Raw genomic sequence first — 52,964 nt, forward strand, 5'->3', positions numbered from 1 at the left:
ATCATGATATATAAACCCCTAACAAATCGAAATAAAGATGAAAACGTGAACATAGTTTACACCTATCGGAATCATAATATTACCTTGAAATGAACTATGAGATCTGAGCCCCTAGCTTTGCAGACTGCATTCAGAAACAACCATATAAAACTTAGAAATCAAATGAAATCATGAACCGGAGAACAATATAGAGTGCAAATGAAAGTATAATTTGCATTTATAGGTGGAAAATACTAATTCAAAAGGAAAGTATAATAATTTGTAATTAATGAAATAACATTATTATTATTATTATTATTATTATTATTATTATTATTATTATTATTATTATTATTATTAATTATTATTATTATTATTATTATTATTATTATTATTATTATTATTATTATTATTATTATTATTATTATTATTATTATTATTATTATTATTATTATTATTATTATTATTATTATTATTATTATTATTATTATTATTATTATTATTATTATTATTATTATTATTATTATTATTATCATCATACTCTATAATCACTCTCCACTTAATAATGGTGTATGCAAGTGAGGTTTTACCTACAAAATTGACCTCGATTGCTAGCCAGGCCAGCTTCCTCGTGAGGCTTTTACATAGAAACCATGTTGATTCTTCTTCTTCGTGACTAAATAATTCGACAGCGATATATATATATATATATATATATATACCAGGCGGAGTATTTACGTCCAAAAGAAAAACTTACCATGCATAATATATATTACCAATTATGCAATATTATCATTTAATAGATTTTAATTAATTTCCATTTTATATTTGCTTACCAAATAGGTTTTACTACAAAAGTTTGAGCGGGAAAATGAAATAGGAGGATTTTACTTTTATATATATAGATTTAAATGTCATGATGAATGCTATCATTTTTAATATTTGAATTTAAATCTTGGATAATGGTCATGTTGTTACAAAATTGGTTTTAATACCAATTTAAATGTCATGATGAATGCTATTCATTCCTTGATCCCTATATAAGAAGGAAGTTGGACGGCAGATTTTTTACACAGTGAACAAGAACACAACAAGAGAGATACACACTTGCACATTTTTCCAGCTCCAAAACCTCTGCTTCTACTCCTTTCTTTGCCTAACTGTGTTCAAGGATTTTGCTCTAGTTCGCCGGGTTCGCTCGTTTGGGTGCTCAAACGTCGAACCATAGCACGTTTTATCCTGGAAAATCTAGGTCACAACGCTCCTAGCACTTTTGGGATGTGGCAAATAAGGTTTTAAGGAAAGAGTGATCTCTTGACTCGCGCTAAAAACCTATACCCATACACGAGCCATCTTTTCCTTCTTTCGGTTTTGGATTATGCTTCTAAGCAAAAATCCTCTCTCTATTTGATTTAGTTGTGGATTGGAATTTTAATCTGAGGATTATACGTTCCAATTTTGGTTGATATATATATTTATATATCTTTTCCGTAGATATATATGCATATATAACCGTGGGGATCTGATTTATATATATTTGTGTGTGTATATATATATATATATATATATATATATATATATATATATATATATATATATATATATATATATATATATATTTCGGTTCGGATACATATCGAATAATATTGTATATACTTGTGTGTGTTGGTGATAATGAACCACAATCGATTTAATATCCCAAAAGTGTGTGTATATATAAATATTATTTTGCGATATTAAATCAATTTTGGTTCATTATCACCAACAGAAAGTAAATAAATGATTGAGTCAAGAGAATATATGAACTAAAATAATAATGATTATTGTTGAAAGATTTTAGAAAAGGTTTTTCAAAGGTGATTTTGTTATACATATTTTTTTAAAATACTTATTTGATAGGAAAAGTCACATTTAATAAATATGTACAAAATTCTTTTAATTTACGTATTTTCTTAAAAAAATATTACATCATTTCATTTTTTTTTTGTCTTACTTTTCTTATTAGTCTATTTAAAAGTAATGTCAGCTATCCTAGCTAATTTAAACACTTCTAACCTTTTCTTAAATTTTGCTAAAAAAAAACCTTTTCTTAATTTTTCATTTAAAAAATTTTAAGGTGTTCCAATCCACCACTTTTTAAAACGGAAAAATTTGAAAAGAATATTACAAATTTTTTTTTTATTATTAATCATGATAAATAGAACTTTTTATTTTTTTTTTGAAAGGAGATAAATAGAACTTCCTCTTGAATAAATAAATAACACTTAATTAATGAATATTAAAAAGAAAAAAAAAAAACTAACAAAGTTTGAGCCTAAATTTCGTTTCATCCTATTTCAATAATACTTTGTCGGTTATACATAGTGGTAAAATGAGACTAAACTAAATTTATTTATAATTCAATTTATTGTAATATTTAATTTAGTTTTTGTTAACAAATGCTTATATATTTAAAAGTTATATTAACAATGCAAATATATATATATATATATATATATATATATATATATATATATATATATATATATATATATATATATATATATATAAGAGTTGAATTTGAAAATTACAAGAAACTATTCAATCATATAAAGGAGACTAAAGTGTCATTCCGCACTCTGAACTATAACGGATTCTTCATGCGGCACCATAATCTTTGATAAGTGCTATTTAGGTTCACGAACCATTAAATTTTTTTCGCCTAAAACTTTTTACAGGTTTCTTTCAAGTTGTAGGTAATAATATGCTGACATGGAGTTTTTTTTTATTAACCTGTTTTAAATCATTGTTTAAAGTATGACATGACATGTTTGTTTTTTACTAAGACCACTGTTAATCTATTATATCGGCAATATTACGAGAAAAAACATCAGTTCCGGCGAAAATAGAGGAGCACGGCCGCTGCAGCAGCAAATGGATAGCGGCGGTGGCGAGCAAGGACATCGGCGCCAACGCCGGCATTCTCTCTGGCCTCCTCTACTCCGCCGTCTACAATTCTAGCTCCCCCGGAGAGGCCCCTGGTTGGTCCACCTCGCCGGAGCCCTCTAGTGCTTCCTTGGCTACTTCTTCATATGGCTGGCCGTCCTCGGCACTATCCCGCGCCCCCCTGTGCCGGTTATGTCCCTCTTCATGTTCATCGCCGCTCATGCGCAGACATTTTTCAATACGGCAAATGTTGTTACAGTTACAGAATTTCCCGCAGTATAGTGGCACTGTCGTGGGAATCATGAAGGGCTTTCTTGGCTTGAGTGGAGCAATACTAAGACAAGTGTCTCAGACAGTATTAAACACCAACTCAAGCGCATTTATTTTGATGCTTTCATTATTGCCAACTCTAAATACCCTTGTGCTCACGTGCTTGGTGAGAGTACGTCCATCAGACACCTCCTATCAATGATGAGAGACATTTTAATAAGTTCTTGATTATTTCATTGGTTGCGGCAACATACGTCACTATTGCCTCTGGTTTCCCTTTAAATTTATATATACCTGGATGGTTTCTGATGGAATAATTACGGAGCGGACCTGGAGCGAAGAAATATGGAGCGGATCACACCCGGCACCGAGTGGGCTACGCAAGCGGCCGGACAGACCATGGAGGGGTCTACCTCCCCGGGGTCCTCAACTACTACCACGGGGTCCTCGGCTACTATCACGGGGTCCCCGGCTACTATCATGGGGTCCCTGGCTACTGTGTACACGGAGTGACGAACCACCCCGGGGTCGGCCAACATGGGCTCGGCACCTCGGGGTCAGCCTACGTAGGCTCAGCCACCACGGGGTCGGCCGGCGCGCCCGGGGTCGGCCTACGCGGGGTCGGCTCGGCCGGGACGGGATCCCCGCGTTGTTCGAGTCGTGCGGTGGCAGTTGCGACTCCTCCTACGTACCCCGGGCCACGCTTTGGACCCGGTCCTGAGCTAGGGCGCGGTCAAAGCGTCAGATCCAACCATCCCCCGGTTTAGGGGGAGCGGTTAGAGGTTTGTAGCATATAAAAAGCCCTCCCCTTGTCCTAACAAGGGACACTTGATTCCTATCTCATACTTTCTTACAATATTTGTACTGTTATTGCACTTCCTGAACCTCTGTAATAGCATTTTATGTCCAATTAATACAATATTTACCGCTTTATTATTCGTTCATCATATTCAAACATATATTCGGGTTGTATAATCCGGAACCCCGGGTTCATATAATCCATCATTGGTGCTCTTGTTGAGAGCGGCTGTACAAGCTTAAGCGCTCTCCCCATTATCATTCATCCACAGAGATGACAAGATCCAGGTCGAACACCCACAACTCGCAGGGTTCACGCAACACCCGCGACCTCTCCCTCGCCAACCACCCCAACGGGACCACGGCGAGTCGGCAGACCGTGCCCGTGGGGACGGGAGGGGTCCTCAGAGATCAGATCAACGGGAACCGGTGGAGGACCTCTGGGGTCGGCTCACCAACAATCGCCCGCTCAGAGGATCGGCGCCGCCCGTCCCACCCCCGATTCCGACTCCCCGGGAGGAGGCCGCTACGCTCGAGCAGGCGGCGACCGCGCTCAACCGCGTCGCGGCGGGACTGCGACGGGGTGCCCCGGCACCACCACCTTCGCCCCCTCCGAGGGAGCACGGTGGTCCCAGCACTCACGCGCCCCGGGCGCCGCGACGCTAGCTGATGGGGAATTCAAGTCACCGCGACCATCCGAGAGACGAGAAGAGGAAGAAAGAGGAGGAGGTGGGGCAGGGCCGGAGTGACAAGGCACCTCAACCTCAAGAGGACCGTCGCCAATCACGGTCGCGCCGTGATCGGGGTCCCCGTCTAGCCCCTCTGCGACACCTGACCCTGCTGACACAGCCCGTGAGCATCATCCTGGACCATGCGGAGGACATGGGCATCGTGTCGTTCCCTGAGGAGTGCTTGAAGGTCTCCCCCAAGGCCAACCCGAAGAAGTACTGTCGTTCCCTGAGGTGGGCCTTCACATCCTTGATGAACACCTCGGAGTCCTTGTAGCTTGACAGGGCTGCCTTCAGAGCCCACCTCGGAGTCCTTGTAGCTCGACAGGGCTGCCTTCGAAGCCTCCTCATGCGCCTGGCGCTCCCGCACATGGCTGGCAATCAACTCGGCATACTTGCCCTCCAACGCCGCAGGCTTGCTCCCCATGACCTTGTGCGTCGCCTCCAACTCTTTGCGACCCCCCATCTCGGCCCCCAGCTGAGCCTGAAGGGTCCCCAACACGTTCTCCATGGACGGCGCTCGGGCGACAGCTTGCACAACAGCAAGCGTGGACGAAAGATGAAGCGTTAAAACACGAGGGGGGTCCGTAATTATCAAGCGGCTTTGGTACTCTCTCGGGTTGACGACTTCTCGCAGCCCCGAGAGTGGGGGACTGATGATGGAATAATTACGGAGCGGACCTGGAGCGAAGAAATATGGAGCGGATCACACTCGGCACCGAGTGGACTACGCACGCGGCCGGACAGACCATGGAGGGGTCTACCTCCCCGGGGTCCTCAACTACTACAACGGGGTCCTCGGCTACTATCACGGGGTCCCCGGCTACTATCACGGGGTCCCCGGCTACTATCACGGGGTCCCCGGCTACTGTTTACACGGAGTGACGAACCACCCCGGGGTCGGCCAACATGGGCTCGGCACCTCGGGGTCGGCCTACGTAGGCTCGGCCACCACGGGGTCGGCCGGCGCGCCCGGGGTCGGCCTACGCGGTCGGCCTCCCTTTGGGGTCGGCTCGGCCGGGACGGGGTCCCCGCGTTTTCCGAGTCGTGCGATGGCAGTTGCGACTCCTCCCGTGTACCCCGGGCCACGCTTTGGACCCGGTCCTGAGCTAGGACGCGGTCAAAGCGTCAGATCCAACCATCCCCCGGTTTAGGGGGAGCGGTTAGAGGTTTGTAGCATATAAAAACCCCTCCCCTTGTCCTAACCAGGGATACTTGATTCCTATCTCATACTTTCTTACAACATTTGTACTGTTATTACACTTCCCGAACCTCTGTAATAGCATTTTATGTCCAATTAATACAATATTTACCGCTTTATTATTCGTTCATCATATTCAAACATATATTCGGGTTGTATAATCCGGACCCCCGGGTTCATATAATCCTTCAGGTTCCCTAGTAGTTGGCATTTGCTATGGTTCACAATGGTCATTGATGCCTACCATAACCAAAGAGATATTTGGAGTTCTGCATATGGGTACTATATTCAATACAATCTCCATAGCCAGTCTTGTTGGGTCATTTATACTGTTATATCAATTCTGGGTTTTCAAGGAAGAAAAACATCAGTAAATAATTCTAATCTCCACCATTTCCACAAACGATTCCCAATCTCTCATCCCTTGGCTCTCCACCATTTCCTCCATGGATTTCTTGAAATCCGTGTACGGGTCGTACGATTCCATGGCCATCAGCCCATCACCACGCTCGCCGCTTCTCCTTCTTCTTCCTCGATTTTCTTGATTTTCCGTCCATGGCCATCACCACGCTCGCTGCTTCTCCTTCTTCTTCCTCCAGATTTTCTTGATTTTCCGTCGGGGTTGCCGTCATCGCCGCCGTGGCTACGATGGAGGAGATGGTGTTGGCGATCAAAGAACAGGGGTATGGTACACATCAGCACATTTAATAAAAGGTCCACATAAGCATATTACCGGTACCATGTCATCGGGGCAACAGGAAACCTGAAAAAATTTCTAAGCCAAAAAAAATTAATGGTTCGTGAACCTAAATAGCACTTATCAAAGATCAGGTGCGACATGAAGAATCCGTTATAGTTAATGGTGCGGAATGACACTTTAGCCTATAAAGAAATAAAGAAAGGTTACCATCGTTTGATACTTTTGATTATAAATAGTAAATATGTCATATAAAATGAGATATAGAAATTAATAAATAAATTAATAATAATAATCAGTCTTATGAGGTTGTCGAATTGGTAAGAGCCTTGAAAACAGAATCTGCAGCCATGAGTTTAAATTTTATTTGGGATTGGAAATATAAATTTGATTTATAAATTCAATTTAAAATTAGGGCAGTTTTGGTAATAAATAATCACATATTATATTTATTGGAGTAAATTAAAGTAGCCGTGAAGCAGGGTGTTTATCCCTTAATATGTGGTGACCAGTCAATCACTTTCAGATGAATTATTAATTTATGGGCATTTGATTGTGGAGTTTGGCATTTCAGAAATCACAATTATTGTGATTGCTGTTTTTGAACAAATCAAATTGACAATATTTCTGCAATTAGGTTGGTACGTCTCCCCTTGTTGGACTATAATATGTTATCCTTGAGGATTATTGTACTTGTCTCATAAATTAGTTCAACCGTAATGGAAATGAAATGTTGGAAATCCACATCAGATTTCTCTCTCACATGGCAGTCCAATATGACCGCGTCCTAATTAATGATGTCCGAAACTTAGGCCGAACTTATTCCTGCAAATATCTTCCACTTTTAAAAATGGGCCTCACTTTCACTTCATTCTATTTGCAAAGAGTTCTATTATATGTACTCCCTAATCTTATTCTCTAAATTCTACTCGCTGATATGACGGATTCTGATAAGTCATTTTTTTCATGTGGATCCCAATACAAATGTCTACATCAAGGTTTAGTATGTGGGAGTACAAGTTTAGAGTACATGTAGCATTTTCCATTTGCAAATAATCTACTATTCACACTACATCCCTGCAAATCAAATCAACCTTCAAAAGTGGGCCCCAATTTCACATCACTTTAAAAATTAATATTTTTTTCTTAATAAATATTATTTTGTCTTCAATATTATTTATTTATATCAATATATAAATTATATTTAAATATTAAATATAACAAATTTGAAAATAACTAATTATGTATGTATTAATGGAAAAACTAAATGTATGTATTAATGAATTAATTTGCGTATATTAATTCTTTCAAAAGGTTGAACCCCAACCCCCGACAGAGCATTTAGGAGGATGTGAATCATGGTAACTCAACTGAACATGAACCATAGAGGCTAGACCTTTGCTCACTGCGCACAAGGAACCCCCCTCACTTTGAGAGGTAGCTCCCACACTGCCGCTGGTGAGTCTTAATCCCTGGTCATTCTTCCAAAGTTTCACTTCTATGACCAGTTGAGCCGCCTATGCGGGTAATTTACGTATATTAATGAATGTACGTATATCAATCTTACAAAAAAAAATGTATGTATATCAACATAAATTTTAGACACGTAATTTTAATCAATTTATTTTAAAAAATAATTTAAGAAATTATTCATATTATGTATGGTATATAACCGAGTGCATATTATACCACGATTTGAATTGTAAAACTAAACCTCAAATGAACCTTACAAATTCAAAGTAATTGAAATCATAAAAATTAACCCAAGTACAAATTACAACTACGACAACACTAAAATTAAACAAATTACAATTACGAAAATACTGAAAGCATTAAAAATTAAGACATTACAGGTAAATACGCATCTTCATCATCAAATTCACAACCAAGTGAGACACCATGTGTGGGAGGGTCTAGCTCTCGTCCCATGGGAAGGGACGCTTCTAAGGCGAAAGGAAAAAGAATGCAATCAACAACACAGTCAACGGTATCAAAAAGTTTGGGCGAGCAAGTTGAAACGCAAGTCAGTATGGAAATGGAAAAAATAAACCTCATGAAACAATATATGAAGCGACAAGAAGAAAGGCTGCAACAACAACAACAACAAATTGAGAAAAATAAACTTCTCATTCAGCTTATGCAACTAGATACATCAAGTATGAATGAAATGCAAAAACAATTGTACGATAAACAAATGAAGAAGTTTTTAGATGAGTAAGTATGATGGAATTATTTTGTATGCATTGTATTTCTAAACAATGAAATGTTATGTAGTCTTTTAATATATTATTTTATTAAAAAATTATTACATATTAAATAAATAAATAAAACTACGGCAAAACAAACTACACAAATAAAACAAAAAAAAAGTGATTAAAAATAAACTAAATTAAACAAACAAATTAAAAATATAAAAATTTTAAAAAAAAAAGTTACAAAAACGCGGAAGCTTTTTGTACAGTTGCAAATTTGCAATCCTAGTCATTATAAAAAAAAATAAAAAAGAAAAGAAACACACATGGCAACTTTCCACATCAGCTTGCAAAGCCCCTCTTGATTGGGATAATTCCAGCCTTATAGTTGGTTAGACCATATTTCTATTAAACAAAAAAACAATAAATGGAAGAGGTTTTATGATTTGCTAAGTTTTGTTTTGCGGCATGGTACAATTTTTTTTTTTTTTTTTTTTTTTTGAAAGGAAATTTTTACCATCTTATTAAATCATAGAAGTAATACAAGTAGGGATAGAGTCCAACCAAATGGGTACAAATTTACAAGCATTTGAAGACTTCTTTATTATAGCTGATGTAAAAAAATTTGGCCCTACAAATATTCACAATCATTGGAGAAGCTCTAATGAGATGTTTAGTTCACGAAATAGGCCTGGAATGACATACATTTTCAGTAATAGGTCTATTCTTTTGTTTGGTAAATATTTATATTCCCAGGACATTGTTCATGGGAATGACCCATTCCTTCTAAGAGGGAATATCTATTACTAACCCCTCGGTATTAACCTATTTCAGAGCTCTTGATCAGCCTGAGCTCTCAGGAATAGATTTTTTATTTTATATATATATATATATATATATATATATATATATATATATATACTTTGTTAAAAAAAAAAAATTAGACGAATACCTTTAGCTTGATGAAGAATTCTAATTTGATGCAATGGCGAAAGTGATGCGATGACAAAGAGAAAGAGAGAAAGATAAGCGTAAAAGTTTAAGTTAAAAAGGGGTAATATATATACTTTGTTAAAAAAAAAAATTAGACGAATACCTTTAGCTTGATGAAGAATTCTAATTTGATGCAATGGCGAAAGTGATGCGATGACAAAGAGAAAGAGAGAAAGATAAGCGTAAAAGTTTAAGTTAAAAAGGGGTAATATATATATATATATATATATATATATATATATATATATATATATATATATATATATATATATATATATATATTTATTTATTTATTTATTTATTTATTTATTTACCAAGACTATGTGGTCTAATGGTACCCGGGTTGGACTTCTATTTGGAAGGTTATGAGTTTGAGCCTCAGTGGAGGCGTTATTGATTCTTTGTGATACTACATTGTAATATAGGCAGTAGCAAAACGAACCCTTTAATACAGATTTGAAGGAGAAGGTTGTTGCTACCAGTGATTCAAGGCCCTTAAAGGTTATGAACACACCCATGCCAGTTACGTCAATATCGAGAGCCGAATTACTCTTCATGTTATTTTCATGAGAACCAACATCCTTTCTTCCCAAATCAAGGTTAACATTTCTTACATGCACTAACGAGCACATATTTTGGAGACCTTGTGTCGCGTGGGCTACATTCGGTCGTAGGCGGCAGGAAAATGGAGATCACTCGACGGTGGCCAGATTGAGGATTGGTCGCCAGAAAATTTCCAAGGTGGTGCTGCAAAGACTAAGTTTTTCTAGCTTGATGAGTCAACTGACAAAGAGGGGGCTGGTGGCGTTGGCTTCGTCTCCCCTTCGGCTTCAATTCCTGCCGGAAGTGCATGGGGAGGCCATTCTAAGCAGGCTGGTTTCACAGAGTAACTTTTGGAGCTGTCACTGGTGCGGGTAGGACTGCTAGGCAAGGTTGGCTGTTTTCCGCTCATCATCATCTCCCTCTTTTCGTTCTCCACCACCGTGCGATCGATCTTTGGCGGCTTCGTCTCGTCTCTGACACTGCCATCGTCAGTGGGATCTGACGATGAGGAGGCCATTGTTAGCCGCACGATAGACTTTTATTTTTAAATATGGATCGAAGCGTTCGGCTGGAAATATCTGAGTTATAGCACAAATGTAATGTGAGAGGTTCTAATTATCACAACCACGGAATGGTTGACGTTTCCAGTCATTGCCTACTACCTCGATCAAGTCATATCGTCTGGGAGTGGCATACGCTATTTTGTCCGCGAAAATCTCCAAAGTAGCTTTTATCATCGGTTCAGAAACCTCCTTCAGAACAATGAATCCGCTATACAAATGGAAAATGATGATAATATTATATATGTTTTGTAGAAGGGCATTTATATCTTTTAAACATATATTCAATTTTTATTCCTTTAACCAACCAAACGTTGGAATACAATTATTAAAGTCTATTCCTTGAGAGCGAACCAAATAATAAATACAATTCATGTTATATTCCTTACCTATTCCATTCCCTATGGAATAGCATTCATATTCCCTCCGAATTCATTTTGTGAACTAAACGTGGCATAAGAGTGTAAACTTTGGATTTTTTTTTTAGGGTGAAATTTGTGTAATACAGGAGAGAGAAATATATATAAAAAAAAAACAAACAAAAACAAAAACAAAAACAAAAAAAAAAAAAAAAAAAAATAAGAAGAGAAAAGTTAGGGTGACCACCTTGTAGGCAACGCGCATCATCTCATTTTTTTTATTTGTTTATTTTTTTCTACTTTTAAGAAAACTGAGAAATTTAAAATTAAAAAAAAAAAAAAAAAAAAAAAAAAAAAAACCACACACACACATTAACTTTAACTCAAAAAATTTCACTAGTACAGAATGAGCAATTTGTGTCTGAAGTAAATGACAATCTGCGTCTAATATACTTCAGACGCATATGCAAGAGATGCAACAATCTGTGTATGATCTTATAGAGGATCAGACGCAGATTGTCGTTTTATAAAATTAAAAAAAAAAATTGCCTTGAAAATCTGCGTCTGTTCCTCACTAGGAACTGACCTCCTTTGCAACTACTTCTAGTTGGGGAGGAAACTTTGCTCTTTTCACATCTTTATAGGTTGGATGCAAACACAGGCTAAAGGGAACCAAGACTTAATTCCCTTAAACCCGGAATAACCAAGGAACCTAGGAGGAGAAATAAGAACAATCCTCACCACATTGAGAAAATGGCATCAACAAGTGCAAACAACCAAGGAGGATCAATTGGGAGGGGCAACCCTCTACATACACCACCCCCACCCACATTTATCAAAGCGGAGACATAGGAGCTTTTGGTGGACCACAAGTCCTCCCAGAGCCAACACATGAGGGAAATCACACCATTGGAGGTCAAGGGCAACCGGACCCAATCCGGGTTGAGGAGTTCTATGATGCTCCAAATGACCATAGGGGGAGGACCATCGCCGAATATATGACACCCAAATTCTCCATGCACAAGTTCATATTCGTGCCACAAGTTCATATTCATGCCACCATTGGAGAATGTCAATTTTCACATTCACCCAGCGGTCTTCAACCTCGTGCAAAACAATCCTTTTGGAGGTCTATCCTCGAAAGATCCACACACCCACATTACAAGGTTCATGAGAGCATGTGGAATGTTCCGGCAAGGAGTGCCGGATGAAATTTTGAGGCTCAAGTTGTTTCCATTCTCGGTTATTGGAGAGGCTTCTAGATGATTGGATTCTCAAGATGACAACCACTTTAGATCATGGACACAACTCCACAAGGAATTTATGAACGAGTTCTTCCCTCTCACAAGACCATGAAGGTGCGCAAGCAAGTGCAAGAATTCAAGCAAGGGTCTTTGGAAAGTTTGGGGGAAGATTGGAGAAGATTCAAAACCTTGAAATGCCAATGTTCACAGATCTTCTCCATCCATGGGATGTGATTAGCTTGTTCTATAGAGGGCTCATGGATGAGGGGAAAATGCTACTTGATTTATCATACCGTGGTGCCTTTGTATCATCATCTTCGGCGGATGCCGAGGACCTTATTGAGATAATCTCTTCAAACACATCGTTTGGTACAATAAGAGAGACACAAGACCCGGGATGTATGAAGTGAAGGTGAAAAGAGGGTAATTCCGAGGAGGAAATCATCATCAATTACTCCGGACCAATTCCGGTCAGAGGTGATTTTCTAGTGGTTGACGACGACAAATTCCAGTGGGCGGTGTTAGCTCTGGTCTGCAGCAGCTCTTGGTTGGACAACATAAATTCCTCATCAACGGCGATTGTCGGCAATTTGTTCGGCGGAATTGTTTTGGATCAGCGAGTCGGCGTATAAGTAGTTCTAGCAAGCAACAATTTTGGAGCTGTAAAGAAATCCTTGGTGGCAGCACTATTCACATTCTGGGAAAAAACTTCAATTTTGGAGGACAGTGGCTATATTCACACGACAATTTTCTATTCTCTTTATTCTCTATTATCATTAATTTGTTTTGTGTGATTGGAAGATTATACTTTATGATTTAATTACTACTAATCCCATGTTGTGTTGCTAAGTTTTAATTCAACTAGGAATATGATGAAATTGCCATGAATATTTTGTATTGATGTGTTATAATTCGCCAATTGAATAAAGTTTTATCCTTCGATATTATTTTGTTGATTGATTGTATTATTGGGTGGCCAACTTTGATGCAATTAATTAATTGATCTAAGGGAATTTTAGAGTAAACACAATGCCTAATAATTTCATGCTCTGAGGGATAAATGGGTGGATGATTTGGTTGTCTTATTGGATTGTTTATTTGGTTCTAAACTGGGTATTTCGTAGTTCTTTTAAGGCTAAATGGGTCTTAACTATTTGAATAAATGTCTTAAGCATATGAATGGTTAAGACACATGACTAACTTTGGACGTCATACGAAGTTGTCATATTTTAGAAAAGAACGAACCCTTACTTTGCTTGGCAAGTTAAACTAATCTGCATAATTAATAGTGGTAGTTGATTTATATTCCTAGGCTTTTCCATTTTGGTTCATATTTGTTATTATGGTTTCTGGTTTAATTGTATTCCTTAGCTTCCTGAGTTTTATGATCTTTATCTTTAACATTTTGATTCTTAATTAGCTTTGAACACTTTAAATTGTCAAGTTAGTTTAATTTCAAGTTTTTAAATTGCATTGTATCATTTCCATGTGGGTTCGACCCTTGCCTTTGCACAGTATTACTACAGTGATTTGTGCACTTGCGAGGATTAAATTAAAATTGTCGATTAATTTTGGCACCGTTTCCGGGGATTTGTCATTTGCTTATTTATTTAGTTAATGTAATCAAGCTAATTACAAACACTCTGGTCAAGTATGACCCTTAGTCTGATAGTAGTGGCATGTAGGAACATATTGTCTGATTCTTCTTCCTTTCAATTTTGTATGAACAGACTGTCGTACATGCATAGTAGAACCAGAAGTACTTCCATTTACAAATACAATGTTTGTAATTTGTGTCTGTCCCATTTGAAATCATAAACCAGTCTTGATATGAGAATTTCTCCTACAGTCAAGGATCTCATCCAGAGTTGAGGTGGTATTCATCATCTTGATATTGCATTTTATCTCATCCAGTTCCTTCATTAGTTTTCCTTCACGAGCTCGTATATAACTAATCAGATCATCTTTCATAACCAAATCCACATTCAATGCCTTCACTTTTTCTTCATAGTGTTTCAACTCTTAATTCAAATTCTTGTTAATTTCAACAAGTTGTTCCTAGCTTAAAACCAACTTTGCATATTCCAGTTCAAGATGAGTGTGCCTTTCCTTAAAAATATCAGAGGACATGTAATCTTCATCTTCAGTTTCTGACAGAATATCTGCTGGAGTGAAGAATGCAACAAAGTTTCCAGTCGTTTCATATGCCATGTTATTAGCTGATGTGGTGCTTATTTCTGCTTATTGACGTGTTTTTTTATGGATGTGGTGCATATGACGTGTAATTTAGCAGCCAAATCTGGATATAAGGATGGTTGAATGCAAAAGCACTAATTCTAGCTGCCGACGCTGAACCTAGGGGGGTTACTCTGCCACAACCGCCACCAGCATCGGTACACCGGAAGGAGCCATAACCTGAAGGGAAAGCTAATCAAGAAAATCAAGATTGGAGGCAACCGTACTTATTATCCGGCGATGTAACACCCCCGTTTTCAAACACTAGAGCCTAGATAGATTATAAGCTTACGCTGCAGAATAAACAGAAAGGATCCTAGAAATTAAGGTAAAACTAGAATCCATAACTTCTAACGGGGAATGTTATTGCCACAACTACCCACTCCCGGATAGTTGCTACGGCTAAACTACTAAGATCCCATCATTCTAAATACCCAAAATATATAAACACACAAACAACTATATCACATAACGTAGGGCAAAAATAATTGATTTGGGCATCCATGGGTTATACCTCAAACCGAACTTCAAAAGCCAAACACCCACTTTGGCAAGGAACCTGTGGATCAACCAATCATAATACAAACAATTACTATCACTGTTATAATCATCATAATACATACTTTCTCAACCTAATGAAGCACATAGAGTCAACAACGCCTCCATTGAGGCTCGATCTCATGACCTCCCACATGGAAAAGGTCACTACATGCTATCTAAGTACAAGGTGCTTGGCGACTAGTAACTTGAATAAATAAATTATTCATTTAAAATCCTTGTACTAGAATGACTTAATACAAAAGTCTATTCATGTGCCTTAGTTTTTGAGATTCAATTTGGAAAAAATATATTCTTTTGTCAAAAAGTCAACCCCAAAGTCAATCAGGAACTTGTGAACCTGATAACCAAGTTTTTGACCCATAATATTTTAGATTCTTAAACCCAATAATATTTCATTAGTCAAATTCCTCTAACCTTAAATCCCTAACACATGTCTTCTACCCTAAAATCCAACATTTACATTTTTACCCCTCTAAAATCCTAACTATAAAAGAACACTATTCAACCATAACCCTTAATCATTCTCCTACTTCTTCTTGGCAGCCACACTCTCCCTCTCTCTCCAGCTCTCTCTCTCTTCTTCTCGTTTGTAGCTTCATCTTCTAAAACCCTAGGTTCAAGACTTGGTAAGATTCCTTCTCTTTTCTCCTCTCCCATTTCCTTTGTTAGCTTGTTTTTAAGATAAAGTTATCTAAGCTAGATGTGTTTGTTTGTGTTGTTGGTTGGAGTCTTAGAAGATGGTGAAGGAGAATACCTAGCTTGAGGATAGAGATGGACGAATCTTGAGGTTGAAGCTAAAAAGCTTGAGGTATAACCCATGGAAATCCAAAATCTATTATTTACCCTAAGTGCTCTGTGAAATATGTATTGTGATGATATCCATTAGTTTGAGGCTTAAATTGTTAGCTTATTGAGTGTTTGATGAATATAATGTGATAGAAATGTTGTATTATTGTTATCTTGCTTTGGTGGTATGATTTGAAGCTGTAGAAGGTGAGAAAATGGAGTCGGGGAGTTTGGCAATGAAGCAGAGGAAAGGGGCAAGGCCACTGCCTGGCCCATTTCCGTATACACGCGGGTCCGGCTACAGGTCTGGAGGAACCTGCCGGCCAGCCCACATGAAGAGTGGCAGGCTCTTGAGGCTTGCCACCCAAACCTTGGCAAAGAGAACACTTGTGTTCTACTACTACGGGTCCAGCCACTTTGTTGGTTCGTGGGTTCACATAACTCGCAAGGCTCGGTAACTTGCTCTAAATGTAACTATATGCTACGTGTGTAAACCCTTTTCCATTATAAGCATGATTTAACATTTTTATTAAGTGTGAACCAACCTTGACCCAATATAAATGTTGAGTATGCCTATTGGTTTATGTTATGACTTGGAATGCCCAATGTGAATTCACAAGTATGATTCAAGCTTTGAAGCATCAAGTTTTATGTTATGACTTGGAATGCCCAATAAATTTTGTTTTATAAGTTTGAACATAACTTTAAATTAAATAAAATTTAATAAGAGTCAATGTAGTTAGTCCTTAATTGGAACTAAAATTGTGTTGGTAGTATAAATTGTATTAAATGTTTACTCATTATGTTATTTGTGTTGTTCCTATTCAATTTTCATAAACAAAAAATAAGACAATGAGATGATAATTCAATTGAATCCCTAAGGCACTAGCCCATGAAGAAGTTTAATTCATTATGCATTTTTAATATATATATATATATATATATATATATATATATATATATATATATATATATATATATATATATATATAAAATAAGTGCGGGTGCGCACCTGTCCCCATTTCCGCGCGGGTATACAGAATTCCCCCATACCTGCATCCAAATTGTGCGGATAGAATTGTCATCCCTAAGCACAAAGAATTAATTATCGCCTTCTCTGAAACTCAAACTCACAACCTCCTAAATGAAAGAGCAACTTGGTGCCACTAGTCTACAAAAGTCCTTAGCTATAATTTTTAAGAGTTTATTACCGAAATGGCCCCTCAATTATTGCGAAATTACCAATTTGGTCTTCGACAATTTTTCTTACCCAATTAAGTCCTCGACTTTGGAAATGTTAACCATTTTGTTCCTCCGTTAAAATTTCATCCATAAAGCTGTTAAATTTAAGGATAAAAATGTAATTTCATATATTTTATTTATTAAAACTTTCCTTCTTCCCCGTTAATCCGGTCTAATCAAACAAAGTATCCAGCTCTATATTTTCAATTCCCATTGCAGATTTGAGTTGGTTTTCCTGAACCATTCCTTGTTGTTTTTAATTTGTACTTTTGCGCAATAATTTAATCCTTTCGTTTTTTCTTAGGTTTAGTCTTTCAGCAATAATGAATTTTTGAAGCCTGCTGAAGTTGAGAGGTACTCCGGTTATGGCAGTCATGGTCATGGTTCATTCCTTTCGTTTTTTCTTAGGTTTTATCCTTCCGTTAGAGATGCTCTGAGGGTGAGAGGTACTCCGGTTCTAGCAGTGGTGTGCGCGATAGAGGTGGTTAAAAACAGTGGAGAAAAGACAATGAGTTTCATGGATGCCCCTTCCGTTGAAGATCCAAGGCAGTTCCCAACCTTAGGTGGCAAGTGAGATGGTTCACTAAAATAATAGACTGAAAATTATCAGAAAAGGTTCCTGAAATTTACACTAGAAGATGTAATTTCTTGTTCCTTTCATGTATCCCAGAGCCCCCCCCCCCCCCCCCCCTCCATCCCCCTATCCTATCCAGAACAACTGGAGGAGAATCTCGCTTGCTCTGCCCGAGGTACACACACATAGGTCGGCTTCACGGAGACATCGAACCCGCCGTGAGGGAGACGAGGGCTGCGGATTAAGTACAAATATGAATTCAAATATTTGATTCAATTTTTTTGAATACGAATACGCGCCGACATCACCAACCACCTCCCTCTCCGGCTGGAGGTTTTGGATTAGGTACAAGGTTTTGGAATGGCACATGTCGGACCTATCGAGTTCTCAAGTGAAGCAGCCAACGCCGGTGAACTTCGGCACTGAAGTAACATTGCACATACAAGATTGACGGGAGAGGGAAAGCCGTAGCTGATGGCCTGATGATTGCATATATGAAATTACATTTTTGTCCTTAAATTTAATAGCTTATGGATGAAATTTTAACGGAGGACCAAAATGGTTAACATTTTCAAAGTCAAAGACTTAATTAAGTAAGAAAAATTGTCGAGAATCAAATTGATAACTTTACAATAGTCGATGGACCATTTCGGTAATAAACTCAATTTTTAATTATTAATTGTGGAATAAATTGTTAATCTTTTGGTTTTTCAATAACTTACATAACCAACCGAAACTGACGGTCGGTATAGCTTTACCTTGGTCGGTTAATCCAAACTTGACAGTTTGCTCACCCCTAAACGGCTAAACCAGGCGAGGGAAACTGTGAGTCAGCCATGGGAGCTAGGAAACGGGCTTCAAAAGAACCGGCCGGCGTGGCTGCTAAACCGGAATCTGGCGATTCCAAACCGGTTCCAACGCCTGATGATGCCTCTTTCGAGCCGAAGATCACCCCTTCAAAAGCTCCATTAATTTTCAAATGCACCGCAATTTTCTCAATCCCATACTTCTACTTGATATACTACCACTATGGAATCGAATCGGAGCTCCGGAGATCCATCATCATCAATGCTATTATTAGCTTGCTCGGTTACTTCGTAACCCTAGCTATGATCCCTGTGGCCTCGAAATACCTTGTCAGAAGGAACTTATTCGGATACGATATCAACAAGAGGGGCACTCCTCAAGGCACCATTAAAGTGTAATCCTCTTCTCTTTTCTATAATTCCTCAGAAATATATTCATAATTTTGATTCAATTTGATTTCTAGATCATTTGGTGATTCCTCCTTAAGTTTTGTTAATTGCATTATGCACTAAATATTAGAGGCTAATGTTTTGTAGGCCTGAGTCACTGGGTATTGTTGTTGGGACCGTTTTCTTGGTTGTGGCTATCTTGTTTCAATACTTTAACTTCACAGCTGATTCAAATGTAAGTGTATGCTTCTGTTTATATTTTTCCTATGTTTCATTTAGAAAAATGAAATAAAATTGAAAGACATTCTAAAAAGTTATGTCAAGTAGTCTGAAGATTAAAAAAAAAAAAAAAAAAAAAAAAAAAAAACAAAGTTATTGGGTGAAAAAGTAGGGATGTAAATATGTAATGCACATGAATCCACTGTACCATGGAAGAAGGGTTCACTGGTTAGCTTTAACTTTTTTTTTTCTTTTTCTTTTTCTTTTTAATCGTATGGATGTTAGAAATATCACTATGTCTAGCTTTGTTTGGTACAAGATGCATTGAGACTGTCCTTCTCCTACCTTTCTAGTACTTTACAGCTGAAACAACAAATTTCACAATGCTTAGCTTCTACTAAAATTTGCTGCTTTATAACTGATGGGGATATGGGACCCTAGGGGGTCCATTTTATTGGGAAAGTATTGGCTCAAGTGGGAGTGGTGAAAGGAGGTTGGCCCAAGTCTTGTTGGGCTGGGAAGACAAGCATGCATGGTGGGCCGGGGTGAAGAGCATAGACCGGAAGGGGGCTGGTGAATGGGAGGTGGTTTGGGGTGTCGTCGAGAAGCGTCGCCGGCGGCAGCTCTCGCCGGCTATGGGCGAAATCGGCTTGGGTGGTGCGCCCCCCGTGCGAGGCTACGGGGGCGGTGGCCGGCCAGTGCCCATGGCCGGGGGAAGTCGCCGGCTGGGGCGTTGGCCCCAGCCAGCGGTAGTGCGCGGGCCTAGCGCCCCCATCGCGGGGGGCGTGGCGGCGTGCGGTCGCCGGCACCGGGCGGGTGGGGCCGCCCGAAGTGCCGGGGGTGCGCGGGAGAAGAAGGTAGGGGCGTCAGTTCGTGGCGAACGTGCAGACTGTTATGTGACAAACGATGGAGTGGCGTCTGAGTAGTGGGACACGTGTACAACCAAAGGGGGAGGGGGACCCCTATAAATAGGGGCCCTGGATCTTTGGCTAAGGGCAACTCAGACAGGACAAACACCCTGGTCTAGTAGTCTCTGGTCTATACTTTCAACCCAGCCACCTGGGTTCGATTCCTCTCAGTAGCATATCTAGCTATAGTGCGCCCATTCCTTGGGCCGTGTTCTTTGTATTTGGGCCGCCATTCTGGGCCTGTACCTCGGGCTTGTACGTACTATTTTGGGCCTAGTGCCCCAGGTAATAAAGTCATTACTTTCCTACCCCCGTCCTATGTTCGTATACCCGGTTTATGGTGGACCCGGTCCCAATAAAACCATCAATAACGTTCATGCTAAGTCAGTTCAGTGGCATTGCTCCGAGATTTTGTTCATTATATTCATTTACATCATGTATGTTATATAAATTTACGACCTACACCATAGATTTTATTTCTCATTCACACACACACACACACTCTCTCATAATTAGTGTATTTTCCTATACGCACTTTTAGCTTTGTAATATTTCTGTTTTGACCTTTTTATGGGGGAGTAGAGAGAAAGATAAATTGTGTTGTCAATTGTTCCTTGAGTAAAAAAGTAAATTGGATGCTTAATTGTTCCTTACAAATAGGGTGCAGAGAATACTGATATGATACAAAGAACCATTACTATTTTAAATATTATAAAAGGAAAATGGGGTATTCTTGACTTAAGGAACAACTTGCTCCTTTAATGTCTTTGATTAACTTGTATTCTAGATCCTTGAAAAGAGGTTGTAGGCCATAATTTTTTGCATTTTGAATCAGAAGCTTTGATTTCCACCATGCGGCACAAGAAGATAGATTCCGAAGGATGGTGTGCAAACCATGATATATCTTTATTGTCTTAGCCAATGATAATCTTGTCAAAAACCATCTTACTCAATTTACAATGAATGAAGAATTATTATATTTTTTTCAAAAATAAAAAATCTTTGCAAGTTATATCCGGATTTGTATAAAATGAATTGTAAATCTTTTTTCATTATTTTTTTTTTTTTTAAAGTACATTTTGAGAATTTCATATTTGAACCTTTTCTTCTTGAAAGTTGATTTAGCTCTTGCTGTTTGGTAATTGCAGTGGCTTGTTGAGTACAATGCGGCATTAGCTTCAATATGCTTCATGATGATGCTTGGATTTGTTGATGATGTTCTTGATGTACCATGGAGAGTGTATGTTTTTTTGGTCATACACTTGAAACTTTTTCATATTCCATTTTATATTGGAAGCTTGCATGGTTTTGACTTATTTATGTTATAAAAAAGATCCTTATTTAGTTTACTGTTATGATGAAGACAGGAAATTGTTATTGCCATCTATTGCAGCTCTTCCTTTGTTGATGGCGTATGCTGGGCATACAACTATTGTTATACCAAAGCCTCTAGTTCAATATGTTGGATTAGAAATTCTGGATCTAGGTATTGTTTGATTTAACTGATACCTTCATTATAATCTGTGGACTGATTGTTCACTTTTCGTGTTACACTTTGTTTCATTGGTGTATTTTGTAATGCTTCTACCAATTTTAATATGTACAGGATGGATTTATAAACTATATATGTGGCTCTTGGCCATATTTTGCACAAATTCCATAAATATTCATGCTGGTATCAATGGCCTTGAAGTAGGGCAGACAGTTGTTATTGCAGCTGCTGTAAGTTTAAAGATTTTAGTATACTGAACCTGAAAATACAAAAAGTTGTAATGGAATCTAACTGACAGTATTACTTGTAGATTTTGATTCATAATATCATGCAAATTGGAGCATCTACTGACCCCGAGTACAAACAAGCCCATGCATTTTCTCTTTATCTTGCCCAACCATTGCTTGGCACTTCCTTGGCTTTACTTTCTTACAACTGGTACTGTACTGTACTTTACTTCAAGATTTTCAATTTTCCTAGAACTTTGCAATTTGTCTTCTTTGTGTGTTATCCTGAACTTTCTATTATAGGTATCCTTCTTCGGTTTTTGTTGGTGACACCTTCACCTACTTTGCTGGAATGACTATGGCAGTAGTTGGCATTTTGGGTCACTTTAGGTATGTGAATATGTATTTTCCTTATAACAATATAATTAATTTAAGTACAGAATGAACTTAAATTTTGACTCTCCCCTTATTATATTCTTTGTCAAATGCATTATATAACTGGGATTCTGGGAAACAGAACCAAAAATTAGTCTTTGTTTTGGTATAGATGTATTAAAAACTGTTTTTTAGGCTGTCTGCTGATATACAAGTTGACCTCTGTCTCGAGATGGATGATCAATTGATCATATATTTCAAAACAATTTTTAAATTAAAAAATACAATTAACCAAAAAAGATATATCAAATCCCATATTCATCTTATCTGGTTGACATTTGAACCAATAGCTGTTCCATGACTTCCATCAACATATTGATGAATACCCTCCATGTGAATTGCAGTACTACTATCCCTCAATCAAACACTTTGAACATAATTTCAATCCACAGGAATGCTGTCTATATTATTAACATGAATACAGAAGGATTTGTGGACAATTATGTTACACAAAGTTAAAATATGGCTTTAAACTGTGTCTAATTGCTACTGCACCATAAAAAATACGTTGCATATTGTTACATTATCCAGTTATTTCCATCAAGCATGCATGCATTTTGTTACATTGTAAAGTTACTTATTTAGCTGTTTTGATATGAGATTCTGTGAACTATAATCAACTACTGTTGTCATGTTTTATCCTTTTCAGTGAAACACTTCTGATATTCTTTACCCCTCAAGTTTTGAACTTTCTGCTGTCACTCCCTCAGGTACCCACCCCCTCTTCCTAGATTCCTCTAAAACAAAACAATGAAGTTAATATTGTTATTTATGAAGACTCTTAACCCCTTACTTTTCTTCATTTTTCCTTTGTCAGCTAGCTGGTATTATCCCTTGTCCACGGCATCGACTGCCTAAGTAAGTTAATTTATTTGCCTGCTTGACTTGTAAATACTCACAACTAAATTGACCTCTATTGGAACTGTTCAGATTTGATCCTCAGACGAGGTTACTGACTGGTACAAATGACGGAACATTGGTAAACTTCTTCTTAAGACAACTTGGCAGAATGTCAGAACAGTCCCTTTGCGTTGTATTACTACTTTTCCAGGTATAATAGGTTTCTCATGTATCTTGCTTTTGGTGAGCTGCCAAGTTCCTTCTTATTGTTGAATGGTGGCTAGCCACTCATCGGACTTCTTCTAACAATTGTTCATTTACAGTTTTGAACACACTCGAAATAGATCCATCGGTTATTAAACAACTTATTTGAATTTGATGCTGCCTGCATAACAACCCTAAATTTACGTATATCACCAGTACATAATTGGCCAACTTTTTGGTCAGAACTCCATTCTTCTCTCTTCCACCACCTGACTCAAATTTGAACTGATTTTGAATATAAAGCTTGAACTTACTAGTTTTCTATAACTGAAATTTCTATGCCTGACAGGTAGAAATTACCTTAATAGAAATGTATTTACAAGCACTTTAATTCGTTTTTTTTTTTGTTGGCTGATATAAAGATGTAGTCAACTTAGAATTCAAGAATAATTTAGGTGAGGTATGGAATTTTAGCTGGCAATCAAAATGTTGTTACACTACTAGATATTTACCAAGGATAACAATCTTGTAGAATTCTTGTTACTTGAAGTCCTTCGTTCCCTTTGTTTCTTCAATCCTGCATATGTGGCATAGTCATTGAACACTCATATATGAATTTGTCTGGCGACAGGCCTTCTGCTGCTGCTTCTGCTTCGTGCTGAGGTGGCTTCTTACTGGTTGGTATAAATGAAGTTGCAACAGCAAAGAATATTCTATTCCCGATGGACGCACAAATGAATGAAATCAACTCACCCTGGAAGGAAATGCAGAGTTGTTTTATTGTCGCTCTCGGGAGGAGGTAAGGAGAACAGTTGCTGCTTTTAAATGAGTTTAAGAATTAGGTGTGTTGGAGTTTTGACCTAACTAACTCATAAGAGTTCCAAGAGAATCATTGTTTTATTAACTGGAGCGCGTCAACTTTATATAGGCTCAGTTTTCTTATCCCAGAATGAATTTATAGGCTCAGATTTTTACAGTAGCATTATCTGTTATTTTTCTGGTAGAGGCGGTTGTTTTTGGATCCAAATTCAAGCGAATACAGTGTTTGCTTTGGGTGTTGTATGGCTCTGTTTGGATGTGCAATTATAGAAGAAAATGTTAATATGAAGAGAAAAAGTGAGAGAGTAGAAATTGGAAGTTAGAACTCTATAAAATTGATATGCTTCTTATATACTAATCCCCGCTCTCTGGCCCTTGTTGAACAAGAAAGAGAGCGCAATGGGTTTCTTATGCAGCAACTAATATCCAATAATTTCAGTCTACAAGGTCACTTGAAATTATACCTTACTTTGGGCACAGTCAAGTCAGTTCTTCACTAGTTGATGCTATCCGTTTTCTCATTGTTGCTTTCTTTCTACTCACTAGTCACTAGTCAATATCCATTGCCTTCTACTTTTCACTTATTTTGCTAGACCAAAGCTTTACTGGGCGTTTGGTTGGAAGGAAGGAATTATGGGGGAAAAGAATTGTAATTTAGTGTTTGGTATGCAGTAATAGGATATCAGTGAACTGAAAGGAAATAAGTGATATAATGACTGAAATGCCTTTTATGAGAGATAAGGATGACTGGATGAGATGGGATGAGAATAATGATAGGGGCAAAAATGTCTTCACGGTAATATATTTTTCCATTTCACCACTGAATTGCAATTCTTAGGTAGGGACCGTGAATTACAATTCGGCCGAGGGAGGGAATCGCAATTCGGTGAAATTGCAATTACCTCAAACTAAACAACGTAATTGATGGGGGTAACGAATTGCAATGCAATTACAATCAAATTACATCCAACCAACCAGACAATTATAGTTTGATCGTAGTGTGAAACTGTAGCAACAAATGGTCATCTGCACAAATTTAATTGAAAAAGTGTGCCAGTCTAACCTGCCCTATCTAGTATGCTTCAAATTCAAACAATCTAGCCTGCCCTAACATCCAATGATGTAACTTTGGCTTCATGCCCAGATAGTGTCCTCACAGGCTTAAAATCTCTTGGTGGCCACACCTGCCATCAAGTGCAAATTTATAAGATATATTGCATAAATATTTGTTCAAGGAACTAAGAATAGCAAAACAAATCAAATTTAAGTATTCAACACACCTTAGCCGTCATATCATATGAAGCAGTCACCAAAAAGTATCCTTCTTGAGGTTCAAACGTAACTTGAGACATGAGATTAGAGTGAGCAGGTATTGTGCATTTAAATTAAAGGGATTTTCTCTTCCTTAGGTCCCAAATTCGGCAAGTGTTATCTTCGCCACCAGTAGCTAAATGATACCTACCCATTAGGCGAAAAATTGATACCTAAAACCTGGACTGTATGATCATAAACAAAAGCAAATGGAAAAAAATATAAAAAATAAAACAACCATATATCAAGTAACACATCATGGTTATATGTGTTTTTTATTGATTGTGTTGTGTGTTTTTACTTATTGTAATGCGATTTCCTTTAAATCATAACTTTGATGCATAGTGCATTAGCAATGACCCATATTAGTGTCACAAAGTCTGTCGATCAACGTCAATAGTGTAGAAATGTGATAATATATCTAACCTGGAATGTAGAAACATAAGGTGTAGGTTAGCTGCTAATGCTTTGACGGTTGAAAAAGAGAAGACTTCTCAAACCAAATCCCGTTGTTGTGTTCTTATTGGATCAGGTTTAATATCATCTTTGTATGATTTGCTTGGTTATATGTTATTCATCAATTGTATTTCTACTAATATCTTATTATTAAATTTGTCTAAATATATTATATACAACATTTTGTTATTAATGATGCGCTATTAATGTTTAATTTGTCATAATCATGTTTGGAGTTATAATTGTATCATATTTGCTACCTAAATAATGTATTTATGTAACCTTTTATTTTCTTATATAACAATTATTAAAACTCATATATATTATCATTTAAAAATTAGAACACATTACTTAATCGTTAGGCATGGCATTTTGCACAATTCGCGTGCCCGAGATTAGTATATAGAATATTTTTATCAAATTCTCTTTGGTTATAATAAATGATATAGAGTTGCGTGGATCAATGACCAAAATGTGTAGATGGCCAAGAGAATTTCCCTAAATGTGTCTTGACTTTTTTTTTTTTGACAAAAATATGTAAAACTCAGTTCCCAGTTGCGTTTTTGTTGTTGTCCCGGCTGTATTTTTTTTTTTTTCATTATTTACGTAAAACGTAATGGCGAGTTGCGTTTTTCGTATTGTATACGTTAAACGCATCTACCAAATGCGTTTTTATGTGACGTATGGAATACGTTAAAACGCATTTGGGAGATGCGTTTTACGTATAATCCTATAAAATACGTAAAATGCAACTCCGAAATGCGGACTATTTACCGGCGCCAGTCCGCCGGAATTATGTGAAAAATGCAAGAATGAATTGTGTTTTTGTAATTAAACGTAATACGCCACTTGCACTTGCGTATTACAATTATTCCGTATACGAATACGAATACGATCAGAGTGGTCTGAATCTGGTCTTTAAGGACAGTGAAAACCTGGTTCCACTCAGGATTGGGATTGTTCTTATAGTGGCGAGTGAGCTCCCTGAAGTTCCCAATCCTCACTTCCACAAAAGGGTGAGGGGAATGATCGTTTGCCAGCAACTCCTTCGCCTTCACCACTCTCATGTACAGAAACTGCATTTGCTCCACCAGGTCAAACGCCGTCGCCTACCTCTCATTCCCGCAGCCGAGCAGCGGCGCCGTCTCCCGGAGCCTGAACTCTTCTTGATCTTGAACAACGGCGTTCGGTGCCGGTGGAGCACCGCCGGCGTTTCTGTTCTGCTTTCTGTTCTGGGTTTGGTTCGCCATTGTTGTTGATTATGATAACAAGAAGAGAAGAGAGGACGCAGCAGTCTATATAGGAAACGATGGATTTTTTTTGAAATATTTTGAACGATGGAATGGGAAATGATTGAAGAAAACAGAGCAGTTATTTGTGGTTCTCGCCATTCTTCGATGTCGCCGGAAAGCGCCGGTACAAAAAATCCAAAAAAGACGTAACTTACTTTTGTGTTTTCCGTATAATAAGTAAGACGCAAACGTAAGTTGCGTTTTTGCCTATACCGTATCCCCTTGAAAACGCATTAAGGTAATGCGTTTTACGTGTACGAATACGTATACGCAACTACCTCTTGCGTTTTACGAAAATACTGGAAAAAAAAATATGTTGGGACACAACCAAAAACGCAACTCCCAAAGGAGTTTTGCATATTTTTGTCAAAAAAAAAAAAAAAAACGCTACACACTTTGAGAATTTCGGGCTTTTGACCACACATTTCGATCATTGATCCGAGTTGCGTTGATAAAGAGATATTTAAAAGTCGCAATTTCAAAGACATTGTATACGAAGTCAATTCAAAAGCATCACCATTTCATTATGTAAGCAACTCGAGAGTTGTTATAGAGAGACTAGTAATGTAATTTATACGAAGTCAATTGAAGAGCATCTAGTACGCAAGATAGGATGCAACTAATAAGGAAGTAACTATGCATCATGGTGAAAACATAGTCCATAAACACTCCTTCTGTGTTCTGTGACCTATGAAGAAGCAATTCTTCCCCAGTAGGGATGGCAATGAGGCGGGGTGGGTGTGGGCCATACCAGATATATCCCCGCACCCGCATTCCTCCGCACTCGCACTCGCACTCGTGCCCGTGCGGGTAATGAAATTCCTACCTCATATTTGCCCCCGAGGGGATTTTGTAAGTGCGAGTAATACCAAACCCGCAACTCTAAATATTAATATTACACTTAAATCTAATAAAAATTTTATACGACAATTCTAATTATCACATGGATTTTTATAAGTTTGAACTAGGGGTGTAAATGAGCCGAGCAGCTCGCGAGCGACTCGGTCAAAGCTCGGCTCGAGCTCGGTCAAAATTGAGCTCGAGCCGAGCTCGAGCTGCTCGTTTAGTAATCGAGCTCGAGCCGAGCCTAGATATTCTAGGCTCGTGGCTCGTCGAGCCATATAATATATAATATATATAATACATAATATAATATAATATAATATAATATAATAATATATAAAAATAACAATTAAAAATTAAAATTTTAAACTTAAGATCCCTAAAAGATTTCTATTATTTATGTATGGATAAAACAAAATAGTTTGAATTTTAAATCAAAAATATTAAATAGGTCAAATTCAATGTCAAAATCGAGCTCGAACTCGAGCTCAAGATCGAGCTCGAGTTCGAACTCAAACAATCGAGCTGCTCGAGCCGAGCTCGAGCTCGAACTCGAGCCGAGCCTTCATTAACGAGCTCAAGCTTGAGCCTACCCAGGCTCGAGCTCGACTCGGCTCGTTTACACCCCTAATTTGAACATAACTATAAAAAAAATTTAATAAGAGCCAATGAAGTTAATTCTTAATTGGAACTAAAATTGTGTTGGTAGTATAAATTGTATTAAGTGTTTACTCATTATATTATTTGTGTTGTTCTTATTCAATTTTAATATAATTAACAAAAAAATTAAGAAGTTTAATTCGTTATGCATTTTTAATTATAAAATATACATAAACTTATATAATAAATGAATACTAATAAAAATATATATAAGTGCGGGTGCGGGGTGGGGATACCTCTCCCCGCACCCGCCCCCATACCCGCGCGGGTATACAAAATTCTCCTCATACTCGCACCCATTATCCAAATTGTGCGGGTATTTTAAAACCCGTAGGGCCTGGGATGCCGGGAATCCATTGAGTGCGGGTAGAATTGTTATCCCTATTCACCAGTTTCTACTAGGACTAGTCATTTCGGTTCGGGTGAACCAAACCGGTTCGGTCTTACCCATTAAGCTATAGGCACATTTGTGTCAATACTTACATTTGTATGTTAATAAAGGTATACATTTTTTATTAAATGTTGTACACTTCAATTATACTGGACAAAATTGTCCCTACTACATTCTTGTTAGACAAAAGTACCCTTACACCGTTATAACACCGTTACTATTTAATTCTAACTTTCATAACCCTATCATTATTATCATACATCTATATTATCTGTTAAGTGTAGGAAAGGAGAGTAATGTACTGTATATCTATTTCACACTAAATAGTACAAAAATACTGCCTATATATACACAGGTAATGAAGTACTACCACACAATTCAAAACAGAAAATGCTAGGCTAAGAGTAGAACTCTAACTGTCCCCTCTAATTCTCCTTATTCATCTAACACTCCCCTTCAAGTTGGAGCATAAATGTCAACCATGCCCTACTTGTTACAAATAAACTCAACCCTGACCTTACTAAGACTCTTTGTGAACAGATCTGCTAATTGATCACCGCTTCAAACATGAACGGTAGAGAATAGCCTTTGTTGAGCGTTGTCCCGCACGAAGTGACAATATACTTCAATATGTTTAGGGCCCGTAACAATAGATCACAATCATCACATAATATCCAAAATCTCACAGTTTCACACTGCTTCGACCATAATATATCACAATATATCAGAATTGACAGAACATATTCATAATATATCACATATCACAATACACATAATAAATCACAAATATAAAATTAGGGTTTGCGATTAAAACTACTTCCACAATAATATATCACAATATATCAGAACTGACAGAACAATATATCACAATACATAGAATAAATCACAAATATAAAACTAAGGTTTGCGATTAAAACTGCTTCCACAATAATATATCACAATATATCATAAAATTTTCATAATATATCGAAATATATCACAATATTTCACAATACATTTAAGAACAAATTGCACTTTTGGTCCTGTGAGTATTAGGGTACTGACAATTTGAGTACGTGACTTTCAAAACTCCCAATTTAAACCTTTAACTATGCAATTTTTGGCAGATTTGGTCCTCCAGGCCAAATTGCCGGCCAATTTTGGCCGGAAAAATTAAAACTATTTTTAATTATTTAATTATGAGGGCAAATTGGTCATTTTAGAGTCTTCTTCTTCATTCACCCCCTTCTTCTTCGTTCCTCTTCTTCTTCGTTCTTCTTCTTCTTCATCCTTGCACTGGGAGCTGAGTCGTCCCCTGTTTCCGTCGCTTCTCCGGTGTCCAGTGCCGCCGCCACCGCCGCTCCCTCACCTATAATCGCCATGCCTCCGCCGTCTCCGTCGTCCACTACCGCCACTGCTATCCTTAACTTCGTATGGTCTATAACGGTCGACATTATCGTGTTAGTTGCTTTGTTTTCATGTTTTGATCGAGTAACCTCTGTTCCCTGGACGATATGTCGCAAACGGAGCCGGTGACTTTGAAGCCTTTTGCCTGCCATTCCCGGTGACTTTGAAGCCTTTTCCAGAAGCGCCACATTCAAACCTCCACGCCAATGGACACGTGCCGCCTCTCGCCGCCGGAAATCCCCCGGATCCTGTCTGTGTCACCAACCCGAGCTCCTGCAACGTGACTCAACCCGAGTTCTTCGATCAACTGAGTCACCCGTGATCCCAGCTCCGGTGCTGGCAGCCTCAGCCGGATGGGGCCGACGATGGCAAGAATCTCCCATGGCTTCGCGTGGCAGCTCACATCCTTCAACACAACACGAACTCCCCCGCCGCCGCCCGATAATTTCTCTTCTTCATCTCAGACATCTCTGCTGAAGAGCTTGAAATGGCGGCGGCGATGGTGTTTTTGGTGAGTGGAGATTGAGTAGCTGATGCCCAATGCTTCAACTTCACAACCTTGCTTCTTCATTATATCCAGCCAAGAGGAGGATCGGATCGGATCGGAGATTAATTTGGCTCCCAGTGCAAGGATGAAGAAGAAGAAGAACGAAGAAGAAGGGGGTGAATGAAGAAGAAGACTCTAAAATGACCAATTTGCCCTCATAATTAAATAATTAAAAATAGTTTTAATTTTTCCGGCCAAAATTGGCCGGCAATTTGGCCCGGAGGACCAAATCTGCCAAAAATTGCATAGTTAAAGGTTTAAATTGGGAGTTTTGAAAGTCACGTACTCAAATTGTCAGTACCCTAATACTCACAGGACCAAAAGTGCAATTTGTTCATACATTTAATAAATCAGAAATATAAACTAGGGTTTGCGATTTACTTGGTTTCCCCCAAATATTTCCCAAAGAACAAGGGCTTGTAATTTAATCACCACGATTCACGAGAAGGACTTCCACCACTCTAAGTCGCCAATGGCCACTGGAGAATTAGAGACGACTTTCTCAAACACAAGCTCACCGTCTCAGAGAGTGAGACAAGAATAGAGAAGTCAGATAACACAGAACAGAGAGAATTGAAGAATCGAACTATCGAAGAAGAAGAGAGAATAGAGAAGTAGAGAACAAACTCACAGTGAGAATAGAATCAGAGTAGATAGAGGACTGAGGAGTATAGGGAAGTAAGAGTGAATGAAAGATGCTAGTCTAGATAAGAAAAAGAACGACTGCACAAATGAAGGAGGGTTGCAAACACATACATATATACTAGGCTTAAACGATGTCGTACCATAGCATGTCTAACCCTAACCCTAATATAAATCGGATATTCGGGTGGGTCAGATATGAAATTATCCTACCCGACCCGACATCCCTTATCCAACGTCGTTTCAGGCCACAGTTCGGATATGTAATTTTGGATACAGATCAGGGCGGATGTCCTTGTTTCAAATCTCGGACCGCTTGGTTAATTCAGATAGGGTCGGGTATGCACATGCCTTTGATTAGGTGATATGCGTGGTTGTGTTGAATAAAAAGGAGGAAATGAATTTCTGCAAAGTGAAATGCGAAATCCACAAGGTTAAATCACCTTGCAGATGGAATCCGCAAGGTCAGGGACGGAGCCAGATTATATGATGCGGGGGGCCAATCGCGATTTAAGAGTGAACAATTTAATACATTAATATTCATTTAATATATACCAAAATAGATCATTACATTACAAATGTACTAAAATTTAGAACGTCTCTCCTGCATATCACGAAAATCATCTATAATTGAATCTATACTAAATTGCTTTGCAATTTGCTTTTCAATGTACACTAACAAACAATCATTAAGAAATTGATCATCCATCTTGTTACGAAGTGTAGTCTTGACTATTTTCATGGCAGAAAAAGATCGTTCTGTTGTAGCTGTGGATACAGGAAGCGTGAGAATGAGAGTTACTATTCTGAACACAAGAGGATAGATGTCCAATTTTCTAGTTTTCACCAACCATTGGCAGAGATCAGAAATACTTTCTAGTCCTCTAAAATCAGGAAGTTGTTGCACATGTTCAAAATGTTCAAGTTGCATTCTTAATTGCAAAATCTCATAATCTGCAAAGTCTTGTGGGTAAAACTTCTCTACCAACTTGCAAATGTCATCAATTCTGAATGATATACGCATTTCTTTTGGATCAAGGGATGAACTTAGAATAATTAACTCCATTGCTTTATCATCAAACCTATTATTCAACTCTTGCAACTGAGAATCAATCACCGCATTAAAAATATCAACTTTGTAATGATGTCCAACTGTTAATTCATCTTGTTGATGCCTAGCCCTTCCTCTTCTTGCAATATATTTAGCATCAAAATCTGACACAGTTATATTGACATTTTCACAAAAAGACTTCACACTTGAAACTAATTCATCCCACCCACTATCTCTTAATTTTTGAATAAGCAATTTAGTAGATGCCACAAGATGCATTGCATTCAATATATCTTGAGATTGGAGTTGCAAAGCTTGGCAAAGCATATTAGAAATCTCTAGAACTTTTCTCATGAGGTGCATAATGAATACAAATTCAAAAGAAGTCATTACCTCATAAGCTGCATCGGCATCTCCACGGTGAGTAAGTGTAGTTCCATCTTCAATAATATTAAGTAAAACTTCACATGTTGCACTAAACATTCTCATCAAACTTCATATGGATTTCAAATGAGAACTCCAACGAGTATCACCTGGCCTTTGTAAAGAACCAATTTGGTTAAGACCCCTCCCACTTTCAAGCTCATCAATACTCAGCAAATGAGCAATATTTGAGGCATGAGCAGGTTTCAACTGGTCATTGCGCTTACATGAAGCCCCAACAACATTAATAATGGAGTTCAACTTAGTGAAAAAGTGATGGACAGGAATGACTTCCTTTGATGAAGCTACTAATGCCAATTGCAATCGATGTGCAAAACAATGAACATAATAAGCATACGGACATTTATCCAAGATTAAAGTTTTCAATCCATTCCACTCTCCACGCATGTTACTTACACCATCATAACCTTGTCCTCGAATATTTTGAACATCAAGATTATGACGAGATAAGATAGAAAAGATACCTTCTTTCAATGTTGATGCAATAGTGTCCTTAACATGAACAACTCCAAAGAATCTCTCTTGTATAAAGCCATCTCTATCAACAAATCTCAAGACAATTGACATTTGTTCTCTCTTTGATTCATCTCGAGCTTCATCAACAATGATACAAAATTTTGCATCACCAATTTCTTCTCAGATAGCACTTTTTACTTTAGTTGCCAACACTTGCAAAATTTGTTTTTGTATTGTTGGTGATGCATATGTTGCATTTCGTGGAGCTTTATCAAGAACTTTTGTTACTTCATCATTAAAAGAGAAATGAAACTCAATAACTCTAAAAAGTTTCCACAGTTTGTTGATGTTATTGACTCATCATCACCTCTAAAAGAACATCCTTGAAATGCAAGCCATCTCGTTGCCTCAATTGAAGTTCTCAAGCGAAGTCTATTTTCAACTATTTCTTGAGATGTGAATTTCTCAATATGTTGTGCAATGTGTGATTGTTGGTTCATGAGATCCGCACAAGCTTTCTTGGCACTTCGATGAGGGGAGGTGAGATCTTTCCCAATATGTGCTAAAAATGAGCAATTTTTTCCATCTCTAACTTTCTTCCATGATCGAAAACCATTGATAGTAAAAGCATGCAATCTGGAAGGCCCATCTTGAGTATGGAATAAATAACATGGTAGACAAAATGCTGCATCTTTACTAGGAGAATATTCTAACCAAGAAGGGAATAATTTAAACCAAGAAGCTTGAAAACTACGAGGATGCTTTTCTCCAGATTTTGGATACTTTGAAAGCAAACATTGATATGGGCCGGCCTTGATATAGGCTCTCCTAACTTCATCACGCTTGTCAACGGGGCACATCCATATTGGTAGTCGCAATCCTGGATCACGTTCTAATGCTTGAATGTCAAACTTCTCATTGATTTCAATTCTTTGAGATTTTTCAAGACGACTTTCAGAATTCAATTGATCAACACTTGTAGATGGATTTACTTGAGATGATGAATCTTCAGAATTCTTTCTTTAAAAAAAGTATCAATTTTTTGTGTCTTTTTCATTATAGCTCAATCTTCCTATGTTCACAATTAATCACAATGTTAATATTTTGGTAAGTCAATTAAACATTTAAACTAAACAAGTCAATTAAACATTTAAATATATAATGTTACAAGACCCACACACATACGCACTACTACTACTACAAAGTACAAATTAGTATAATATTATTCATTCAAATCATCAAATGAGTAATGACATAAAACATATGAGGACAAAAAACTTTAAGATTAGTGGGATACAAATATACAATATTTAATGCACACAAGTCCATCTAGAATTCTGGTATTCAAGTTAGCACTTCTAATAATGTAAATAATGCACATAACAAAATTGAAATAAGATTTTAAAAGTGAGTTTTATGTACCTTCGAAATAAAAAGAGATGATATGAACCCATGTGAACAAACTGTGAGGTTTCCTTCTTTTAGAACTCCACTTTTTCCTCACTAATAGGAACAACCTGTTAAAATAAAGTCTTAAAGAGTTTAGTCCTTCTAAGTGTTTAGTGTCAGATTCTGAATTACATTGCACATGCAGTCATGTGAAAATCAATTTAAATTAAAGTATATCTTCACTTTTGTTTTTCTCTTTCTTCTTCAAAAATTTCATCTTTTTTTTTTTTTTGGGGTTGTGGTTTAATTAATTACTTTGATTATATGTAGCAATTTCTCTTTATTTCTTCTCACTTCTTCGGTGTATTTTTTAGGTTTTCATGTTTTTTTTTTTTTTTTTTGCCAACCAAATTAAATTCATTTTTGTTGTTTGAAATTATTCAATTGTATGAGTACAGACTGAGGCACTGATTTGTTTAATCTGAATTCTTTGTGTGTTTCTCAACCTCTACTAGCTTGATGTTCGCCATTAATGGAAGAAAACTAAAAGCATAAACTTAAAGAAATAAAGAAAAAAAACTTTGAACATCTATATCTATATATCTATATATATATATAAAAGTAAAATCCTCCTAGCAAGTTTTCCCCCCAAAACTTAGGGGCATTTCTGTAATCTAATAATAATAATAATAATAATAATAATAATAATAATAATAATAATATCTTAAATAAATAAATTATTATACTTTCCTTTTGAATTAGTATTTTCTACTTATAAATACAAGTTTATAATTCTTTTAATTCCTAGCCTTCCCATCATTTCCTTCTCCACATTGGTAGGGCTTCTCCACCCCGTATCTTCCCCATCATTTCATTGACTTTTGTTAATCATCCTGTGATCTTCCACAGTTGAGGCTGATACGTGATTTGCACAGGTGAGGTTTTCATTATCTTAGTTTTTTTTTTTTTTTTTTGGGTTTTGTTTTGTTTTGGATTTTTTTATATTTAAATAAGAAAAGTGGTTTGTAATAAAAATAATGTTGATATATTCTTCTTCTTTTTTTTTTTTTTTTTTTTTTTTTTTTTTTTTTTTTGTGGAGAAGATACAGATCTAGAAAGATTGATCGAGAAGCAATAGAGTTCGTTGCTCATCAAGTGGATAAAGTTTGGAGAGGGACGGATTCTGTGTATATGTAAAGAGATATACAGGGAAGCATGATAAGAATACTGTAAAATCAAAATGAAATTCAAAGCATTTTTTAGTTGTTAATATATAAAAGCGTTGAGCTTTGTTTCGACTCAATCTCTTCATTTTTAAAGTGTGCATTTTCTATAATACTGAGTAGTTTGTCTATCCCTTCAAGAGGTTTTTCTTGCCTTTTAAACTTTTTTTTTTTGGACAAAAAAATTATGAACTACTGTAGCTTAGTTTGAATACAGTATTAAAATCACTTTTCTAATTTGAAATAATGTTATTGACTTACCATGTTTGCTTCGATATGCTAAGCCATTTAAAATTTAATAAAATTTATAATTGTAATACTTTCGTAATAATATTGAATAAATATTAACCATATGTTTAGATTTAATAATATATTATATTAAAAGAATTATATATTAATCTAATATAGTGATGGTTAATACGGGTAAATCATATATAAGCATAATTTAATATAGAAAAGTATTCATTATTACTCATATATAATTTAGGGAATAAATAAACTTATTGAAACTTAATTATTTATAACTTCAACTTTAATCTAAATATATGAATTTAAATATATAGTTTAATATCCGAAATTAATAAGGTTTTCTTAATGTGAATCTATATATTTTTAATAATTTTGATTTAAATTGATAATTATAATTAATATAATTAATGAAATTGAGAAATATAATATTTTTACTGTGGAAATATTTGTGACAATTTCATAAATTATACGGAGTAACGAATAAAATATGAAATACAATTAAGAAAATAAAATTATAAAATTAACAAAATATGTTTTAATAAATATTTATAATTTTTTTTTTAAAATACATACATACATACATATATGTATGCATTATATTAATCATACAAAATTTAAAACAAAATTTTTAAAATTTCTAAATGTTATTTTTTAATTATAAATCTATCAATATATATATATATATATATATATATATATATATATATATATATATATATATATATATATATATATATATATATATAAGTATAAGTAAAATCCTAAGAGCAAAGTTTTCTCCCCAAAATTTAGGAGCATTTTTGTAACATCATCCAATTTATATATTTTATACGTGTATATGTATATTGTATACTTGATTACTTACCAAAGCTTACCAAATATATTATTATATAGATTAAATATATTATTATTACCTTTATTCATGCCTAAACATAAATGCATATATATGTAATGCGTTACTTCCTAATACCAAAGCTTACCAAATATATTATTATATAGATTAAATAAATATATTATTATTACCTTTATTCATGCCTAAACATAAATGCATATATATGTAATGCGTTACTTCCTAATACCAAAGCTTACCAAATATATTATTATATAGATTAAATAAATATATTATTATTACCTTTATTCATGCCTAAACATAAATGCATATATATGTAATCCAAATTGTCATTGTATTGGTCAAAATATTTAATTATGGTAGACTATAGAGTAATTAATGATGGTAATAAAATATAGAAGATTATTTAATTATAGTTATATTATTAGTATAGATTTATATATATATATATATATATATATATATATATATATATATATATATATATATATATATTACAAAATCACATATATATAAAAAGCTTTAGAATTAAGGATTGAATCATGACCATCTTCTGCGACAATCCTGGTAAAAATTGAAAATAAAATAATAGAAAAACAAATTTTTATGCACTTAATTAATAAATTTTAAAAATCTATATGTATATATAAACAAAATTCTCCTATTTGTAAAGCTAATATTTATTAAATTTATTCAAGTTGAGTTCAAATAGCCTGAGCACAAAAAATATTAGAAGTCAAGTTTCGTTTTTTCATATATATATTATTCACTAGCTCATACCAATTTTTTTAAAAGAAGGTAATACCAATGATTTGATTTATTTTTGGTAAGTTCTTTTTCTTTTACGGACCTTTTACTATATCAACTTTGCAAGCTTTAAAATACAAAAACTAAATACATTAAAAAAAAAAAAAAAAAAAAAAAACAATGTGGCAACCACTCTAACGTGTCCCATGAAAATTACACGCTCATTGAGCGCTATATAGAAGTTCAACCCGTGAACCATTTCTTCTTTTCAATTTTAAAATATTAAATTATTACTCAATAATTTAGTTTTCCTCCTTCATCTATAATCTCATATTTCATCTAACAAAGCACAAAAACCTTCACTAATTAAAGTTGGCACAATAATATAATGGGTCACGGGCTGGCACTGTCATATGAAATAATCTCAACTATAAAATTCGTTGCAAATATATTCTAAAAATTTATCGCTTTTAACGTGTTTAAAAACATGTGTTATCGTTCTTAACGCATTCATTTTTTAAAATTAATTTGATGCATATGAATGAGATTGAAAATAAGATACAAATAGAATTCATGCAGGAATGCATTCAAAAAAAGAATTCATGCAGGAATGTTAGGCAATCAAGTATGTATGTGTTTGTTGATTTAGCTCTTCGAACAAATTGTGAAATCCAAATAAAAAGAATTCAATCATTATAATCACTTGATTAAAAATTTGAGTTAATTTGAGTTAGCGTGTAAATCAAAAGTCTCAGCAACCATCTATACTTCTATACTATATATAAAAACAAAATCCTGAAATTTTAACTTCCCGCCCAATTCCTAAAAAATCTCTCCTCCTAATAAAATATATTGATTTCTACTTTCCCATACGTACAATAATTCTGCGTTAAAATTATATATTCACATATTATTATAAAATACTGTAATACAATCTATCTATACTATATATAAAAACAAAATCCTGAAATTGTAACTACCCGCCCAATTCCTAAAAAATCTCTCCTCCTAATAAAATATATTGATTTCTACTTTCCCATTCGTACAATAATTCTTCGTTAAAATTCTATTCTCATATTATTATAAAATACAGTAATACAATCTATACTATATATAAAAACAAAATCCTGAAATTTTAACTTCCCTCCCAATTCCTAAAAAATCTCTCCTCCTAATAAAATATATTGATTTCTACTTTCCCATTCGTACAATAATTCTGCGTTAAAATTCTATTCTCATATTATTATAAAATACTGTAATACAATCTATACTATATATAAAAACAAAATCCTAAAATTTTAGGGGCCGTTTACTAACTGGAAATTTCTGAGAATTTCCGGAACTGGAAAATAGAAAACAGAAAACATGTTTACTAACACAGTTTCCATTTTCAAAACTGAAAATAATTTCTGAAAATTTCCGGAAAACTGAAATACACTTAAAAACTGTTTTCAAAATAGAAAACAGAATCATCTATCATCTATTTAGTTATATGTCACTATAACCACATTACTATGATTACATTCATTATCATCTTATTTTACTTATCACTATTTTCTATCTTTTCTACTTACCTTACTTATTTAAATATAATTTATTTGCTTACACTTTAAAGTTAGACATTATTTACATTATCAAAATTAAGAATTAAATTATATATAATGTTTTAGATTTTGATTGAACTCAATAAACTAAATTTTAAGTGAAAACTAAAAAATTAAAAAACAGAAAACAGAGAACAATTTTGTGTTAGTAAACAAGTTTTCTAAACAGAAAACAGAGAATTGAAAACAGAGAATGAAAACTGAAAAATTAGAAAATGAAAACAGAGAACAGTTTTCTGTTAGTAAACGGACCCTTAACTTCCCGCCCAATTCCTAAAAAATCTCTCCTCCTAATAAAATATATTGATTTCTACTTTCCCATTCATACAATAATTCTGCGTTAAAATTCTATTCTCATATTATTATAAAATACAGTAATACAATCTATACTATATATAAAAACAAAATCCTGAAATTTTAACTTCCCGCCCAATTCCTAAAAAATCTCTCCTCCTAATAAAATATATTGATTTCTACTTTCCCATTCGTACAATAATTCTGCGTTAAAATTCTATTCTCATATTATTATAAAATACTGTAATACAATCTATACTATATATAAAAACAAAATCCTGAAATTTTAACTTTCCGCCCAATTCCTAAAAAATCTCTCCTCCTAATAAAATATATTGATTTCTACTTTCCCATACGTACAATAATTCTGCGTTAAAATTCTATTCTCATATTATTATAAAATATTGTAATACAATCTATACTATATATAAAAACAAAATCCTGAAATTTTAACTTCCCGCCCAATTCCTAAAAAATCTCTCATCCTAATAAAATATATTGATTTCTACTTTCCCATACGTACAATAATTCTGCGTTAAAATTCTATTCTCATATTATTATAAAATACTGTAATACAATCTATACTATATATAAAAACAAAATCCTGAAATTTTAACTTCCCGCCCAATTCCTAAAAAATCTATCCTCCTAATAAAATATATTGATTTCTACTTTCCCATTCGTACAATAATTCTGCGTTAAAATTCTATTCTCATATTATTATAAAATACTGTAATACAATATATACTATATATAAAAACAAAATCCTGAAATTTTAACTTCCCGCCCAATTTCTAAAAAATCTCTCCTCCTAATAAAATATATTGATTTCTACTTTCCCATTCGTACAATAATTCTGCGTTAAAATTCTATTCTCATATTATTATAAAATACTTTAATATAATCTATACTATATATAAAAACAAAATCCTGAAATTTTAACTTTCCGCCCAATTCCTAAAAAATCTCTCCTCCTAATAAAATATATTGATTTCTACTTTCCATTCGTACAATAATTCTGCGTTAAAATTCTATTCTCATATTATTATAAAATACTGTAATACAATCTATACTATATATAAAAACAAAATCCTGAAATTTTAACTTCCCGCCCAATTCCTAAAAAATCTCTCCTCCTAATAACTTTTGACTTTTGACACTAAGTTGTAAAGTGTCAAAAGTTCGGCAAGGCATCACTTTGACTCCGTTGTCCGTTTTAGACAAATGTTTTTTTGAAATTGCGTATTTTTTCGAGATCTATCCACCGCAAACTGCCGTAGGCGGTTTGGCCCACCAATTTCTAAAAAAAAAAATACTTTATTAAAGAGTTTCTAAGAAAAAACTATGAGAACCTTATGTTTTATTAATGAATTTTTAAAATTTTTAATTAAACAATTGTCCCGTGCATTATTTAATAATCTTTCTTTATAATTGGTCAAATTATTTAATTATGGTAAATTTGGGAATAATTAATGATGGTAATAGAAATCCTAGAAGAATATAGAATTGAACAATATTTAATTATTGTTATATTATTATTGTGACTCACGGAATACAAGAATTAATGTCATTTTTGGTTCTAGACTTATTGGGGCATTGACACTTTTCATCCTCCATAATAAAAATTGCCACTTAGTAGCCACTGTTATTGATCGTTTGACAGTGTTGATCCTCCGTCAATGACGCCGTTTGTTGACCGTGAATTATAAGGGGTTTTCTGTCTTTTTATGTTCTAATCCTTGTATTTCTCCATCCATTGATCACTGCTACATCCATTTCTTCAAACTGAGGTTATCCGCTTCAGTCCTTTCTAACATTAAGAAACCATCTTCACCCAACTAACAATCACAAATTTTACATTTGACATCAATCTCAAGATAATAGAAACAAGTGCAGTTAGAATAGAAAGGGTGTTAGTCCATGCTTGTGGAAATTTTGTCGAGCATACAACATAACTAGCAAAGTCAGGAATATCACCCAACCCCTCCCTTAACCTTTCTGCATCAACTATAATAGGTATGCCCCTACTCTTTGCATCATGCACTACAATCAAAGCAGTCTCATGCAGCCTTCCATCTAAGTAGACAATATTTACTCCAAGCACTGAAGACAATTTTGATTTGGGTATGTAGACCCTCAGATATCATGGGTGGATATCCTGGAGTGAAAATGCACGTGCGAGTTTTTTTTTTTTTTTTTGGTTGTCAACAATGACATATGTGAATGGTGAGTTTCTTCCTTTGGACACCACCATAAAAGATGTATCAACACCATCCCTTTCAAGCTCATCAAGTATTCTTTCGCCATGCGAGTCATCAGCAACCTTAGATATGATCCTTGGATTAATACCAAGACGAATTTTATCATCCGGATTTTATCAAAGCATTGTCAGTGTTACCACCTCCTTGAACCTCAAAGCTGGTGCTCCGAATTTTATCATCCGGGTTGGGGAATGAAGCTACAACAGCCAGGAAGTCAACACCGGCCATTCCAACACCTCAGACAATGCGATTTTTGGGGAGCGGCGGATTCCACATTTTCAGCTTGAAACTTCAATGAATTTCTGGTAGAATAACAGAGTTTTTGAGGTTGTGCACCAAGTAGTTGTGGTTAGAGAGAGAGAGAGAGATGAGAATGATATTTGTGGACAATATGGAAGGGAGGACTTACAGGTGCAAATTCTACATCACGCCATCTACAACTACAATTGCTATTTACCATAGGAGGGTTCGCCGACCTGCTGCCCTCTCTGCTTCGCCGGAACCAAAAACCACCGGTGAAGGCCCCAACCTCGCCGGATCTGTTGCTGCACCGCCAGATCTGCCTTACTGGTCTGTCGCCGGAAGGAGTTACTGCCTCGTATGCTCGCCGCCGTACCCACAACTCGCCGGAGAAGAACCTCGCTGCTACTCACTACCGACGGTTACTACTTAGCCGCCAAGTCTCGCCATCTCGCCTCACAGGAGTCACAGCAGCGCTGGTCTAAACAAGATTAGAAGAATAAGACATAAAAAGACAGAAAAGCTCATCTAATTCACGGTCAACAAACGGCTTCATTGACGGAGGATCAAAACTGTCCAACGACCAATAACAGTGTCTACTAAGTGGCAATTTTTATTATGGAGGATGAAAAGTGTCAATGCTTCAATAAGTCTAGGACCAAAAATGACATTAACTCCGGAATACAATACAAGAATATTTAATTATGGTTATATTATTATTGTGCCTCACGACCATTATATACTAACCGTACTTGAAAAGAAACTAATAATAATAATAATATAATAATAATAATATAAGTGGTAATAATAATATCTAAAAGTAATTAAGTGTTAATAATAATAGTAAGAATATTAACGTAAGAGTTGTAACATAGAATAAATCGTAATAATTAATAACTATAGTCTATGATTAAATTTGGAATTGTCAGAAAAGATAAACGACCTCTGGTGAAATTAACTCTTAAATAATTATATATCGATTTAAATATTCTTAATATATTACAACAATTCCATTCCATGCATCGCATGGGTGAAAATACTAGTTGAAATTAATAATAAATGCATTCTTCCATAAAATATATAATAATACAAAATTAAAAAGTAATTATTTAAAGCTTCAAAAAAAAAAAAAAGATTACCAGATTAATTATTGAAGAGAAGAAGAATAGATGTTTGAAGAAGATGAAAATCAAGAGTGAGAAGCCAAATGCTTGTTCTGGAAGAGTAGAAGAAGTATTTGTTTAATTGTTTTGGGAGTTTCAAAAGAAAAAATATTTGTTTAATTGTTTTGGGAGTCTCAATGGTACTATTGTACCTGGCTAATGCTAAGCTAGGAGGGGCTAATATTTTGTGGGGAGAGGGGCCAAAAAAAAAATATCTATTATAATACTAAAAAAAAAAAAAAAAATTGGGGGCCCTGTAGAGACAATATAGCTCCGTCCCTGCGCAAGGTGAATCCAAAATTCACCTTGCAAGTTTTGTATGCGCCAAGTTTTTTTTTTTTTAGGCAAAATATTCTACATTTCAGATTTATCATCCGAGTTTATCTTTCAGTTTTATCTCTTGGTTTTGATGTATGATATTGTTCAAAATTGAATTATTTGTCCTGCAAATTCTATGTCAATCCCGATAGAATTGCTATTATTCATGATGTTAATATATAAAAAGTTGAGGATAACATTTTGGAAATCTTAAATGATCTATTTTTATTTGACAACTTCTCTATGATTGTTATGTACCTTTAAAATTTCATTCAATGTGTATGTTTTCGTATATAATTATATATGTCATTTTTAGATCGTTGATTGCATATATTTTTGGGTACTCCATATGTTGCGATAAATTTTAAAAATTTAAAATACGCAAATTACTTTATAGTATGTCATGAGCTAATGCGTCACCTTGGGTAAAAGATGATGAATCAAATTTTTACTATATATATGTTACACAGTAGTCTCCATTTTTCAAATGCATATTTTATGAGGCATGTGTGAAAGAAAATTTGTATATTACATGTTTTCCTATTGGGGACAATCAATTTTACATAATATTGTTATTATCCAAATATAACCAGACTCGGCCCTAGGCAAGGGCAGGCTGGGCCCTTGCCCAGGGCCCACTCTTGGAAGGGGCCCACCACCCTATCCCAATATATTTTATATATACTATGGATGTTTCCTATAGTAATTTAGTATGAAGTTATGTTAATGTATTGAAAGGCAGCTGAGTTGGTAGTGTTTATGATTTGAATGCATGAGGTTTGGTTATCAAATCCCTTTATATCTAATATAACTTAGCATTAAGATTTTCCTCCTTACTCTTTATTTATATTTTTAATTTAATTTTTAACTTTGTAATTTTTTTTTACCTTTTTATAATTATAATGTGATTTATAATATAGATTGATTTGTGAGTCATCAAATTTTGAATATATTTCTATTCGAATAATTTACTACTTATATAGCATTAAGATTTTCCTCCTTACTCTTTATTTATATTTTAATTTTAATTTTTAACTTTGTAATTTTTTTTAACCGTTTTATAATTATAGTGAGATTTATAATATAGATTGATTTGTGATTCATATCAAATTTTGAATATATTTCTATTCGAATAATTTACTACTTATATTTAAAATATGCATTATTTTGTGAACTTTATAATGAGTTATTTATATTTCTAATTTGTATTTTTTAAATTTAATTTGTAACTTTGTGATTTTTTACCTTTTTATAATTATAGTAAGATTTATAATATAGATTGGTTTATGATTAATATCAAATTTTGAATATATTTCTATCCAAGTAATTTACTACTAATATTTAAAATATGTATTATTTTGTGAACTTTATAATGAGTTATGTATATGTATTATATTTTGTGATTTAGTTATGAAAATATTTTAAAAGATAGTTTAATTTTTTATGAATTATCTTAGTCTATTGTACATCATCGTATCCAAATTAATCTAGAAAATTTTGAAATTGATTTAATTTTAAAAAGTATATTTATAAATATGATATCAATATAGAAGATGCATAACTTATTATGTTTCATATTTTATTATGAATATCTTTTATCACGTTTAAAGTATTTTGATTTATTGTTCCCAATAATTAAGATTTTTTGCCATGCGTAAATTTGTTTTATAAATTTTTATTAAAAATTATTTTATTATTTATTATAATAATAATGTGATTCTCTATAAGCTCATTTGGTTTTAAATTATTTATTTATTTTTATAAACTATAATTTTTTATTTATGAAAGCACCGATGCAGTTATGGACTATTTTAGATTTAAGAATGCATCTAGAATTGCTTTCATTTGTATGTATAATTGTTAAAAACTTGTGATTAATATTTTTCTTTTATTTTATTTAAATTTTAGTTATAAAAATATATATTAATTTAATATAGGACCCATTTTTTTTGCTACGCCCTAGGCTTATAAAACGATAGGACCGGCCCTGGTTAATGCTACTAGCTAGCATAGTTCACAGAAAATGAGTCATTTTCCTTTTCCTAATAGCACATATGTTTTTACTTCTTGCTTTGAGTTATTACATATGGATATTTTGGGAGTTTTTTTTTTTTTTTCTATTACAATTATCAGTAAACTCCAGCGACTACAGAGAAACATTATCTAAACTAAGGGAGAAAAACAATTTGCAATAAAAAGAAGTTGCAAGGAACTCTCAAACTAATTAATAATTAAGTATAAAAGGGAAATGAACAAAATCTTCAAAAGTAACCAACATCACAAACGAAATAAAATAAAATCAAATTCTCAATCAAGAACAATAGGAATGAATCAATCCCCATACTCTGCTTCCTTGCTTGATTGATCTCAGTCTCTGATCTGCTGATTGGATTGTTGAAGTTGCAAACTCCACTGCTCGCTTGCTTGATACAGCCTGCTCTAACTTTCATAGATCCACATGGTAGTATGACATCGACCAATATTGAATATGGCATGAAACAAAAACATTACACTTGTTGAGCATATAATATATAAACATAAATGGGCAATCCAACTATCAGTTTAGACATTTAATTTAGATGGAACACTTGAAAATTTTCAATGCACTAATTTAAGGACAGTCACAAATGAATTACCTCACCGAGGAATGGTCCTAATGTCTCCAAGTTCCACAATGATGTCTTTGATTGAAAGCAACTCCTTGACTGCATGGCCAATGCTCATTCTGTCCCTAGGTAAATCCACGGAACAAGCGATTCCAATCTTAAGAATTGATGCAAGGCATTCTATTATCTGGTTATGAAGTACAAGACTTTGAGGTGTTGCATTAGCTTCTTTGTGTAATAGCTTTGGATCCACAATCTCAGTGACTTGCTCAGGCATGCTCATTCTAACATAGTTATGAAGAGTTAAGCCATTAGTGAAGATATCACTAGTAGGACTTTTACTGGTAAACATTTCTAGCAAAAGGATCCCATAGCTATACATATCACCAAATGTTGACAAATCACTTCCCATCCCATACTCTGAAAAAATTCAAATTCAAGCATTAGTATTCTTTCACAAAAATATATATACTTTTAAAGTTTTTATGTTTAATTAGAAGTGATTCTCTCTTAAAAGTTTCAAGGAGAATATTTTACCTGGAGCGGCATATCCAAATGTCCCTTTAATTCCTAAAGATGAACTCACTTGGTTAGATGAAGATGCAAGTGTAACTTCCGTGGGAAGAAACTTTGCTATTCCAAAATCACCCACGTGACCAACTAAGTCTCCATCCAACAAAATATTGCTTGGCTTCAAATCACAATGTACTAAACCTGTCTCCAAATGATTATGAAGATAATCAAGTGCATTCGCCACATCAATGACAATATTTACCCTCTGTAACAAGTTCAAACTCTTTGAATCATTATTCTCTCCTGTGTCTTTTGAGTGATTGTGCAACCAATTGTCCAGACTACCATTGATCATATACTCATAAACAATGGCCAAGAAGTCATTACCCTCATGGTCGATGCTACAACAAGTGGTAAAAACTTTTACCAAGTTTCGGTGCCTAATTTTCCTCAATGCTTCACATTCCACCATAAAGCTCTTAGATGCTCCTCTCACTTGAAGCTTGAACACTTTAATTGCAACTATTCCCAAACTACCATCAAGAATGCCTTTGTAAACAGCACTAAATTTTCCAAAACCAATTATGTTGGATTTAGAAAATTCATTAGTTGCCTTCTGGATACTCCAATATGACAACTTAGGCATGAACTCTATTGTTGCATCCAACGTTAAAGGCTGTTTGTTCTTCTTCTTGTAAATGAACACACTAAGAGCCACAATTATCAACAGAATCAAAGTCCCACTCGAAATTAAAATTGCCAACTTTAGAATATGGGACAGATGTTGTCTTTCTCCTTCTCTTGGGCATGTTGGCAACCCAAATTGTGGAATACCTCCACAAAGGTTGTTACCTACAAGCTCAACTTCAGTCTTGTGTTTAAAAATCCCTTCAGTAGGTAGCTCACCTTCCAAATGGTTAAATGATAAATTCAACCGCTTCAAGTACTGAAGTTTACCTAGAACTTCTGGTATTTTTCCTGTGAGGTTATTACAAGATAGATCCAAAATTTCAAGGCTTTTTAAAGAACTGAAAGGAGGGATAAATCCATGGAAAAGATTATGATTGATGTTGAGTTCAGTCAAGCTACTCAGTGCACCAATAGTACTTGGAAGTGTGCCTAAAAACATGTTGTTTGAGAGGTTTAGTGACACCAAATTTTTGAACCCACCAATCCCTACCGGAAGAGGACCTGTAAAGTGATTGTGAGAGAGGTCTAAATGCACAAGTGATGTGAAGATAACTTTGGGAAAATTTCCTTGGAGTTTGTTTCTGGAAAGATTCAATTCTAACAAATACTTAAAATTTTCAAAACTTGTCGGTATAGTACCTTGCAACTCATTGAATTGTAGGTAAAGCCGACTAAGAAAGGACAGATTTCCCAATGAAATTGGAATCTCACCAAACAATTTGTTTCCTCCAAGGTTTAAACCATTGAGTTGTTGAAGTCTTCCCCACGAGCTTGGAATAGTACCGCCTAGCTGGTTTTCTGATAAGTCTAGGCGTCGTAAGTTAACAAGAAGACGAATTTCACTAGGAATAGTACCACTTACGACATTTTCTGCAATGAAAAAATCCACAAGACTTGAAAAGTTTGCTATGAATCTGGGCAAAACCCCTCCAAAATTGCAGTTTTCAAGATACAGGACCGCTAGTGTAGCAGTACTATTGAGAAGAGAAGACATGAAATCCAAATCAGTGGATTTTCCATTACCAAGCGGATTGTCATAAAGTGAAAAATATTTTAGTCTAAGTCCACTAAATGACGGTACCCCTCCATAAAAATCATTATGACGAACATCAAAATGGTGTAGTGCTGTGGCATTTGACATTGAGATGGGAAGTCGCCCTCCTAAAAGATTATAACCAATATAAAAATACTCTAGATTTGGATGGGTAGATCCTAAATTTGAAGGAAGATATCCTTCAAGTTTATTTTTTCATACATCAAAACCTTTCAATGATGACAGATTGAAAATGGATATGGGAATGGTAGAACTCAGGTAGTTCTCATGTAGATCAATAAAAAAAACTTTCTGCAGGCATCCAAAAGAAGTAGGAATTTTTCTCCTGAAATTATTTTCACCAATAGAAAGTGTATTGAGTGATGAAAAATTGCCTATGTAAGCAGGTATCTCTCCCATCAAGTGGTTTGTGAAAGCCGAAAGGTACTCAAGTTTGGACAGTGATCGAAACTCCAAAGGAAATGTACCCATTAGATTATTGTTTTCCAAATAAAAATCTGTTAGACTAACACAATGAGAAAGGTTTATTGGAATTTCACCTGAAAATATATTACTTTCCAGAACCAACACACTTAATCTTCTAAGTCTACCCATCTCTTTAGGAATTATACCTGATAGAGTGTTGTTGTAAAGAATCAATTCTCTAAGGAAACTCAAGTTCCCAATTGCAGGGGACAAAGAGCCTTGAAGGTTGCTCGACTCCAAATCGATTGTTACAACTCGTTGGTGTTTGCGACCACAACTTATTCCAACCCAATTACAGAAATGGGTAGACTCATTCCATGATTGAAGAGGATCTCCGATCATGTTGGCCTTTAGTGAAAGTAATGTTCCGTGATCAGAAACATTTCCGGGCAGGGAGAAGGAAGCTTTGCAGAGGAAGGCAAATATGGCATAAAAACAAAATAGGGAGGAGCTCATTTTGTGGAGAAGATACAAACTTTATTATACTGATGAGTGCACTGGGACTGGGTGGAAAGATCAGAGTATATATAGAGCTCAAGAATACAAATTAAAGTGAATACATAAATGTAAAAAAATACACATTTTGAGTTATATTGCATCATAATAATGTTGGGAGTTCTTTTAAATTGGGAGTTATTTTTCAAATTTGGAGTTTTTTTTTCCTGACAAAATGAAATTTTCCATTAACTTTTTTTTTTTAATTATCCAAACAAGGAAAAATCTAAAAAAGGATTTCTTAAAGTTATTTTTTTAGGTTTTCAAATAGACTCTTAATGTGTGTTTCGTTGCGGTTTAGCACTAAGTATGGGTATGAAAGTGATTGTTATTATTTGGTTGACTTGGTTTTTAAAACACAATTATGGGTTTGAAATACCCCATTAATGGAAAAACTCATTTCCTTATTTTATAAGGGTTTCATCGCATTATTAATCATTTCCATTCTACCCTACTACCAAACATGCAAAATACTTTCACTAAAACACATTACCATTACCAAGTATTTGATATCCATTCAAATTCCGATTCTCATTCCCATTCCCATGTGCGAACCAAACACACCCTTAGTCTTGCTTTCAATGATTAGATGGGGTTCGAATTCCACTGAGAAACTAAACTGTTATTGAGAACATTGACTAATTAGTTGTGGTTGATATATTATGGCAAAATTGAAAATGTTGGGTTTATTAAAATAAAAAAAATCTTATCAAATACTGAATCCATTAACTTAGTAAAAGGCAGCTTTTAATCCGTGGTGTCTGGGGTACTATGTTGGAAAAACTGGAGCACACTTATTACTTCATTATTTTTAATGAAAATTTTACAAAACCTTTTTCATATAATACTTCTTTCTAGTCAATGGACCTCAAATTCGTCCATACAAACCGTGCTTGACGTACCAACGACTTTCATGCGAAAACATATTTAATGTGTCATCTCGATCTAATTAAGTTAGTTAATTTTATTGTGGTCTTTTATTTTATTGAATAAGATCACAAGATGAAATTTTTTTGTACAGACATTTGGATAGAATGATAAGTTTTTATCTTCACTCAAAAATTAAAAGTACTAAAGTGTTCTCTATTTGTAAGCCTGGATAAGTAAATATAAATCTCCAAATAAATACAAAGTATAAATTGTAAATGAAAAAGAAAAGGAAAATGGCTCAGATAAATAATTTTCAATACGATTTTAATTCAGTGGACCTAATACAAAATTATTTCAATAAGGCATTAAGTCAATGGACCTCAAATTCGTCCATTAGGATAAACCGTGCTTGACGTGCCAACAACGGATTTAATGGCAAAATGTATTTAATGGGGCAACATCTAATCAAATTGGTCAATTGAGTTTGGTAATCACAAAATTCAAATTTTACTACTACAAAAATAACATACAACGCCGAACATATAACGATAAATTTTTTAAAAAATCGACGTCAAAACTTTTCACGTCGGTTTCTCATAAAAACCAACATTGTAAATAATTTTAAATAAAAAATAAAAACACAGTACAACGTTGTTATTTATACAACTGACGTCGTATAACTTAACTAATTTTTTTATAAATTGGTATACGACTTCGTATACTTCTAAATTTTTTTTTTTTAAATAAATTTATGACGTTGGTTTATAAAAAAACCTACATCGTGCTTATGAATTATTTTTATTTTTTTAATAGACGAGTATACAACGTCGATTTTTTATAAAATTAGCATTTTAAAAATAAAAATTATTATAGGTTTCATCAAAAAAAAAAAAAATTATTATATATTTTTTTATTTAAGATACGACGTCGCACTACTAGAAATTATGGAATTTTCGACCACCTGAAAATGATCTTAAATCAAGTCGAAAGCCTTGTTCCGATCACTTTTGGTATCCGGAAAAATCTTTGTTGCTATTTCCGATCACTTTTTGCTTTCGACTTGATTTAAGATTACTTTCAGGTGGTCGGAAAATCCATAATTTCCAGTAGTGTCGGTTTTTGTACGTAGTAGCTCTTTTTAAAATAAACAAATTAATTAACAAAAAAAAAAATCGACGTCGTAGGTCTTTTAAATGTTACTAGTTTACACACGCATTGCACGAATGAGTTAACGCTCAATGTTTATAATTAAATAAATATTTAAAAGTATATCAATGCAAGATTATATATGAGAAGTTCATGCATAAGTAATTTAATGTTGAATTTGTTTATTTAAATATGTAACTCATAGTTTATGAATACAAGGTAATATTGGAGATTCATTATAATTGTTACCAGGGGCAGAGCTACAGTACGTGGGGCAGTGGGAGCATCTGCCCCCCCACTCACCGCATCCTCACACCATATATAGCCCTTGTATGTATATACGTATATATAGTTCATGCATGTTTTACATATAAATATTTGAAAACTGATGAAAGTAAACATAAGACAAGTTGGATGAGTTCGGAAAGTCGTGTTTGAGGCTAGCAAAGGTTTTTTAACTGTTTCTTTAACCCCCTTATGTTTGGCTTTTAACGGTTTTATTATGGTTTTTTTAACAGCTCCTTTATGGCTTTTTAAATAAATATATATATATATATATATATATATATATATATATATATATATATAATTTTTTTATATTAATAATGAGATTTATAATTTATAATGTATTTTTTATTTGATCAAATTAATTATGTTTCATATTTTGTTATGAATATTTTTATAAAATTTTAATGTGTTTTATTTTTCGTCTATATCCAATAATATTTATGACTATATTTTTAAGTGTTTCATTATTTTTGAAACTATAATGTTTTGCCCCCACTGAAAAAAATTTCTGGATCCGTCACTGATTGTTACTAAACTTTTTTTAAATAGTAACCAAGTATTTTTGTTGCAAAGGGTTATAATATATTTAATTTAATGAATGCACAAATATACAAGATTAATGAATGAATACGATACCGGTCATTTAGGTGTTTTGCTCAGTACTCATTTATTCAACCATTATTGTTGAATGAATTATTATAGATAAAGAAATTCATAATTTAAGAAATTTAGATGAAGTAGTGAAAATTTAGGTTATGCTATCGATAGTTGCAGAACCTATATGTCTACCTTT

The 52,964-nt window shown here is 34.8% G+C and overlaps 3 protein-coding genes across 4 annotated transcripts; 1 reads left to right on the top strand and 2 right to left on the bottom strand.

Annotated features, from left to right (window-relative positions):
- The first annotated feature begins 18,647 nt into the window (after positions 1–18,647).
- Positions 18,648–24,470, top strand: LOC109163946 (UDP-N-acetylglucosamine--dolichyl-phosphate N-acetylglucosaminephosphotransferase-like). Of its 2 annotated transcripts, none has more exons than XM_019312678.1 (11): positions 18,648–19,088; positions 19,231–19,318; positions 21,359–21,450; positions 21,578–21,696; positions 21,817–21,932; positions 22,013–22,140; positions 22,233–22,319; positions 23,014–23,074; positions 23,182–23,222; positions 23,295–23,415; positions 24,040–24,470. In XM_019312678.1, exons 1-11 carry the CDS (start codon positions 18,724–18,726, stop codon positions 24,097–24,099), a joined length of 1,278 nt encoding a protein of 425 aa, XP_019168223.1. In that variant the 5' UTR covers positions 18,648–18,723; the 3' UTR covers positions 24,100–24,470. The 2 variants fall into 2 exon arrangements, with proteins under 2 accessions (XP_019168223.1, XP_019168224.1); XM_019312679.1 differs by lacking the exon at positions 24,040–24,470 and adding an exon at positions 23,528–23,639.
- Positions 24,471–32,338: 7,868 nt separating this feature from the next.
- On the bottom strand, positions 32,339–33,817 carry LOC109163966 (zinc finger MYM-type protein 1-like). The gene is made up of 2 exons (XM_019312700.1): positions 33,340–33,817; positions 32,339–33,246 (listed from the first exon to the last, which is right to left on the bottom strand). Exons 1-2 carry the CDS (start codon positions 33,815–33,817, stop codon positions 32,339–32,341), a joined length of 1,386 nt encoding a protein of 461 aa, XP_019168245.1.
- A 12,504-nt stretch (positions 33,818–46,321) lies between these two features.
- On the bottom strand, positions 46,322–49,530 carry LOC109163951 (probable LRR receptor-like serine/threonine-protein kinase At3g47570). The gene is made up of 5 exons (XM_019312684.1): positions 49,519–49,530; positions 47,551–47,851; positions 47,188–47,508; positions 46,686–47,070; positions 46,322–46,487 (listed from the first exon to the last, which is right to left on the bottom strand). Exons 2-5 carry the CDS (start codon positions 47,807–47,809, stop codon positions 46,484–46,486), a joined length of 969 nt encoding a protein of 322 aa, XP_019168229.1. The 5' UTR covers positions 47,810–47,851; positions 49,519–49,530; the 3' UTR covers positions 46,322–46,483.
- Between the last annotated feature and the right edge of the window lie 3,434 nt (positions 49,531–52,964).

The sequence above is a fragment of the Ipomoea nil genome, unplaced genomic scaffold (genome assembly GCF_001879475.1).
Source record: "Ipomoea nil cultivar Tokyo-kokei standard unplaced genomic scaffold, Asagao_1.1 scaffold3054, whole genome shotgun sequence".
NCBI lineage: Eukaryota > Viridiplantae > Streptophyta > Magnoliopsida > Solanales > Convolvulaceae > Ipomoea > Ipomoea nil.

Bases quoted from the DNA above. Each gene is read 5' to 3' on its own strand.
- LOC109163946 (XM_019312678.1), top strand. From the start codon at position 18,724: ATGGGAGCTAGGAAACGGGCTTCAAAAGAACCGGCCGGCGTGGCTGCT. The intron at 21,933-22,012 runs GTAAGTTTAAAG...TATTACTTGTAG, and splicing joins CAGTTGTTATTGCAGCTGCT to ATTTTGATTCATAATATCAT. The intron at 22,320-23,013 runs GTATGTGAATAT...TATCCTTTTCAG, and splicing joins GGCATTTTGGGTCACTTTAG to TGAAACACTTCTGATATTCT.
- LOC109163966 (XM_019312700.1), bottom strand. From the start codon at position 33,817: ATGTCAATTGTCTTGAGATTTGTTGATAGAGATGGCTTTATACAAGAG. The intron at 33,247-33,339 runs GTGATACTCGTT...ATATTATTGAAG, and splicing joins TGGTTCTTTACAAAGGCCAG to ATGGAACTACACTTACTCAC.
- LOC109163951 (XM_019312684.1), bottom strand. From the start codon at position 47,809: ATGCCTAAGTTGTCATATTGGAGTATCCAGAAGGCAACTAATGAATTT. The intron at 47,509-47,550 runs GTAATGACTTCT...ATATGATCAATG, and splicing joins TTGTAGCATCGACCATGAGG to GTAGTCTGGACAATTGGTTG. The intron at 47,071-47,187 runs GTAAAATATTCT...GAATTTTTTCAG, and splicing joins ATTTGGATATGCCGCTCCAG to AGTATGGGATGGGAAGTGAT.